Source organism: Apium graveolens, chromosome 2, assembly GCF_009905375.1.
Source record: "Apium graveolens cultivar Ventura chromosome 2, ASM990537v1, whole genome shotgun sequence".
NCBI classification, from domain to species: Eukaryota; Viridiplantae; Streptophyta; class Magnoliopsida; order Apiales; family Apiaceae; genus Apium; species Apium graveolens.
Genome location: NC_133648.1, coordinates 265,234,274 through 265,306,362, shown reverse-complemented (window position 1 = coordinate 265,306,362; position 72,089 = coordinate 265,234,274). Strand labels below are relative to the sequence as shown.

Genomic DNA, 72,089 nt, shown 5'->3' with positions numbered 1-72,089 from the left:
AGACATTACGACGGCTATGTTTACGCGATTTCCCAATTTTAAACCATTCAAAAACCATCACAATTCAACCTCAATCCATTCATACAACCAAAGTCCATCCTTATCACATCATAACAGCCCCAATCAATTAAATATTAACATTTATACTTATGCCTAAGCTTGAATTTAACTATACTTAAGTTCTTTTAACCAAAACAACAAGATTCACCATTCCATTTCACTACCACTCCAACCCACACTCTAAACCACAAGCATTAAGCTGCTACATCACCATAATAATCAAAATCATCTTATAATACAAAGGAATCTAGGGTTTAGAGATGATATACCTTCCTTGAAGTGGTGGGAGTAGCTAGGAAGCCTTAAGAAGCCTTGAGGAGTCTTAGGAAAGCTTGGATCTTAAAGGAAAAACAAGAAAATCAAGTTAAAATTCTTGAAGTCACTATTCATTGTCTTCTTCATTGATTTATTGAAGAAGATTGAGAATTAATGGGGTGCTTAAACTCATTATATAGCCATAACTATGCATAAGGATGATTAGGGAATTATCTTACCAATTTAGGAAGCCTTGATCTTGAGTTTTGAATTTCTTCTTCCTTTGCAATAGTAAAAGCCGAGAGCAATGAAGAAATAATGCCTTGGTTTTTTTTGTTTTGACGAAGAATGAATTATTTGGCTTGGTTGGTTGTAGTTTTGTTTTTGTTTTGGTAAATTACCTATTTGCCCCTGATTTTGTGTGGTTAATAATCCACCACATTTCCTTCCTTCCCATGTCATGCTTATGTCATGCTATGATGTCATCTTTCCCTCCTTGTCCTCTTCTCATTGGTTGGGTGACATCATCCCCACCAATCTCTTTGATTAACTCCCTAATTATTTGCCTAATGACCGCTGATCTGTTATACGGTTCGCTTAACTTTCGTTTTCGTTTATCGTTTGAGGGATCATACCCGGGATCTTATTACTTAGGTTCCCTTAACCTTTCTCAATATATTATATTCCTTTTATGATCCTCTCTTATAATCCTTTAATTTAAATCCTTTTTATCCTGTTACCTTATACTCAATTCTTTCCGTATCTAGTGGATTTCCGGGAAAAGTCAAAGTATTCGGAATTGGATTCTGACGATCTTTACATACATTTATATACCATATTGAGTACTAATAAAATCTCAGAATATCCATAACAGAATCCCTACATAGTGGGGCATGAAAAGTTTTCTCATTCAGCAAAAACACTATTCATAAGGGTTTCAAAAATTTCCAAAAATTGGGGTTATTACATTTGTATTGACATATTGGATATAAATTTCTGTAGTTAATCTTTCCGCCTCTTAGGGCGCGCCTTTTTACTCTAGGCATAGCATTTTACACATGTTTATCAATGTTGTCTTTATCAATTGCTTTTATTTATTACTCCGTTGAACATACTTAACTATCATGCTTAACTATTATGTTCTATGTTTTGTGCAGAAATGGCTCCTCCAAGAATCCCTAAGTCTTTTGCGGCGCGCCCTGGTGACAAGCCTAGGCCCAAGCCAAAGAAGGATGCTCCTACAGCACATACATCCGTTCCAACTTCTGCCCACATTCCTCAAACATCACCTGTTCCAAAAAGGCCCATAATTGATCTTTCAGAAAAACAAGGCGCGCCTAAGAAGCCTAGAGGAGAAGGCGCGCCTTCTATTTCTTCTGCTGCCCTGAACGCTCTTGGCCCCATGGGTTCCCTTTATATTTCGGATGAAGAAGTGGAACAGTGGCAAGCCATGGATTTGGGAAAGGCTGCTCGTGCTTCTGTAAAGGCATCTTGCCAATTGTTCATCCACTCCACTCGAGTGGTGGACAAGCTACTTGAAGAGGGGGCGCGCCTAGAGAGGCTGCAGGGTGACAACAACATTCTGAGAAACACCCTCAAGGACAAGGACTTTTTGCACGCTAAGGATATCAAGGCCAATGATTCTGAGATTTCCTTCCTCAAGGATGAGGTGTCCAATCTCACTTCTCAGCTAGAGATTGCCAACAAAAAGGCTACCTCTATTCATACTGAGCTTGGTGCATCCAACTTGAGGATTGAGTATCTAGAGGAGCAGCAGAAACTGGGATGGCCAGATGAGAAGAGGGAAATGACTGATGAGGCATTTTCCAATGGCTTCCACTTCTACAGGGTTGGTTTTGTGGCCAATGATCCTGATTATTCCTTTGAGAAGTTTAGGGAAAAGACTGTTGCTGAGATGGTGGAATTTAAGAAAGAGCATGCTGCTGAAATTAAGGCAAGGAGGATAGAACTTGGGTTGGAGGAGGAAGAAGGTGAGGGCGCGCCACAAGAGGAAGTTCCCAAGGACGCGCCTGAGGTTGACCCCACTATTCCTCTTCAATCTATTCCCTCAACAGGCCAGCCTCAAGGCGCGCCTTGACTTATTTTAGTTGTTTTTAAGTTTCAGATACTTATGAGGAGTCAGCCCTCTTTTGATGCTGTGCAAAGTTGTATGACTTATTTTTCTGCTACTCTTTCCTTTTGCATCATGACCTTTTGTGTGGCTCGATGTTAACTTTATCTTTTCTCGTATGTATAAAAATTTGTTAAGGCACTTTGATTTTTCCCTTGGCCATTTCATGTTTCCATGGATTATGTTACAATAGGGCGCGCCCTTTAACATATTTTCGGGTGTAACTTATTTTTATGTGATCTCAAAGTTGTCATCGTATCATTAAGATCTAATGTCTCTTTCTTTGTAGCGTTTAGATATGAGGGCGCGCCATATTGCAAACAACACGTACTTTTTCTTATCAGTAATGCCTTTGCGATATTTTACTTACTTATCAGCCCAGGGGCGCGCCTTAACTTGATTAGCTTTTGCTTTAGCTAATTTTGTTGTTCATGTACATTTATTCCTTTCACCCTTGAAAACTATGTTTATCTTGATTATGAAGCAGAAATTACTAGATAGGGCGCGCCTCAACATAGGGCGCGCCTCTGATGTTTTTTAAATGAGAAATGTTATGTCAAGCAAATAAAGCAATTTGAAGTAACTTTTTCCCTTTTATTGATAATGCGCTCTAGTGTATAAATTACACCAGTCCCATGGCTACTATGCTCTATGGGGAAATTATTTGAAAATTTTTCCTTCCTTCTGTTAGTTCCAAGGTTTGCAGTCACATGTACTACCCCCCCAGGCTAGGAGGAATTTATTTGCTACTAGCCTGTTATATAAGGATTAAATAAGAAATCAAGGGGGACACAGCCACACCCTACTGAAAATACTTCCGTAGATGTTCTGCATTCCATGCTCGAGGAATAAGTTTGCCATCCAGATCTTCTAAGCGATAGGTTCCCTTCCAGAGTATAGCTTTAACCTTGTATGGTCCTTCCCAATCAGCTCCAAGCACCCCGTGCTAAGCTATCTTATTGTTAGGCATAACCTTTCGCAACACAAGATCCCCAACCTTGAACGGTACGGTTTTTACCCTTTTATTGAAATACCTTGCGACCCTCTGCTGATATGCAGGAAGCTTTAATTGAGAGTTCGTCCGGACTTCATCTAACAGATCCAAGTGAAGCCTCTGGTTAAATTCCGCATCTTCCTCGACAAACGCATCTCTCCGTAGAGATCCTGCTCCTACCTCCACGGGAACCATGGCCTCATACCCATAAGTCAGCAGAAAGGGGGTTTCTCCTATGGTCGACCTAGGTGTCGTGTTGTAAGACCAAAGGACCATGGGCATCTCTTCTGGCCAATCTCCCTTTTTCTCTTCTAACTTTGCCTTCAAGGTGTGTTTTATGATTTTGTTAATAGCTTCTGTCTGACCATTACTATGCAGATGATAAACCATGGCGAAGTCTTTTTTAATCTTTAAGTCCTCACAAAGTTTCCTTAAATCTTTACTATCAAACTGCTTTCCATTGTCTGAGATGAGTTTGTAGGGGATACCGAACCTGCATATTATGGAATTGAACACAAAATCCCTTATCTTCTTTGCCGTGATCGTGGCTAGTGGCATAGCCTCTGCCCATTTGGTGAAGTAGTCCACAGCCACCACGGCGTATTTCACACCCCCCTTTGCTTTGGGCAACTCTCCAATGAGATCAATTCCCCATATGGCAAAAGGCCAGGGGCTCGCTAACGAGGTAATGGTGGATGTCGGGGCATTAGAATAGTTGGCGAATCGTTGGCAACGATCACAAGCCCGAACAAAATTGAAGGTGTCTTCCCTCATAGTTGGCCAGTAGTATCCTTATCTGAGCACTTTTAATGCCAAGGAACCAGCCCCCGAGTGATTACCGCAAATCCCTTCGTGCACCTCTCTAAGAATATAATTTCCTTCTTCCATATCCACACAACGTAACAGTGGCTGGTTAAATCCTCTCTTGTATAGTACTCCGTCATATTCGACATACTTTGCGGCCTGGTACCGAAGGCGTCGAGCCTGTAGTTTGTTCTCTGGTACAGCTCCTGTCTGAATATAGTTATGGATGGGGGTCATCCATCTTTCTTGTGGGATTTCTTGCATTTGAAACACCTCCACCTCCGGAATACTTGGAATTTCCTGGATTCCCAAAGGGATTTGTCCAAGTTGAACGATGTCCATCTGTGAACCCATCTTGGCCAAAACATCCGCATTACTATTTTCTTCTCGCGGAATACTTTCTAGTCTGGCACTTGAAAATTTTCTCAGTAGGCGTTTTGCACATCTCATATATAGCTCCGTTCACGGTCCCCGGGCTTGGAATCCTCCGTTGACTTGGTTCACAACTAATTCGGAATCACTCCGAACTATCAAATTCACGGCCCCTACCTCCAGAGCTAATTTTAGACCGTTGATCAAGGCTTCATATTCAGCATCATTGTTGGTAGCATAAAACTTGAAATGGATAGCACTCATCAAACGGTGCCCCTCCGGAGTGATCAAGACAATCCCGGCACCTGACCCATTGTTGTTCACGGCCCCGTCCACATGTAATATCCACCAAGGGTGGGGGAGTTCCTGCTTCATTTCATCCTGATGACTTTCTTGCGAGGTCGGTTCTGCCAACACTATGTCCTTATCATCAATTTCTTCATCGAACTCAAGTATGAAATCGGCCAGCGCTTGTCCTTTGATTGCCGTGCGAGGGTAGTATTCCAAATCGAACTGCCCTAGCTCCACAACCCATTTTAACATTCTTCCTGATGATTCAGGTTTATGTAGAATATGCCGAAGCGGATAAGAGGTGCGGACTTCTATTCGGTGAGCCTGAAAGTACGGTCTTAGTTTTCGTGCCGCAAGAATAAGAGCATACACTAGCTTTTCCATGTTGGTATACCTGGTGTCTGCATCTAACAACCTTTTGCTTACATAGTATATGGGCCACTGGTGGCTTACTTCTTTCTTTACTAATACCGCGCTAACAGAGTACTCAGACACTGCTAAGTAGAGACTCAATGTTTCCCCGTCTTCTGGCTTGGCCAGCATCAGAGAATTTCCCAACTGCTCTTTAATTCTCAGAAAAGCTTCTTCGCACTCAGGAGTCCACATAAAATCCTTCCCCCTTCCTTTGATTGCTTTGAAGAATTCTTTGCACTTATCTGATATTTTTGAGACAAATCGATTTAGGGCCGCAATCCTTCCTGTCAGACTCTGTACTTGTTTGACGCTGGTGGAAGATTTCATGTCTAGCAGAGCTTTTATTTTTGCTGGGTTAGCCTCAATCCCCCGGTGGTTGACCATGAATCCCAAGAATTTCCCCGACTCCACGCCGAACACGCACTTCTGCGGGTTTAGTTTCATCGTATATTTTCTCAGAATATGGAACATTTCAGCTAAGTCGGCGATGTGATCTTCCGCCCTTTTCGATTTTACGAGCATGTCATCCACATACACTTCCATAGTCTTCCCAATCTGCTTCTTGAATATTTTGTTTACCAACCTTTGATAAGTGGCACCGGCGTTGATCAGACCAAATGGCATTCCGATATAGCAGTAGAGCCCTCTATCAGTATTGAAAGAGGTGTGCTCCTGGTCAGGCTCATACATAAGGATCTGGTTATACCCGGAGTATGCATCCATGAAGCTGAGCAAAGCATGTCCTACCGTGGCGTCGACCAACTGATCAATTCTTGGTAGGGGAAAACTATCTTTCGGGCATGCTTTATTTAGGTCGGTGAAGTCCACGCACGTTCTCCATTTGCCGTTGGGCTTTTTTACCAACACCGGGTTTGCTAGCCATTCTGGGTAGAAGGATTCCCGAATTAGTCCGACATCCAGGAGCTTCTCTACTTCCTCTGTCAGGGCTACAGCTCTCTCTCCGCTTACGGCCCTTTGTTTTCATCGAACCCCCTTATGCTTAGGGTCGATATTCAATCGGTGGTACATTATTTCTGGATCAATTCCCACCATATCAGAATGGCTCCATGCAAATACATCAAGGTTCGCCAACAGAAATATGGAAAGACCTTCCTTTAACTTTGGTGCCAACTGGGACCCTATTCTCAAAACCTTACTCAGATCTTTTTCATCAATAGGGATTTTAATCGTATCTTCTGCTGGCCTCATCTTTTCCGTCGGCATTGGTATCTGGGGATCCAGGTCTGGTGAATCTTAGATTTCATTGTCTTGTAGAGAGGGTGCATCCCCTTTAGGAGGTGCGCCTTGCGTAGTAGAGGCATCAACTTCTTTAGTATGTTTTGCGGGTAAGGGTGCTCCTTCAGGGGGAAGGGCATCACCCTGTTCGAGGCTTTGTAAGACATCGAATCTCCCTTCTAACCGTTCCCCATGGAAATCTATTTGGACTATGGTATCCATCGCCTCCTCTTCTTCCAACATCTCAATTCTGATCGCGTCTTCCAAGTACAACATTGTTGGGGGCAACTCGGAGGGATGCTCATCTTCTTGCTCAACATAATAGTGGACTCGGATTTCCTCGGTTGGTTGCTCAATGTTTTTTTCTCGATCTACGTCCGGAGTATCATCGGCGTGGGAGTCTTTTCTAAAGCCTTTCATAGCTTACCTGTAGCACTCCCGAGAGTCATACTGGGAACCCTTTATACTTCCCACCCTATTTGGCGTTGGAAATTTGATAGTTAGGTGGTGGATTGAAGTGATAACTCTCATCTCCCGCAGAAAAGGTCGTCCCAACAACACGTTGTGGGATGATTCCTGATTCAGTACCTTAAATTCAAGCATTTTTGTTACCGACAATGGGCTTTCCCCCAAAGTACATGGCAGCCGAATCGATCCCATGACTCTAACTCCTGCGCCTGAAAAACCGTAGACCCACGAGTCTTCCCCCAACATATCCTGATCAGGTAGTCCCATCTTTTTGAAGGTGCTGTAATAGAGGATGTTTGCCGAGCTTCCGTTATCCACGAAGGCTCTATGGACATTTTTGGTTCCGATTTGGATGGAAATAACCAGCGCATCATTGTGGGGATGGTGTACCCATCGGGCATCTACTTCTCTGAAGGTGATATCCATGGACTCACCCTTAAATACCTTGGGCGGCCGAGTTTCCACCCTATGAATGTCTGTGAGAGGCCTGAACCGGGCTTCCCTAGCGTATCTTGCCAAGGCTCGGTTGCTGCATTCCATTCCGGGATCTCCCCCGTAGATTGTTCGGATACTGCCATCCCTGACAAATTTACTTTCCTCTAGGGTATCATTGTTTGCCCCGCGCGGGGCTCGTCTTTCTTCTTCCATTGTTCTGTCATCCTTGTGCTTCCTTACTTCCTTGACTACCCATTCTCCGAGGTACCCTTCTTTGATAAGCGCTTCGATTTCATCTTTTAAATGTCGGCACTCATGCGTGTTATGTCCAGATGATTCATGGTATTCGCAATATTTTTTCTTGTCTTTGCTTTGCCATGACGATAAAGCCTCAGGTTTTTTAAATAGCCCTTTATTTTTGTTTACTTCGTAGATATGCTCGATAGATGCGACCAAAGGTGTGTACCGGCTTGTCCTGTAGTCATAGTTCGAGGGAGGACTTCATCCCCTCCTTGTGCTTGCTGTATTCACCCGGTATGGGCTTCGACTACTTCTTCAGTACCTTGGGCTTGGAGACCTATCCCTCTTCCTTCCTTTGCTTCTCTGACTTGACTGCGAAGTCGGTTGTACTTCTGCCAGAGATTGTTCTATAGCTTTAAAATATTCTGCCAAAGTGAAGACATCTGCTAGGGTAGCCGGGTCTTTCCCTTGCAAGTGCTTCCAAAAGTCCGAGCCAACCCTTAATCCTGCGATCAAGAAGCTTTTCAGGGCTTCGTCTGATGCCCCCTTACGCTGGTAGACTCAGCATTGAACCTCTTGAAGTACGATGTCAAGCTTTCATTTTCCCTTTGCCTAACATTGGCAAGAGTTGTGACAGAGGGCGCGTAGCTTATCGCGGCTTGGAACTTGGTTAAGAACAGAGTTTTCATCTGATCCCATGAGGTGATCACTCCTGGCCCGAGCTTTTGAAACCACTGCTGGGCGCTTTCTCTAAAGGTTGCCGCCAAGAGACGGCATCGAGCCAAGTCCGGGACTTGGTACACATCCATCTCTATATTGAAACGACCCAGGAATTCCACCGGATCTGAGTTTCCGTGGAAACGAAGATCGCTAGTAGTGTTGCGATACCCGGCCGACAATTGTACCTCTTTTACTGCCACCGAGAATGGGGAAGGGATTTCAGCTGTAGTCGTCACCCTGCCTTACAGGTGGCTAAGTAGCCTTTTTAGATCTCCCACATTGAAAGTTCCCACGCCTGGAATGGTCTGCATTTGAGGCTGCGGACCTTGGGGCTGTAATGGAGGTACCTCCACTTGATTCTGTTAGGAATATGTGTATTAGTTTGATGATAAGTTAAACAAAACACTTAAGTAGAAATCTAGTGTTTGTAGCCTCAACGGATAAGACCATCTTGGCTATCCGTTGAAGGAGTAGCTTTACTTAGCAATAAGTTTAGTATTGTAGCATATTTCATTCTCTGGATTCAAGTTGTAATTCTTAGATGTTGTAGGAAAGTATCAGTCATGTTGACTACTAGTGGATATGCAAATAGGAGGGCTAACTGTAAATATTTCATGCCTTGTAATTTTGTATAAGTGAAGAAGTATCAACTGATATTGAAGACCTTCAACGGATAAGAAACAAAGCTTCAACGGATGTCTCTAATGCTTCAACGGATAATATCCATCAACGGATAAGTGCTTCAACGGATAAAGACTTCAACTGATAATGCATCAACGGATAAAGCTTCAACGGATAAAGCCTTAACAGATAAGGTATCAACGGATGAAAGCTTCAACGGATGCTTAGTTCATTAGCAGTTGATAGTGACAATTCATAAGCTGACAGAGGCACATGGGTTGACAGAGACAAACTGGAATGTGGAAGCCTCTAGGAGGAATCAAGAAAATGCAGCATTTCCATTCTGGTGCAAACAAGGAAGTATTCAAAGATTAACAGCTAAGCCTAAATTGCATTGGATAGAGAAATGAAGAAGAAACATGTGAAGAGCCTTTTAATTGTATTTTACAGTTTTGTCTTCACTTGTAAACTTGGTGATATATAAACCAAGTAGCAGCTAGTAATTAGATATGAATTTTCCAGAGCTGTTTAGAAAAATCCAGAGAGAAAATCATCTAGTTTGTACTAGGAAGCAGCTGTGATTTAATTCTTTGAATCACAGATTTTCTGAAATAACACATCTCTGGTGGAACAACAAATCCACTAGAAAAGTTTTTAAGTTCTCTGTGTTCTTTACATTTGTGTTTGAATATATATCTTTCTGCATTAGCTTCAAGCAATTCACACACACTTGCTCTCAAAAACACTTAGCCTTAGAAACTGCTCAAAACTTGAAAAAGTTTTGAGATTTACATTCAACCCCCCTTCTGTAAATCTCGTTGTTAGTGCACTGGGAATAACAATTGGTATTAGAGCAAGCTCTTAACATACAAAGAGTTTAAAGATCTATTTTACTAACATCATGAGTAAGAAGGATATTGGTGTAAAGATTCCAATCTTGGAAAGAGATAACTATCATCACTGGAAAGTGAAGATGCATTTACATCTTCTCTATCAAGATGAAAGCTACATCAACTGCATTGAAAATGGTCCTCACATCCCTCACAAGGTGGCCACAGCTGCTACTGCAACAGTTACTGTTGGACAGTCTATTCCCAAGCCAAAAGCAGAATGGACTGTTGAAGATATTGAAGAGGTTCACAAGGATAAGAAAGCCATGAACATTCTGTTTAATGGCCTGGATCAAGATATGTTTGACAATGTCATTAACAACCAAACTGCTAAGGAAATTTGGGATACTGTGCAGCTTATCTGTGAAGGCACTGAGCAAGTTAGAGAAAACAAAATGCAGCTTCTCATTCAACAGTATAAATATTTTCATTTTGAAGAAGGAGAATCATTGAATGATACCTTCAACAGATTTCAGAAACTGTTGAATGAATTGAAGCTGTATGGGAGAGTGTACCAAGTCAAGGACTCCAATTTAAAATTTCTAAGGTCTCTACCAAAGGAATGGAAGCCTATGACTGTTTCTCTAAGAAATTCTCAAGATTATAAGGACTTCACACTTGAAAGATTATATGGAATTTTGAAGACATATGAACTTGAGATGGAGCAAGATGAGCTGTTGGAAAAGGGGAAGAGAAAAGGAGGATCAGTTGCACTTGTAGCTGACAGTGAGAAAGTTGAAGCCAGGAATGAGGAGAAGACAATGCCAAGTATCAAAATTGGCACAAGCAAATCAGAATCAAGCAAGGGTAAAGAGCAAGTAGCTGAGGATGAAAACAATTCCAGTCAGGATGACTCTGATGATGTTGATGAACATCTGGCTTTTCTGTCCAGGAGGTTTGCAAAGATGAAGTTCAAGAAAAATACTAAATTCACTAAGCCAAACAAAAACATGGTGGACAAATCCAAGTTCAAATGTTATAACTGTGGCATTAGTGGACACTTTGCAAGTGAGTGTAGGAAGCCAACCTCTGATAAGAAGAAATTTGAGCAAGTTGATTACAAAAAGAAGTACTTTGATTTGCTCAAACAAAAGGAAAGAGCTTTTCTCACTCAAGATGATTGGGCAGCAGATAGAGTCAATGAAGATGATGATATGGAATATGTCAACCTAGCCCTGATGGCTAATTCTGATGAAAATGAAACTAGTTCATCAAGCAACCAGGTAATTACTACTGAACTCTCTCAGCTTTCTAAAAATGAATGCAATGAAGCCATAAATGATATGTCAAATGAATTATATCATTTGCGAGTTTCCCTTAAATCACTAGCCAAGGAAAACACTAGGATCAAAGATAATAATGTGTTTTTAAGTGATAGGAATGTTGTGTTAGAGGATCAGGTAATTGAGCTTGAAAAGATTAAACTTAAATGCTTGACTGTTGAGAGTGAACTAGAAGAAGCTGTTAAGAAAGTAGAAATTCTTTCTAAACAGTTAGAAAGTGAGCAAGAGGTAATCAAGGCCTGGAAAACATCTAGGGATGTTAGTGTTCAGATTGCCAAGGTTCAGGGAATTGAATCATTCTGTGAGGATGCCTGGAAGAAAAACAAAAAGGAGTTAGAATTAATTGATGGATTGTCAACGGATGTGGAATCAACGGATGATGAAACTTATCCGTTGAAGGAAGAAAAAGAGCATCCGTTGAAGGCTCATCAATTAAAACAGGCAAGTAATTTTAAAAATAAAAATCTCAATAAGAAGGATGATTCAACTTTCAAGAACTTTGTCAAAGAAGGAGCCAGCACATCCAAAGATGCCAGTAAGGTGAATATATGACACATGACTTTAGATCAGCTGAAAAATAGGCTTAAGTTGGTTGAGGATAAGAAGGAAACTAAAAGAAAATCTAAAAGAAATGGGAAGGTAGGGATTAATAAACATAACAATTACACACCTGATAGGTATGCTCCTAGAAAAAGCTGTGTGCATTGTAAAAGTGTTAATCACCTATCTGATAATTGCAAATCTGTTAAAAATGCTACCATGCCTTCAAATCCCTCCATGCCTAACATGTCTATGTCACCTCTGCATGCTATGCCTGTTATGTCTCATCAGAATCCCCATGCACATTTTGCGAACATGCCATATATTAATAATCCTTATTTTACTGCATTTAGTATGCCTCAAATGCCATACAATATGTCTATGTGGAATAACATGTTTGCACAATCTATACCTTATCAAATTCAATCAAATGTGCTAAATGATTCTGTGACTAACCCTACACTTCAACCAACCACATCTGAGATCAAGGTTGACCCAAAGTTACCTAAGTCAAAAGATGCAGGAGGAATGAAGTCTAGGAAAAAGACTAACAAGGCTGGACCCAAGGAAACTTGGGTACCAAAATCAACTTGATTGATTTTATTGTGTGCAGGGAAAACGAAGGAATCTATGGTACTTGGACAGTGGCTGTTCAAGACACATGACATGAGATTTCACCCTGCTCATAGAGTTTAAGGAGAGAGCTGGCCCTAGCATAACCTTTGGAGATGACATCAAAGGATTCACTATGGGATATGGCTTGATTTTAAAAGAAAATGTCATCATTGATGAAGTTGCATTGGTTGATGGTCTCAAACACAATTTATTGTGCATCAGTCAACTATGTGACCGAGGGAATACTGTTTCCTTCAATTCTGAAGCCTGTATTGTCACAAGTAAGAAGGACAATAAAGTGGTTCTAACTGGAGTTAGAAAATGGAATGTGTACTTAGCTGACTTCAACTCCACAGATGCAGAATCCATTACTTGTCTTCTCAGCAAAGCAAGTCTAGTTGAAAGTTGGCTATGGCACAAGAAGCTGTCCCATTTGAATTTCAAGACAATGAATGATCTAGTCAAAAAGGACTTAGTTAGAGGAATGCCTCTAGTAGAATTCACAAGGGATGGACTGTGTGATGCTTGTCAGAAAGGAAAGCAAAAGAAAGTATCATTCAGTAAGAAGCTTGAATCTGCAATTGATGAACCATTACAACTGCTACACATGGATCTTTTTGGACCAGTCAATGTATTGTCAATTTCAAGGAAAAGATATTGCCTAGTGATTGTAGATGATTTCTCAAAGTTTTCATGGGTTTATTTTCTTGGATCAAAGGATGAAGCTAGTGAAATCATTATCAATCATATCAAGCAAGTCAACAATCATCCTGATTTCAAAGTAAGGAATATTAGGAGTGACAATGGAACTGAGTTCAAGAATTCAACCATGAAATTGTTCTGTGTAGAAAATGGGATCATGCATGAGTTCTCAGCTCCAAGGACCCCATAACAAAATGGTATGGTGGAAAGGAAGAACAAATCACTAATTGAAGCTGCAAGGACAATGCTTGAAGAGTCAAAACTCCCAACTTACTTTTGGGCTGAGGCTGTTAACTGTGCATGTTACCCTCAGAATATTTCTCTAATCAATCAGGCAAAAGGCATGACTCCCTATCAATTATTCAAGAGAAGAAAACCAACTTTAAACTTTCTGCATGTCTTTGGTTGCAAATGTTACATCTTAAGGAATCAATCTGATCACAAAGGGAAGTTTGATGCAAAGGATGATGAAGGAATATTTGTTGGTTATTCTGCTGGAAAATCATATAGGGTCTACAATCTAAGAACCAACATTGTCATGGAATCTGTGCATGTTGTGTTTGATGATAAAAAGATTGATGGACTAACAGATGAGGGGCATTATGAAGGACTCAAATTTGACAATATTGAGATATATTGTGATGATAGTGAAGATGAGAATGATGAAGAAGGCATCTCAAAAAGAATTCAAAATCTGTCTTTGGATAATGCACAGAATGCTGCATCCGTTGAAAGTCATAATTCAGCTTCCGTTGAAAGAAGCAATGCAGCATCCGTTGAAAGACAAAGTGCATCATCCGTTGAAGTTCATAATGAAGCATCCATTGATCACAGTCTGTCAACGGATAATCAATTCACTTCATCAGTTGATAGAGCTCCCAATTCCTTTCAAAGGATCAGCAACTCAGGGGGAGTTTCAACCAATCAACATTCTATCTCACATCATGACAATACTGAGGCAACCTCATCTAGAGCTAATCTACCACCTCAAAGGAAATGGACCAAGAATCACCCTTTTGAACTGATCATTGGTGATGCTACATCTAAAGTGCAAACTAGAAGGGCTATGCAAGATGAATGTCTGTATAGTAGCTTTCTATCACAGGAGGAACCTAAGAGAGTAGAAGAAGCTCTATTGGATCCAGATTGGATTTTAGCAATGCAAGAGGAGCTAAACCAATTTGAGAGGAACAAAGTATGGAAGCTGGTACCCAAGCCAAAGAACAAGAGTTCTATTGACACAAAATGGGTATTCAGAAACAAGATGGATGAAAATGGCATTGTCATAAGGAATAAAGCCAGATTGGTTACCAAAGGCTATTCTCAACAAGAGGGAATAGATTTTGATGAAACATTTGCTCCAGTTGCCAGACTTGAGGCCATCAGAATCTTTCTAGCTTATACAGCCCATGCCAATTTCAAAGTCTATCAAATGGATGTCAAGAGTGCATTTCTAAATGGGGAATTGGAGGAAGAAGTTTATGTAAGCCAACCTCCAGGGTTTGAAGATCCAAACTTTCCAGACTATGTGTATTATCTGTTGAAAGCACTCTATGGACTAAAGCAAGCACCTAGAGCCTGGTATGAGACTTTGTCAAAATTCCTTCTAGATAATCACTTCACAAGAGGTACTGTTGACAAAACTCTTTTCTTTAAAAATGTTAATGGCTCTACAATACTTGTTCAAATTTATGTAGATGATATTATATTTGGATCTACAGATGATAAGCTTTGTAAAAAGTATAAGTTAATGCAAAGTAAATATGAAATGAGCATGATGGGAGAGCTAACTTATTTTCTTGGTTTACAAGTTAAACAAGTTAGTGGTGGAATTTTCATTAGTCAAACTAAATATATTTATGATCTTTTAAAGAAGTTTGACTTAATGGACTGTTCATCTGCAAAAACTCCCATGGCCACTGCCACCAAGCTTGAATTAAACAAGGCTGAAAAGTCTGTGGACATTTCAAGTTATAGAGGCATGGTTGGCTCACTTTTATATTTAACTGCTAGTAGACCTGATATAATGTTTTCTACATGTCTCTGTGCTAGATTTCAAGCTGACCCTAAAGAATCTCACTTTGTGGCTATTAAAATAATCTTCAGATATCTCAAAGGGACTCCAAATTTAGGAATTTGGTACCCTAGAGAGTCTGGTTTTGATCTAATTGGCTACTCAGATGCAGATTATGCAGGCTGCAAAATAGACAGGAAAAGCACAACTGGAACCTGTCAATTTCTAAGGAACAAGCTTGTGTCATGGTTCAGCAAGAAGCGAAATTCTGTTTCTACATCAACAGCTGAAGCTGAGTACATTGCTGCTGGTATTTGCTGTGCACAGATACTATGGATGAGAAATCAACTATTGGACTTTGGACTAACTGTTGACAAAATTCCTATATTCTGTGACAACACAAGTGCCATTGCCATTACTGAAAATCCAGTGCAGCACTCAAGAACCAAGCACATTGACATCAAGTACCACTTCATTAGGGAACATGTGATGAAAGGTACAGTGGAACTTCATTTTGTTCCAAGCGAAAAGCAGATTGCAGACATATTTATCAAGCCACTTGATGAATCAACATTCACAAGATTAGTAAGTGAGCTAGGTATGCTTAATTATTCATAAATTTTTGTCCTCTATAATCTGCCTTAAAGCCTGAAATGAATTTGCGGCAAGAATAAAGTTGGCTTTAAGTAAGACTTATTCTATCAACGGATATTCCCTATCCGTTGAAAGCCAAAATTGTTCTATCAACGGATGTTCATTATCCGTTGAAAGACAAATACATTTCTGGTAATTTTATTCCTCAACGGATAAAATAGTGTTGATCATCAACGGATAACTATTTACCTTATCCATTGAAGGGTCACATCAGTTACTTTAAGTGAGTCACAACCGTTGATTCTTTTACTTAACCGTTGATACAGATATATACTGTTGTATATATTTGTACTAAAGGCAGTTTTCAGAATTTCTACAGTTTTCTTTATTCTTAAACGGCTGTAATTTATTTAAAAGTATCATTTAATCATTTTATTTATGTTTTAATTCAAGAAAGTATAAAAGCCCATTGAATTCTAATTTTCACTTTACGCTTTCTTGCAATTTTTATTCTCCTTCTCTCCCGAAATTCTCAAGTTTTTCTCTGCAACCTCTACTCACAACAATGGCACCAGTAGTCAAAATTATGTCTCAATCTGGATTTGTTTATGAAAAGAATAATTTCGTAGCCTTGGTTGAAAAGAATGAAGCCCATTCTGATTATCACAAGATGATGGACTTCATCAAAAACTGCAAACTAAGCTATGCAATGCTGGAAGCCCCAACCATCTACTGTGAAGTGATTGAGGAGATTTGGACAACTGCAGAGTTCAACTCCACAGATATGACTATTGCCTTCTCTCTCAAAGGTAAGGATTATTGCATTAACTGTGATGATATACAGTCTTGCTTTAAGTTACCTGAGAATAATGCCATGACACCACACACTGATAAAGATGTATCTGCTATGTTAGATTTCATAGGCTATGCTTTTGATTCTGCTAGTTTAGGTAGTATTAGAAGGAAGGGCCTTAGGAAAGAATGGAGTTTTCTTGGAGATGCCTTTATCAAGGTTTTCTCTGGGAAGATTAGCAATTTTGATGCCATAACTTCATCTCTTGTTAATATGCTCTATATGCTAGTTTCTGATAGGTACTTTAATTTTAGCAACCGTGTCATGCTAGAATTAGGTTCCAGATTAGGTAACAAAGCTAATAGACCACATAACATCTACTATGCTAGATTCTTTATGTTATTGGCTAACCATGTTGCTGAAGGATTGGTTATATCAAATGAGAACAATAAACTCAAATGCTGGGCACAAGAGAAAAGGGTCCTTGCAGACCTTTTGAGAATGAACCTCAACAACCAGGTGCCATTGGTATATTTGCCAATGTTAGGTCCCAATTTGTTTGTAGAAGGGGGGGTTGAATGCAAACAATACCGTTTAATCGAATAAAATACGGAATAAAATTGTGAAACAAAATTCAAGTTAAATAAAACTTTTATTAAACTTGAAAGGTGTTACAACTACGGTATCGGTTACAAGGGATTAATCTCAAATCAATTATTACAAATTTAGAATAAATTCGACATGAACTTTTTCTATTTTTGTAATTAAAAGATCAAATGCTAAATGCGATTTGAGATTAAGTTCTAGGGATTTTAATCCGCTAGATTGATACACAAGAACAAGATAAATATTTCTAGTTGATTGGATTTAACTTTACAATCTAGAAATTGATCTTGAAGTTGCAGATGAGATGTAATATTTTTCTGCTCCTTTTTCTTTTTGTTCTTGAATATGTATTCTGTTTGATTGCCTACTTCTTTTTTTATGAACTGGTCTTCTGCTTCTTTTAAACAACACAGCCGAGTAGATTGAATTGGAATGACAATCCTTTAAGCTTGTGAGACTTTCGGTAGGACAATGTTTACAACTAGCAAGACAATTAAAAATGAGCTAGCAAGACTTTCGGTATGACTATAGATTGTCATACCGATTGTCATATTAGTTCAAATAAATTGTCTTGCTGAATTAATAACAGATTTTAATCTAAACAGAAATTCTAATAAGACAATTAAATGTATTGGCATGACTTTCGGTATGACTATCAATTGTCATACCGATTGTCATACTAGTTCAAATGAATTGTCTTGCTGAATTTAAGCAGATTTTAAACCAATTAAAATCTTGTAAATCCTTAATATTAATTCTAAATTAATTAATCAATTTAATTCAATTAATCAATAAATTAATCTTTGCAGATATAATTTATTTTCTTAATTAAATTATATGACTTAATTAATTAATAGAGAATTAATACTAACCCTTAGCAGCATCCATTCTTCTGACAATCTTCTGAAAGTCACTGAGACTTATGAATCAATTCCGCCACTTCAATGCTGACACTCGATGTACTGTCTGGTTCATGAGTGACTAACTTTGGTGACGTTTCTTCATGTCTTGACTTTGATATTCTGATTGAATCCTTGTAATAAATGATACCTTGACGAGATCTCTGTCACTTGATTAAATCCACGATCTTGATTTATATCACTGAGGCATGATCAAATTCTTGAACTTCTTCCAGTGAATCTTCAAGTCTGCAGATGAACAATGTTTCTTTATTCTTTGACAGATGTTACATTGTGAGATCTCTCTGATGATTAATCCACTATTTACTTATTACATTCTTATTTGAGTTGAGTTGAATCCTCGAATATACAAATAGGTCTATGACATATGACTTACAATCTCCCCCTATTTGTTTGTTAGACAATAACACACAAATACCTAGAGGATAACTCAACTAATAAATAAGAAAAAGATATAAACAGTAATGTAAAGTAAATAGCAGAAAAGTTCTGGATTATATTTAACATTTTCCAGATTCCAAATGAAATTTACAAGTGAATACAAGATAGATGTTCCTCTAGCCTGAACATATAACTACATTAGACTATCTTGATTCATAAAGCTCTAATCATATTACATTGAGTTTTGAGCTAATTGACTTCAGTTGTCTTCTCTTCTGACTTCACCTTCTTCTAAATCTTGAAGCAATTCCTTGTCAAAGACACGATCCTTTTCTGAAGTGAAGCTTGCTGGTCTGACTGGTTGAACTCCAACTGACTTCATCTTATTCTTGAGTTGAGTGTACCTTTTAACATTCTTTTCACAATAAGCTTGAATCAAGTCAGCAGCTTGAGTCTTCAACATGGATGAATATCCAGCAGTTCTCAAATGATGTTCCATCCAGACCAGATGCTTAGCTGAGTAGTCTTTAAGAGATTGTACATCTAGCTGACAGATTTGAAGACAATCAGACTTAAAGAATCTCACCTGATGAGGATTGTTGACCACTTGAGGACTAGCCCTGCTGGCAAACTCTTTAAGCCTTTCTCGAAGAACTTCATTCAATTCTGAGCTTCTTTTGACTTTGTTTAAAAGAACCCAAATCTCTGACAAAGAACGATTCTCAAATAGATGAAGTGACACCTTGAATGATCCTTCACTCTGACAATATACAAAAATGCTCATCTCATTTAGGGATCTATCAAAAGCAGCTGTGATCCTTGAGACTTCAGTCTTGATAGCATTCATGTACATGTCATTGTTAGGATTTGAGATTTCCAGCTTGTCAAGAAGATGTAAGAACTGCCTATCATTGTTAGTGCTCAGCTGAGGCATATCGAGTACTCTCCTAGCTTCATCCCATTTTTCAAATCTTTAGTCTGACATCTCTTCTCCTTTCTTGAGCCTTAATGTCATGAAGACGTTGCTTTTGAAGAGTTTCTGTTCTTTGTATGTCTTTCCTCCTGTCAATGATCTGAGAGACCTTCTTGAGTTCAGCTTCTTTTCTTTTCATCTCTGACTGCTCCTTCTGAAATTCTTTCTCAAACATAGGATCCACTGTATCTTCCTCTTCCCAATCTTCAAAATCACTTTCCTCTTCAGCTTCAAATAACCCATCTTTATCTTCCTGAACTGGTTCAGTGGGAATGTCAAAAATATCAAAGTCATCATGTTCTCCACTGTAGTAGACATCATCAGCCTTTCCTTTGTTTCCAGCAGAGGTATCTTTTTCTTTCCCTTTGGCACTACTTCCTTTCTTCTCCCCCTTAGTTGAGGGATCCTCTTCTGATCTTCCTTTGGAACCTCCATCACCTCCAGAGCCTGATCCTCCACCAGACGGTCCTTCAAAATAAGTTCTTTGTTCTTTATTAGGGCAATGAGAATTCTTGATCATGTAATATAGGTGCTTCATCCCTTCATTGAGATGTTCCATGCCCGTCTCTATCTTTAGAAATCTTGAGGAGTCCAGTGAATGATTCATCTCAACGAGGTCTTCAAGAGAAGTCATTCTTGTATGTAGAGAGCAGAAGTTGGATATGTCATCAGCTGATAAAGTTGGAGTGTCCTGAATAGAATTGAGCTTTGGTATTACAATAGTCTTTAGATCTGAGATGTCATTCCTTATGATTGCAAGCTGATTGTTGACAGAGGTGGAAGAAGAAGACCGTTCAACCACTTATGCTTTGAATGCTTGAGCTTCAGCTTGGCTTTTAGCAAGTTCTTCTTTTAGGGCAGCAATCTGAGCTAACAGGTTTACAGTATCAGTGTCTGTGTGTGCTCTCACCTGAATTTCACTCGTGTTTGGTTCACTCATCTCACGTGCATGTGTTTCTCTCAATATAATTGCTCGTGAGGAGTCTTCCTGTTGCTGTTCTTCTGTACCTGCATTAAAAATCACCCTAGCCTCTTCAAGAGAGGTCAGTGGTGGTGCAATGGGAATTCACGAGTCCCGATCCTCAGTCAATACTATCAAATCTTTTGGAATAGATGTCTGAATTGCTTCAGGGATAGATTGACCGAGTTGCCCTCCACTTTCTCCAGATAAATCTGCGAGTGGAGAATCCCATAAGGGAGCCAGAGGTGTTTGATCTGGGAGGGGAGAAAATGACTCTATTAAGGATGGCGGAGAGTCAGATTTTCCCTCTGAAGCATGTGACTGCTCTTCTGCCGTAACTATGGCAGGCACTGTAACCGACTCTACGTGCACTCCTCGCTGTGTGTCCTGAGTATGATCTGGGGAAGTGTATGGTTCCATTGTGAGTAATGGAATTGTGCCTGACTCAGTACAAGATGCCATGGCCCTATGGCGAATTTCAATAGATGCATCCTGTTGAGAGAATGCCTCTAGTAACTGTTCATTGGCCATTTCAAAGTCCATGTCCTGTTGGGAGGACAAGGATGGGCTTTCAGATGCCTCAGAATATGTTCTTCTTTTCTTAGGAGGAGGCAGAGCTGAGGGTTCACTCATATTTAACAATGTACTACTTCCTAGTAATCTTCTGGGTAACATTTTAGACAGTGGGGGAAAGGTTGAGATAGAATGTGACTCTGTGTTTGGCTCTATGACCTGGGATTGAAGCTGTGGTTCTATAACTTCATGGTCAGCCCTATCAACCACTGGGGGTCTTTCAACAGAAGTAGGAAGAGAGTGAGAGTGAGGAATTACTGCCTGTAATGGAAGAGCCTGGGTGGCTTGAACCACTGGAGGTTGAGGTTGCTGTTCATGGCCGGGAAGATTGAAAATAGGTAAGGGAATATAAGTGGCCATGAAAGCAGATACAAGTACTGGAACTTGCATGAATTTGAAGGTTGTGTCTTGGCGAGTGTAAATCTTTTTGCTAACTGGAGGGGGTTCGGTTACTGCAGAGTTAGCAAAAAGGGCTTTGTGTTCAGGTGCGAGAAGATGATCTGCTATAAGCATGAGAAAACGAGCATAGTAACATGATACCCTACGATTTGTAGAATGATCACGTAAAGCAGTAGTGAGACGTCTCAAGAGAATGGGAAAAAGTAGTTTGCCAAAATTGATCCTTTGATTGAAAACAACCGCAAGACCAATATACTGCAGAATGGAAGTGATGTTATGAAAATTGGATTTTGTGCAGTTGGCAAACACTTTGGAAAGTGTATCGAAGAAAATATCCCATTCAGACACCAAATTGGATTTTGAAAGTTTGGTTAAATTGATCACCCCCTGATAGTGAATAGCATTGAAAAAATTTGTGATATCATTTTCAGAGGGTAAATTACAGAAATTGTCTAGTGGAAAATTTAACGCACGATTGACGACTGTTTCATCAACTAAATACCGTGTGTTTGCGACGGTGAATGAAAAAGATTTTGAATCATCGGCCACAGTAGAGGTTGTGCAAATCAGTCTAAGTAGATCGACGTTTAAAATCACATTTGATTTAATAGCAGAGCTAACAATCGAATGGTCATTTAAAAATCTAATCCATGGCTTAAATTTTTCAACATCACATTTTTCCGGATTAAAATAACCAACCTGATTATGCGCGACAATTTGGAAATTGAGAGCCATTTAAAATAATAATAAGACACACGCTTTCAGAATTTTAAGAATAATATTAAGAAAATTCGAATTAATTAAATTTATTTAATAATTCGAATTAAATTAATTATAATCGAAAAATTTAGACAGAAATGTATCTCGTTAAAATTCCTAACTCACAAACACAGTTTTGAAAGACCAAACGACACAAATCAGAAATTAAAATAAGAAATAAAAATGCTCAAAATCAACAAACACAAATCGAAATAAAATATAGATTTAACAAAAATTCAACAGCACTTTTGTATGTATATACTTGTATGTATATACCACAAAGTGATGAATTAGTAAGCTGAGTAAAAACTCGAGCAAAGGAGAATCAAAACAGATTTGAAGATGTTTTTGATCGAAGAGAGAGAAGAGAGAGAATGAGGAAACTGTTCGAATTTTTGAAAGAAAAGAAAACTGTTGTGATGGTTAAAAAAAACAACAAACGCCTTTATATAACAGCTGGTATGACAATCCTGGATTGTCATACCGATTGTCATACCAGGCAAAAGAAAGAAAATAACCGAAAAGAATAAGAATAAAACAAGTGATAATATATAACTGGTATGACAATCTGATAGTCATACCGATTGTTATACCAGTATAAAATAAAATAAAATATATATATATAATGTTTATAACTGGCAAGACAATCAATAGTCATACCGATTGTCTTGCCAGTATAAAACTATACTGAAAAACACTGAAATGACAATTATATTCGCAAATGACTTTCAGCAAGACAATTTCAATTGTCTTGCCGATTGTCATTCTGGAAATAAAAGGATTTCACACAGAATTAATATGAAAATAAGTATATATATATATAAGTACTGAAATGATTTTCAGCAAGACAATTTCAATTGTCTTGCCGATTGTCATTTCAGTAGAAAGACACTCAAATATGTACAGAAATTATATAACAAAATAGCAAAACTGAAATACAGACCTATAATATTTATAGAACCAAAGACAATATATCAGAATTTATTATTTTTATTCCAAAAATAGATTTCTGTTGAATTTTAGCAAATAAAATTCATAGAAAAATATTTTTAGAGAAAATAAAATATTTTGAGATATTTTAAATTAACAAGAAGGGAAAATAAAAATAGATAAGATAATATATATTACATAGAAATAAGCAAGAAATATGATAAAATGATAACATAAATTTGCAAATGAATTTTTCATTTATGAAAAATTCATTTGTAAATTCATTCAAGAACAGATCTCAGATATTAACTAAATTAATCACTAAAACTATTCAACATGCCCAATTTACCAACTAATCTGGTAAATGTGGATTCGTCAAGTGGTTTAGTGAAAATATCTGCTATTTGTTCTTCTGTTGGAACAAAAAATAGTTCAACAGTACCATTCATGACGTGCTCTCTAATAAAATGATACCTGATGTCAATGTGCTTTGTCCTCGAGTGCTGCACAGGGTTGTTGGTGATGGCTATTGCACTTGTGTTGTCACATAAAATAGGAATCTTGTTCAATACAGAGCCATAGTCTCGTAGTTGGTTCCTAATCCACAAGATCTGAGCACAGCAGCTTCCAGCAGTAATATATTCAGCCTCGGCCGTTGAGTTGGAAACTGTTTGCTGTTTCTTGCTGTACCAAGAGACTAGCCTGCTTCCTAGGAATTGACAACTTCCTGAGGTGCTTTTCCTATCAACAACACTTCCTGCATAATCTGAATCTGTATATCCGACAAGGTTAAAACCAGATTCTTTAGGGTACCAAATACCTAGATTTGGGGTTCCCTTAAGATATCTTAAGATTCGTTTAACAGCAACGAGATGAATATCTCTAGGATCCGCTTGGAACCTTGCACATAAACATGTAGCATACATAATATCTGGTCTACTTGCAGTAAGATAGAGTAACGAGCCAATCATACCTCTGTAGCTTGTGACATCTACCTTAATGGAGTTTTCACATGGTCCAAGCTTGACAGCTGTAGTTGATGGAGTCCTTGCTGATGCAGAATCCTCTAGATTGTACTTTTTGAGGAGTTCCTTGAGATACTTGGATTGACAAATAAATGTTCCATCTAATCTTTGATTTACTTGTAATCCAAGAAAGAACTTCAGCTCTCCCATCATGCTCATTTCAAACTTGCTGTGCATTAACTTAGCAAATCTCTTACAGAGATTATCATTAGTAGACCCAAATATTATATCATCCACATAGACTTGGACTAATATAGTATCCTTCTTATGTGTTTTAGAAAAGAGAGTTTTGTCTATGACACCTCTAATAAAGCTATTTTCAATAAGAAATTCAGAGAGAGTGTCATACCATTTTCTTGGAGACTGTTTTAGCCCATAGATAGCCTTGAAAAGAAAGAAGACAAAATCCAAATGATCTGGATCTTCAAAACCAGGAGGTTGCTCTACATATACCTCTTCATCCAGCTTTCCATTCAGAAAGGCGCTCTTGACATCCATTTGATAAACTTTAAAGTTTGAAAATGCTGCGAATGCCAGAAATATCCTGATGGCCTCAAGTCTAGCCACTGGAGCATAGGTTTCATCATAATCAATGCCTTCAGCTTGAGAATACCCTTTAGCTACCAGTCTTGCCTTGTTTCTTGTAACCACACCATCTTCATCTAGTTTATTCCTGAATACCCACCTAGTACCAACAGCTTTCTTGTGTACAGGCCTAGGTACCAGTTTCCAGACTTGTTGACTTTCAAACTGATTGAGTTCATCTTGCATAGCAATCACCCAATCTGGATCAGTCAGTGCTTCTTCAATTTTCTTAGGTTCCATCTCAGAAAGAAATCCTGAGAACAGACACTCATTTTGAGTAGCACGTCTAGTTCTGACTCCAACATCTGGATCACCAATAATTAACTCAAAAGGGTGAGCTTTATTCCAGACAGTCTGTCTTGGAAGATTTGATCTTGATGATTCGCCTTGAAATTCATTGTGATGTTGTGTCCTACTAGATGATCCTTCAGCATCTCCTCCTGAGTTGTTGCCATGTTGACTTGAAGATTCTCCGTCAGTAGCAGTGGTATCTCCATTGTTGCCAAAGTTTCCATCACTATTACCTTGAGTATCATCAGGATTAACAGGTTCTTCACCAGCAACAACCTCAGGTTCTTGACCATGTTCTGATTCTGAATCTGACGTATCATCAAACTTCAGTTTCTCAGAAGGATCTTCAGTTTGGATACTAGGGAGTTTAGTGTCATCAAATGTAACATTGACACTTTCAGTTACTTTGTGTTGATCAATGATATACACTCTATATGATCTTCTTCCATATCCAACAAAAATACCCTCATATGCCTTTGCCTCGAACTTACCACGACGATCATCTCCATCCTTGAGCACGAAGCATCTGGCCCCAAATACATGAAAGTATTTGATAGAAGGTTTCTGTTCATTCAAAATCTCATACGGAGTTTTCATGAAGTCTTTATTGATTAGAGTTCGATTCTGAGTATAACATGCAGTATTGACAGCTTCAGCCCAAAAGTACATTGGAAGACCTGATTCACTTAACATCGTTCTTGCATCTTCAATCAATGTACGATTCTTCCTTTCTACCACTCCATTTTGCTGAGGGGTTCTAGGAGCTGAAAATTGTCTGGTAATCCCTTTGTCTGTACAGAATCCATTGAGAAGTGCATTCTTGAATTCTGTCCCATTATCTGACCTTATTGCTCTAACAGGGACGTTAGAATCTAACTCAATCATCTTGATATGATCAATCACAACTTGTGGTGTTTCATCCTTAGAGTGAAGAAATAAAACCCACGTATACTTGGAATAGTCATCAACTATCACAAGACAGTAACACTTCTTTGACATAGAAAGGATATTAACTGGACCAAATAAATCCATGTGCAATAATTGCAGAACACCAGTTATGGAAGATGTGTCAGTGCCTTTGTGACTTGCTTTCTTTGACTTTCCTTTCTGGCAAGCCTCATATAGTCCTTCTGGAGAGAATTCCAGCTGAGGCAGACCTCTTACCAATTCTCTTTTGACAAGAGAATTCATTATTTTGAAATTGAGATGGGAAAGTCTCTTGTGCCATAGCCAACTCTCATCTGACGATGCCTTTGCATAGAAACAATTGACTTCAAGATTGCTTCCAGAGTTCATGTCAGCTACGAACAGATTTCCTTTCCGGATTCCCATTAAGGAGGGTTTTTCACTTTTCTTGTGCAGAATCTGACACTTCAGCTTGTCGAATAAAACATTGTAGCCGTTGTCACAGAACTGACTAATGCTAAGCAGATTGTGTTCAAGTCCTTGCACAATATATACATTTTCAATGATAACATTTCCAGCTAGCAAACAGCCATATCCCTCCGTTAAACCTTTGCTGTTATCTCCAAAGGTAACCACTGGGCCAGCTTTCTCAACCACATTTGATAGCAGGGCTCTATCTCCGGTCATATGTCTTGACGATCCGCTGTCAAGAATCCACACTACCGGTTGTACCTGTTTAATGCCCTGCAATACAAATGGATTAGAACTTCTTCGGAACCCAAGCTTGGTTGGGTCCGGCATACTTGTAAAATTGGCCTTTATCAGGCAAAACAACATTCTTAATTTCACTATTCTCAACGTTCTCAATGACTGAACATTTGACCTTTAAAACAGCCTTATCAAATTTCTGTTTAGGCTTAGGCACAAATATCTCCTTTCTAGCTTTAGGAGGACTAGCAGTCTTAGACCTATCATGCTTTCTATTATTCACATGCTGACGAGGAGTAGTCTTATCATTAGAAACATGCTTACCATTAAAATAAGCAAACAACAGATTAAAAGCACAAGACATACAATCAGGAACACCACATGCTTTATGAGAAGGATTAACAATAGGCAACTTATGCATGGTAGACATGGCATTTGTGTTATCCAACTCATGTGTGTCTGAGTTAGTCTCAGTTGCTTTCACAACCTTGACTGGAACTTTTGACACACTTGACTTGGAGACAGCTTTCCCATTAGCATTATCTTCAGCACGGATTTCTTCTTGAATAATAAAAGAGGTCTCATCAAATGGTTCAGCAATTGATTCTTTATAGAGGGGTTCATCAACACCCTTAAGCACATGTGGTACTTCCCTGCCTTTAGCACATACATGAGGAGGGGAGTTTATGCCTAATTTTCCAATAGCAGCATTGTAATCATAACCTATTCCATGTGTTTGATTAACAGCCTGCTTATTGTAAAACTCTTTGGACTTCGAACAAGAATTAAAGTAAGCTTTAACCTTAGCCTCAAGACCGGTGATCTTGTCTTTGAGAATAGTTTCGAGTTGTCTATAACAGTCAACTCTATTCTCTAGAAAAGATACTTGTTCTTTTAGTTTATCTTGATTAATGTGCACAAGTCTTAATTCATTGACCTCTTTCTCAAGGTCTTTGATTTGTTGATTTAACAATTCATTATCACGACGAGCACAATCTAAGGAACCTCCTAGATGATAAACTAATTCAGCATCAGTAAATTTTACCTCTTTTCTTGACGATGAGGTGCTTGCATTACTAGCCATGAGAGCAAGATTCCCAACTTCTTCATCTTCACTGTCAGTATCATCCCAGCTTCTTCCCTTTGCCAGGTACGCCCTTTCAGATTTACTCTTTTGATTAGAGTCGTAAGAGTTCTTCCTAGCTTGTTTTGGCTTCCTGCATTCTGTGGCAAAGTGTCCCAACTCATTACAGTTGAAGCATCGAATGGTGCTTCGATCAACCATCCCTGTTTTATACCCACCACTGCTGGTGTTAGAGGATGAAGATCCACCTTTCTGGAATCTGTTGTAGTTGGACTTGTACTTGAACTTGGGATTCCTTTTGAATCTGACATTTGAGAATCTCTTGACAATCAGGGCCATTGACTCATCCTCCAATTGCTCCAGTTCTTCCAAGGAATAATAATCATCTCCTGATTGATTTGTAGTAGGAGAATCAAATTCTGCTACTATCACATTATCTTCAACCTTGGAAGACTGTACCATTCTATCTGACTGTTGAGATTGATGTTGATATTGTGGTTGTTGTTGTTGTTCATCAGCTACTAGAGCAGTAGACGTGCTGACCACTCTTCCTTTCCCGTAAACTTCCTTCTGCTGAATCTGCTCCAACTCATAAGTCTTTAACACACCATAGAGCCTTTCCAAAGAAATCTCACTCAGATCTCTTGCTTCTCTTATGGCAGTGATTCTATGTTCGAGATGAGTTGGCAGTGTTAAAAGGAACTTTTTGTTGACCTCCCTGATGGAATAGTATTTACCATTAATGTTCAGGTTGTTGATCAATGCATTGTACCTCTCAAACACTTCAGTGATTCCTTCTCCTGGATTAGATTTAAAGTATTCATACTCAGAGGTTAGGATTTCTAGTTTGTTCTCCCTAACTTCCTCTGTGCCTTCATTAATAATCTCAATAGTTTCCCAGATATGTTTGGAATCTTTACAATTCATCACATGTCTATTCATCAGGGGATTAAGGGAATCTACTAAGATTAATTGAAGGCTAGCATCCAGGGAAGCTTCTTCTATTTCAGCAGGAGAGAAGTCCTCAGGATCCTTCACATAAGTTCTCGCTTTGGTGATCACCACATCATTTTCTATTACCTCTGGTTCCATAACCATAGGAATTTTTGGACCCTTCTTCAACACTTGCAAATATTTGGGATTAGCGACCTGTAAAAACAGTAGCATCTTCTTCTTCCACATAACATAATTTTCTTTATCGAAAAGTGGAATTTTAACGGTTCCAACTTTTTGTGTAGTCATTATGAATTTTTTGAGTGAATAAAAAATTCAAGAAGTGAAAGAAACACAAAAGTCTAGGATCTAGATTTGTACGTTAATCAGAAGGCTCTGATACCAATTGTTAGGTCCCAATTTGTTTGTAGAAGGGGGGGGTTGAATGCAAACAATACCGTTTAATCGAATAAAATGCGGAATAAAATTGTGAAACAAAATTCAAGTTAAATAAAACTTTTATTAAACTTGATAGGTGTTACAACTATGGTATCGGTTACAAGGGATTAATCTCAAATCAATTATTACAAATTTAGAATAAATTCGACATGAACTTTTTCTATTTTTGTAATTAAAAGATCAAATGCTAAATGCGATTTGAGATTAAGTTCTAGGGATTTTAATCCGCTAGATTGATACACAAGAACAAGATAAGTATTTCTAGTTGATTGGATTTAACTTTACAATCTAGAAATTGATCTTGAAGTTGCAGATGAGATGTAATATTTTTCTGCTCCTTTTTCTTTTTGTTCTTGAGTATGTATTCTATTTGATTGCCTACTTCTTTTTTTATGAACTGGTCTTCTGCTTCTTTTAAACAACACAGCCGAGTAGATTGAATTGGAATGACAATCCTTTAAGCTTGTGAGACTTTCGGTAGGACAATGTTTACAACTAGCAAGACAATTAAAAATGAGCTAGCAAGACTTTCGGTATGACTATAGATTGTCATACCGATTGTCATATTAGTTCAAATAAATTGTCTTACTGAATTAATAACAGATTTTAATCTAAACAGAAATTCTAATAAGACAATTAAATGTATTGGCATGACTTTCGGTATGACTATCAATTGTCATACCGATTGTCATACTAGTTCAAATGAATTGTCTTGCTGAATTTAAGCAGATTTTAAACCAATTAAAATCTTGTAAATCCTTAATATTAATTCTAAATTAATTAATCAATTTAATTCAATTAATCAATAAATTAATCTTTGCAGATATAATTTATTTTCTTAATTAAATTATATGACTTAATTAATTAATAGAGAATTAATACTAACCCTTAGCAGCATCCATTCTTCTGACAATCTTCTGAAAGTCACTGAGACTTATGAATCAATTCCGCCACTTCAATGCTGACACTCGATGTACTGTCTGGTTCATGAGTGACTAACTTTGGTGACGTTTCTTCATGTCTTGACTTTGATATTCTGATTGAATCCTTGTAATAAATGATACCTTGACGAGATCTCTGTCACTTGATTAAATCCACGATCTTGATTTATATCACTGAGGCATGATCGAATTCTTGAACTTCTTCCAGTGAATCTTCAAGTCTGCAGATGAACAATGTTTCTTTATTCTTTGACAGATGTTACATTGTGAGATCTCTCTGATGATTAATCCACTATTTACTTATTACATTCTTATTTGAGTTGAGTTGAATCCTCGAATATACAAATAGGTCTATGACATATGACTTACAGCCAATCATGAATGCACCACAGGTAAGTGAGGTAAACACTTCTATAAATCCTACTGTTTCTAACCCCATTGTTTCTTTGCCTTCCAGTGTGGCAATGGAATCTGTGTCTTTGTCCAAACAGGTTCCTACCAAAGCCACCAAAACTAAAATTTCAAAACACAAGTCAAAGAAAACCACCTCTGTTGTCTCTCAAAAGATAACAGTTGTAACAACTACCATAAACCCTGAAGGGAGTGAACAGGGTGTGAGTGGTGAGGGGAGGGGTGAACATCAAGAAACCCCCCAGGATAAGGTGGGAGAGGTGAGTGGTACCCCAGTCAGCCAAGCCACAGTCTCTCAAAAGACTGTGGTGGTTCAAAAGGAGACAAACACATCCCTAGTTGCATCCTCCCAAAAGGGTGCAACTATTGAAAATAGTCCCCAACCAGGGACACAGAACAAAAGAGGGAGGGACACTGAAGCCACACATTCACCAATCAAAGCCTTTTCAAGGAAGAAGAAGGCCAAGACCCTAGTTTCCACACAAGGGGCACACACAACACAGATACATCCACCTGTATCTTTGCCTTCTCAAATTCAGCGTGATGTGATTCCAGCAAATGTGGAGTCACAGCCCCATTCTCTCATAATAGAAACACATCAATCATCAAACTCTCCATCACCCTCTCTGGATGTGGATATGATATTCACATCAATTCCTGATTCTCCCTCATTAAAACTCAGGGAGGAGCCCCACTTAAAACCTGATGATCATCATCTTTTAGATGATTTGTTGGATCATCAGCCAATTCTTTCAGATTTAGTTGAAGAATCTGTGTCACCTCACTTAAAATCAATTCACATAGATTCAACAATTATGTCACTTTCTATATCTACATCTTTTCCTTCTTCAACGGATATCTCTCATCCGTTGACAAGTGGTTGTTCTTCGACGGATAAGCTTAACAGCAGTTATCCGTTGATACCATCAGTTTCCACTTCAACGGATACTCCCTATCTGTTGATGGTCTCTACACATATAACAGAAACAATTCCAACTGTAGAGGACATGGTTACTGTATAATCACTTTTAGGTTTGAGGGAAGGGAGTGATAATTTGAGTGAGAAGCTGGGTTGCTCCCAGGCAAAAGGAGAGGTTGAGAGTCACCATATGCATGCTATTTCTTCCAGCATGGCAAAAGTGAGTGAGGTGAGTGCCACCTTAGAAGGTGAGGGTGAGGGTGTGTGTGAGCCAGGGGGAGCCCCTGATGCTAGAAAATAGAGAAAATGAGAGAAAGGCAGGTACGGAAGCTATAAGGGTGGATCCAACCATTGCTAGTGAGTCAATGATAGTGGATGATGCAGAAAAGGAAAGACAATTTCAGCAACATTACAAAGCTGTAATTGATAACATTTCCTTGGATGCTGACACTTTTACTCACCCTGTTCCAGCCTATCAATTATTGGCTGCTCAGGGCAATGTGGAGGCAGAACAGACTTTGCACATTGTACACACTTCAGAATCTCTTCTCAGAGACAAAGCTGCTGTTAACAGGCTGCCTTCTCAAGCTGGTGAGCCATCTGAAGAATTTGGAGTAAATTCTAATGATGATGACTCTGATTCTTTGGATGAGAGCATGAACTTAGGGGGAGAAGCAGGCCCCAGTTCTGTTCCAGATCTCCCTGAGTGGGCATGGGCAAAGGCATCTACACCAGGAGAGTTTGGTGTCACTTTGGTCAGGCAAGTAATGACTATTCAGAAGGCCCTTCAGGAGACTACAGATGCTGGTACCAAGGCAATTCTTTAAGCTCATCTGGACTCTCTGCATCTCTTGCAGTTGCAGCATTTCAAACAGAATCTAAGTGTGGATGAACTCAAGCAGGACATTGCTGATCTGAAATCCTACAATGCTGAGAAGATGGATTCAGTCATGCCTTATGGTACTATGCAAGATTTGTTGGGGAGACTGAGGAAATCATCTGATGCTGACAAGAGGCTGGCCAGGTTGGAAGACAAAGTTCAGATCATTGAAGACTCTATGGTCACCATTCTTCAGAATCAACAAACTCAGACAAATCTACTAATGCAGCTGGCAAAAGCACAAGGCTTGACCCCTACCCTTGATGATAACAAAAGGGGGAGAATAAAGGGGAAGGGGAAGGAGAGCCATCAAAAACAGTTCAAATATCTCAAGTGCTAGTTCCTGCCATCACCACTTCTCCAACTATTCAAATCAAAGGAAAGCTTGATGGAATTGATCTAATCCAGATAGCAGCAGCTGAATTGCAAGTCAAAGAGCAAAGGAGGAAAATTGATGAAAAGATGCAACAAATTTTTGGTTCTACAACTTCTAAATCACAATCTGTGAAGCATAGCACAAAGGTGGAACCAATTATTATGGAGCTCAAGCCAGTAAGGAGGAATAAGGTTGGAGAGACTTCTTCTAAGAATCTGAAACTTATGGTTCTCAAGCCCAACAACAGATCCAATAAGGACTCTACAAAGAATCCTCTAAGCCTTGCTCAGATGAAAGAAGTGGATTTTCCTCTTCCAAAGCCTGATGAAGACAAGGTTTTGGGTGGAAGTATCATAAAGCACAAAGAGACCATGGATGTGGCTATAAGGAGGAACATGGCTATTATCTTTAGAGAGGGAAAGAGCATCTGTGTGATACAAGGACATCCCAAATTCTCAATAGCCAAGAGGGAAGAAACCAGAAGGTTGAAGGAAGAAGCCAAAAAGCTAAAGGCTGACAAAAGAGCACAAACAAAGCTTGAAAATAGCTAAAGTCAAGTCAAGCTGAAGAAAAGAAAGAAATTGAAGACAAAAGTGAAGATGAAGATATGGGGGACATGGTTGATAATGATATGGAAGAAAGAAGTAAGAAAAGAGAGGAATGGCAGAAAGGGAACAGAAAGAAGGCCAATGCAAAGAGAAAGATGGTAGATAAGACTGAAGAAACCCAATCAAAATCCAAACCACTACCTTCTATTCCTGAACCCATTGTGCCTGATCCCTTCATAAACATTCATGGTGAAACAATCATTCCTAAGGAGGAACCAACTGATTGGGACACCATCAAATTGCCCACCTTCTTAAACTCTTCTCCACCATCAAAGAAGCAGAAAAGAAGAATCAAATCAACACCCTCTAAAACCTCAATCAAATTCACTCAGAAGCCTAAGCCTAAGCCACAAGCCTCTAAGGATGATTATGTTCACATTTGTGACATAAAAGAATTTTCAGACATTGAACTCTATCTGGATGAGCTGGAGGAAGTAAGGGGAATAGCTGCTTACAGACAGCTACCAGAAAGACTAGTGTTCAAATACAAAGGAAGTGGGGAAATAACTTGGCCTCTCTACAGGATTCTGAATGAAGGCTACTCTACCTTGGTTAGAGTCTACTCAGCCATACAAAGGGATTCTGGCTTTACCAGGACTGCCAAGACTGAGATTCTCAAAAAGATTGCCAACATAAGGAAAACTTGGTGGGAGCCCAATGCCTTGCCTAGAACATTACTCATTCAAGAAAGAGGAATTACAATTCACAAATCACCTCATTGGTTGATGGAGTTCAGAGACAACAAAGGAGTCCGAAGATTTTTCAGACTTGAAGATCAGCTCAAGATTGCCAGTAATGAAACTCTCAAGGATATGCAATCTAAGTTGGACATCAATGAAGAAGATGAAGCTGAGTTCTACAGACAACTTCAACTTCAAATAGAGGAGAATCACAGGAGGCTAGGAAAGAAAACAAGGGATCAAAGGAAAAAAAATTAATCTACTCAGGCTAAAGGAGCACCCTTGAAAACAATGTAATTCTTCAATTCCATCTCAGCATACACATTTTTACAGCACTTTTGAATTTCTGCTTTATTACAGTTAATATATTTGTCAAGTGTTTTGTTATCATCAAGCTAAACCCAAATTTATGCCTAAAGTTCTAGTAGACATAAATAGGGGGAGATTGTTAGGAATATGTGTATTAGTTTGATGATAAGTTAAATAAAACACTTAAGTAAAAATCTAGTATTTGTAGCCTCAACGGATAAGACCATCTTGGCTATCCGTTGAAGGAGTAGCTTTACTTAGCAATAAGTTTAGTATTGTAGCACATTTCATTGTCTGGATTCAAGTTGTAATTCTTAGATGTTGTAGGAAAGTATCAGTCATGTTGACTACTAGTGGATATGCAAATAGGAGGGTTAACTGTAAATATTTCATGCCTTGTAATTTTGTATAAGTGAAGAAGTATCAACTGATATTGAAGACCTTCAACGGATAAGAAACAAAGCTTCAACGGATGTCTCTAATACTTCAACGGATAATATCCATCAACGGATAAATACTTCAACGGATAAAGACTTCAACTGATAATACATCAACGGATAAAGCTTCAACGGATAAAGCCTCAACGGATAAGGTATCAATGGATGAAAGCTTTAACGGATGCTTAGTTCATTAGCAGTTGATAGTGACAATTCATAAGCTGACAGAGGCACATGGGTTGACAGAGACAAACTGGAATGTGGAAGCCTCTAGGAGGAATCAAGAAAATGCAGCATTTCCATTCTGGTGCAAACAAGGAAGTATTCAAAGATTAACAGCTAAGCCTAAATTGCATTGGATAGAGAAATGAAGAAGAAACATGTGAAGAGCCTTTTAATTGTATTTTACAGTTTTGTCTTCACTTGTAAACTTGGTGATATATAAACCAAGTAGCAGCTAGTAATTAAATATGAATTTTTCAGAGCTGTTTAGAAAAATCCAAAGAGAAAATCATCTAGTTTGTACTAGGAAGCAACTGTGATTTAATTCTTTGAATCACAGATTTTCTGAAATAACACATCTCTGGTGGAACAACAAATCCACCAGAAAAGTTTTTAAGTTCTCTGTGTTCTTTACATTTGTGTTTGAATATATATCTGTCTGCATTAGCTTCAAGCAATTCACACACACTTGCTCTCAAAAACACTTAGCCTTAGAAACTGCTCAAAACTTGAAAAAGTTTTGAGATTTACATTCAAACCCCCTTCTGTAAATCTCATTGTTAGTCCACTGGGAATAACAGATTCCCTCCGGGAGGGGCTTGCTGCTGGTTCGTATTCTGGGCATCTTCGGGTATCACAATTACTTCAGGATTTTGTCCTTGATTTCTCCCTTAATTCTATTCTCCACCTTGGCCGCGACCCCGAGCCGTACCGCGATCGTAGTTTCCTACATTTCTGTGATCATCATGTTCCGCATAATCATAGCCATCTGCTTGGTTATTCCAGCGGGAATCAAGGTGACCGCGGTAATTGTCGCGACGGTATCCCTCTAAATATCTACCTCGGCTTCCACCTCTTCCTCTCCATTGAGGCCTTCTCCAACGATCCTTTCCATACCCACGCCCATATCGATCCAGCGATCTGCGGGGAGGAGCTCTCTTATGATCGCGGTGCCGCTTCTGATTTTTCTGGGAATTCAGGGGCACACGCGTTGGATCGCGGTGCCGCTCCCGATTTTCCTGGGAATTCAGGGGCACACGCGTTGTATTATGGGGCATCACATCTCCGCGATCAGCTTTTTCTGCCATTCAAGTAACACCATTCTTAAATCATCATCGCCCAAGCGGATCCCCAAGCGATCTTTCAAAGCTGCGAAGCCCCGTTGCTGATTCTCCGGCATCGACTCCGCATGTCGGCGCTCCTCGAGACTACGTCCAGCCCGGTGCGGATGGGTGGCTCCTCGGGTGTTTTTCCACAGAATTTCCCGTCCATCAGCATCTTCTTCCACTAGCTCGATGATTGGGGACGTGTCATTAGAATAGTCCAGGCGTCGCGGGGTTATCGGCACACGCCCTCCTTCAGTGCGGCCATGGTCGGCTGAGGCATCCCTATCAGTCATGGGTGCTTTTCCAGGTGCATAAGTCGCTCGGTTGCGGCGAAGACCCCTCCTGGCCTTGCGCCGTTCCACAGTGCTCAACCTCGAATCGAAACCATTCAAAGCATCGCCCATGCGATACAGTTGTTCAAACAAGTCGGCGTTGCTGATGAGCACATGTGGTTGTCCCCCAACGTCCGGCGTGGGACGATCAGTCATTGGCGGAATGTAGGGTTCATATTCATAGCCATGATCAGAATCTTCTTCGGAACTTCCATCATAAAAACTTCCATCATGATATTGAGACATCCTTCCTCCCAGATGTAGACCTTGATTAGCCCCTCCTTCTAGCGCCAATTTGTTGAAGGAGGAATTTGGTAACAACAAAACTTGACGTTCGTGGCCGGAAATAAGATCTGTGATGGCGGTTCTTCGTCGGAAATGTGAACAGCAACCGGCGGATCCAATGAACAATATTCGTCGGAAAAGATGAACAGTGTTTAGTGGTGGTGATTATTGGGGGCTGAGATTACTTAGGGTTAGTGGTGGCTCCTTTGCGCTCTCGCTTCTGACCCCTCACAATGTGCCTACGTACCTCTATTTACAGGGGATCAAGCCCACGTAGTTCTTGGGGAACAAGAAAGCTAATGAGCTTAGATTTTTTATCCCGAGGCCCAGTAGGAAACCCACTGAAAACCGTCATCTACTAGCTTTAGGAATGTCCGCCGATGAGGCCCAACCACAAAGGCCCAAGGCTCGTCCGCGGCTTCGAGACTTCACGGATGAGGCATCTCCCCGGCCAAGGATAACCCTCCGCTACCAGCTGTTTCTCTAATCCACGGACGCAGGTATAGCCGTGGTTCACCCCAAATATTGGACGCATCCTTGTCCCCCGATAAGGAGCCCCTACCAGATTGCAGGACAAGTGATCTCAAGCTTTTGGGTGCAAAGTGCAGGATACTCCGAAGTCTCCCAACGAGGACACCCGTTGACTACAGAGACAAAGCTCCCAAAGCACACACCAGATTTTACCTCACATCCCCAATGAGGACACCCATTGACTACAGGAGGAGGCCTTCAGTCCAGGCATACCCCTGGAGGTCTTTGACCATAGACACCGCCTTTCCCGTAGATGTGCTACAGGAAGGAGTTCTTCAATAGAATACCTGCATCAAATAGGTTAGTAATAATAATCTTCGTCTTCCTTAAATTTTCCAAAGAACTTGATCATGTTTGAAGTCTTCACAAAGCCTTTTGTTCCTTTAGGGCGCGCCCTAAGGCCCACAAAAGGAAGAGATTCAATAAGGAAACTCCCTGCCTTTTCTTAGTGACAAGGCGCGCCTTCCCCTTATGCTGAGGGCGCGCCCCTTTATATATGGGGTGATGTAACCACAACTTTACCAACCATCAAAACATAGGGCGCGCCTTATGTACACAGAGGGCGCGCCTCCTTTCCTTTTGCAAGGAAAATTACCTTATTTATTCCGTAATTTTAGGCATTTCCCCCTCAATTTTGACTATTTTATCAATCTCAATCTGAATATTGTTTGTACCAATTTTTGGGCATAACAGATCGGTCAGTGGGTATTTAAATCGATTTATGGGTCTATTTATGTGTAAAATTAAGTATCAACCTAAAATTTATATTAGTTTTAGATCTCTTTGAGTCATGCTAACTAAATAATTATTAATAAAAAATGTATTATAATATATAAACATAAGAGATGTGGAAGACCAAAATATAGAAGTTAAAATTATATTAAATTAATATCACAAATTCAATGAAAATCATATTAAAATTTCAGATTTAAAAACTCGTCAGGTATAATTGGATAAACTCCAATATAATGATTTCAATTATTTTAATTTTTTTTTTCAATATTCTTAAACATAATGGCTATTCAGATGTAAGCCAATATTTACTCATTATATAATTAACTTCATATTCCAAAAATAATTATAATTTATAAAATAATATATTTTATATAAGATCATATTTTATATAAAAATCATATTTTTTTTCTATTTTACAAAACTAAGGGGGTGTATTCAATTGGGATTTTAAAGAATTGTTAACAATCCATAGATTTTAATGGATTTTATAAATCTACGGATTTTTTAAATGAATAGAGTTTGACCGGTGGTGAAACTGAATTTTGTAAATAGATTATATTTAATACAATTACATCAAATAAAAAATATAAATTTTAATATAAGTATAAATTTTATATAAGGGATAATTAAAATATAGATTATATATATTTAATTTTTTTTGAAATTTTAATAGGATTTTAAAAGAAATAATAATTTATAATTTTAATAGAGTTTAAAGAATTTGAGGAGCGTTGAAATTGAGATAGAGATACTTCCTTAAAATCATTGAAGGGGTCAAGAACTGTTTAGCAGATTTTTTGACAAGAGAATATCAGCAATAATGTAGATACCTCTGCCGGTATCCAAGGCATAAAATGCCTATAAATATAGAAGAATTTGGAAAGAGAAGGGCACACCTCTCTTATTATAATCTCCCTCTTATATAAGTTTCTCTCAAAAGAAACGAATACCATTGTATACACTAGAATCAACAAAATCAAGTAGTTAATTAAGAAAAACTTAAAATAACTTACAAATACATCCATCCCAAAATTCTACATAAGTCAAATACATATCGGCCCTTCGCAAGGCCCCCCGTTGCATTGGAGTTACATAGCTCAAAAGCCATACAAAACTAAATTCTTGAATCATGGAGGCTAACATAAAATTACACAAAAATCCCGTCACTCCAAGAACACGCTAGCATGGAGTCCAACACCTTGCTGCCAACATGGATGCAGGGGATAGAGTGGATGTGGTGGCGCCTCCGAGAACTTGCCTGCAAAAAAGCATTAGTCTCCCAACCAAGTAGTCAACATAGTAGTATGTACAATAACGTGCAACTTACGCTTCTGAATCAAATAGGTCCCGGAGGCTAGTATATCTTGGTGGTGATTTCCTTGTCAAAAAAACAAGAAACATTAGTTTCCCAACCAAGTTTAAAACTTTGTGTTGCGCAATCAAAGGCGCATACAGTTCCCGGTGAAGGGTTTTTAGCACATAAACGCAGCGAAAACGTAAATTTAATCTTAAAAAAAAATGAAACCCTCCGCATGATCCATGCGAAAAATAATATTTAATTCGTAGTTCAGTGTGTTTACCTTAAGAAGCTTTACGTTAATGGAAAGATGGAGGTCTTTAATAGCGATCCAAGAACGATGAACGGAGATCCTTAGCAGCTGCTCCTCAAGTGTGAAGCACTCCACCGGTATCCACCAAGAAAATGATGTAATGAAGGAGGAGGAGATGGAGAGAATTAGGGTTTTGTAAATCTTTTTGGTTGAGGCAAAAATAGGGTTTATAATAGTATATTTATAGGCAAAATTTTCAGCTGAAAATTTTCCCATAAAATATTATTATTAACCCTTTATTATTCTCACTAATAATTAAAACACCTTTTAATTATTAATCCTTTTTCTAAACTCTTTAGAAATAATTCTCTCACTTGATTTAATTTCCAAAAATTAAATTCTTAATTAATAATATTAAGAACCTTTTCTTAATTAATTTATAATCAATTAAATCTCATTTAATCAATTATTAAATTTGCCAATTAATAAATAATTATCAGCCATTATTAATTAATTCCTCCACCATTAAATCATTTTCTTTTATGGTGTGACCTTGTAGGTTCAATATTAAGCCGATAGTAGAAATAAATAATAATAAAACTATTTTATCATTATTTATATAAATTCTCTAATTCATTAAATATGATTAATTAATTAATCATATTTATTCTACATCGTGAGGGATACTTCTCAGCATATCGCGACTATCCGGATAATACGAATTCACTGCTTAGAATACCAAGAACCTATTCAGTGAGTAGTTACTGTACAATTAATTCCTTCTACCCTGCAATGTCACGATTAAATACAAGGCATGAAACTTGTGTCAAGCCTATCTTATTTAATCACTTGCTTTCCCATTCACTATGCTTAGTTCTATTTAATGTAAATTAGAAACTCCTTTCTAATTTCATTCACTCTGGCCAGAGATTTCTGAACTAACATAAGTGGATCAGCATTGAACATTCTCTTCCTACACTGGAAGGGGTAGATCCTTTATTGATCATACACTATCTTCGTGTACAAATTCCTATACCCAGTAGAGCCCTTATAATTGTCCATTGAGACTAAGAACTAAACCAAAGCATAGTTCAGTGTACACAAGATGACTATGATGACCTCAAGTCTAAGGATACTTGTACAACTATCACTATGTGAACAACTGCTGACACGTGAGTGAACTCCATCAGTTGTTCAGCTGTGGGAGTCATGTTCAGTGAACTTATTCTATAATAAGCACCTACATACTAGCTATAGTGTCACCACACAAATGTCTATGAGAACAGACATCCTTCATAATGAAGCAATCATAGTATGTACCGAGCTTTGCGGATTATTAATTACCAGTTAGTAATCCTACGACCAGGAACTATTTAAGTTTAGAGTTATCATCTTTTAGGTCTCATTATTACGATCTCATCACAATCCATAAAAAGCTTTACTCTAAACTGTGGTATATCTTATTTAAACATTTAAATAGATAGAGCCCGCAATAAAAATAAAACAAGTCTTTTATTAATATCAATGAAATCAAAACAGATTACATAAAAGTTATTCCTAAATCCTCATACATGATTGGACTTAGGACATATCTCTTTCACCCGGTTCCTGCAATCAGAAGCATTAGTAGTATGAAATACGGTGTTACTCCAGTGCAAAAAGGCTATTACCTGGTTCCTTAGGAGGAGACATATAGCAGTCAGTATATTTCCAGTGCCATTGTGGACCGACATCCTTCATAAGCACTGCCAAAGCCCATGCAAAAATGTCCAATCAGAATGTTAGAAAGAGGCGTAATAGTGCCACCCCATTGAAGCAAAATCCTAAAAAGAGGCCTAATAGTAGTACAAACAAGCCAGAATAAAAGCCCAAGTTCAAAGAAAATAGACCGAAAAAATTGACTGATGAGTACAATTCCAATTACACTCCCAATACTCAGATGTCCGAATCAAGTTTCCAACCAAAAACTCATGCAATGAGTTTTTTTGTAAGGCACAACTCCATATAAGTGATGAGGATTTTACCAAGAATCATGACACTAAAGTTGGCAAAAGTCACTAAATTTGGGTTTTATAAATTTAAGTTTTTGTTATATTGATCACAAAATACAAAGTCACTAAATTTGAATTACTTGATATAAAGTATATATTTACGATAATATATAAGGCCAACCCACAGCACGCCCACCTAGATGTGAGTTATTCTTTCTTTGTTTCCTCAGCACCCTCTACCCTTTCTCTGTAAACTAAAGCAATCTACCAACCCATAACTTATATCAACTCTCTTCTTTTTTTCTCTTCAGTATATCAACTCTCCTCTATATAACTACATACACCTATGTACTCACATACAGAAATATAGAGAGAGAATCAAGAGTACTCAACAAACGTATCTTAATGGCAGTTTAAGCGCAACATCTAAATTCCTTGCATCCTCAGCTTGTTTGCAATAACAGGTGCAATTTCGGCATATTTCCAACCATCATTCATATCTTTTCTCCATTTTGTACATAGAGTCGGGCTCTAATGAAAACAAATTTGGCATGAAACCTTATGATTTGTATAGTCAAAACAGATGATTTCCTGTGACGCTTCCATTTAAATTTTCCGTAGGTATTTGCATTAAATCCACCGGTCTACGCAAATCACTCATGTCCAGTTTCCGTATCTTTTCACCTTTTTTTCCTGTAAGTGTGTAATTATGACGATTCAAAAATTTTACTTGCAGACAGCTGTTGAACGGCATTGATGAAAATTTAAAAATGTTCGGAACGTCCACAGACCATGGAGGGTTAATATTACCTCATTTATCGGAAATCACGACGGAAACATTGCTTCCGATGTACGGCACTTCCATCACTGATTCTTTTCCAGCTAAACATCCGCAACCTCAGACACACATTGGCATCCCTCACACACTTCCACTCTGTAATAAACGAAGCAGGAATTCTATTCATCTGTTACAACGAAGCCAAAGTAATCTTAATACTAATAGCTTCACCTCATTTCTAGGTGAAGATATCTCGCTTGTGATTCGATACCAGCAACTTGAGATTGATAATTTTATCCCTCGACATGTAAGTATAAATATCTCTATTTATTTTGATCATGCTGCCTTATATAGACTGTTAATCACCGGTCACATTAGTACATTAATTTAAATCACTATTTTCTATGTTGTACATGGTGGTGGTACGTATTTAGTGTACAGATGGCAAATTTGGCAATTTGTAGGCTGAACCAGTTTACCTATATACCACTCTCTGTTTCAAAGCAATGTAATAATTTCAAATTGTCTAAATCCTTATATACACTAATAATATGTAGGTGGTGAGAATTAGATCAGAAGTTGAAGAGCATCGAAAAGTCAACATGAGAAGAATCATAGCAGCATGGAAAGATGTAATAGTTAACGAATTAAGAGCCAAAAAAGAAGAAGTGGACAAAAAGGGTGACAAAAAGAGATGGAAGAAACTAAAACCCTCTAGTGATAAGCATGGCCAAGTTGTGCTGCGAGATCAAAATGCAGGCACAATTGATTCTCAAAAGAAACACAGATTTCGTGCAAAGGTTGATCTTGATCAGGATTCGGAGTCATTTAGATCTGTACAGCCATTAAATTAATACTGTAGACACAAGTATAATTACATAAAAGTACAACTTATGCCCTGTTTGTTAAAGATTCCAGACTTAGTGTATCTACATTTGTTTCAAAAAAGCAGATTCTTGTCCAATATTATAATGTATAGTTCATCATAGTTGCCTATGCTTCTATAAGAACACGGACATAAGGAACCTAAGACATCACTGAATCAGAAATTTAGATCTTAATATACATGAAGGGTTAAAAAAAAGTAAAAACATTACTTACTATATGCAGAGTTAAGTTCCGTCGAACGAAAGACGTTATACACTGTTGAGACGCATCGCTCTTCTGTGGAAATTGGCATCCCTTTGATCCAAGTAGGTGGGTGAGTCATGTGTGCATGCTACAAGTAATAATGTTCCTAACGGTCACCTTGTTTGGTAAAGGACTTTTGCTGTTGGACTCCCAAATATGGATTTGGAATATTTTGCTACTAAATGATTGTCCCCCAAAACCAGTGCACTATCTTTATCTTAGCAGTGTTTACAAGAATCTGTACACCGACTTTGATTCCTCATGGATCAGGCAGCATTATTTGGTTTCTTGGGAGTCATGTCTGGGATAGCGTGACTAATATGCAGGATATCATGTGGTCCTAAGCTACAGACTCATGATTCCTTATTTCCTGAATGGGGGCAAATCTATTGTGATATGAATTATGCTTGTATTAGGAGAGCGTGATACACAACCTCGAGTTAGGTGAAATGCCCTTCGGAGAGTCGGTACTAGGTACCTATCTAATATGAAGGCACCGTGAACTTTCTCACTTTCAAAGGGGAAGTTTGATCAACCCCTAGGCCAGCTATGTTTTGGTTTAATTTAGTATGCAGGAAAGCATCCAACCTAATTAAATTCCTTGTTCCAATCTCAGATATAAAGGATCGAACCTACAAAATATCATACAGACCTAATCACACATTTTTTCACGAAACCTTATAACGACATTCAAACACCAAAACCGTAAAACTCTAAATATTTTAAAACAATAATCTATACTTAGAACTAAACATACACAAGCGTCGTTTGGAATAAAATAAAATACACCAAATCTCTATCAACAAATCACGATGCATACACCAGAAACCATATATATACACGAAGAAGCAACACAAATAAGTAATCAATATAGAACTGAATTAAAATAAGTCAATAATTACATAAAAGTATAGTGACGGTATATAAACAACCCATACTAATGGAAAACACAAGTACCTCGAGGAGACCATACTTCCTCTATGGGAGATAGACCAAAAACACGGTGTAGCTCAATTAAAGAGTCAGAGTCTTTACAATCGTTCATAGAGCAATTATAGAGCATTTTTTCCATGGTAAAATACATAGAGAAACTTGTAAAAATATCATTTACTTTCCCTCTCCTTTCTTACTTCCCCCCATGATTTCTATTGCAGTATGAAGTAACGCGATCCAATCCTCCTTGTGCTTTTCAAGAAGAGCTATCTTACTTTCATTATTTTTTATCACAATCCTTAGCAATTCTATAATATTCTTCAACTCTGCAACTTCTGCTTCAAGCTCTTCGACTCTCATCTTCAGCTCTGCACGCTCCATTGCATTCTCCATTATGTAAAAGGATTAAAAATCAGCAAAATATATATATATATAGAAAAGCATAAAAGCAAGAAAACTAGCATCCAAAGTTACAACTTAAAACAAAGAATCACAAGAATAAAATAGATCCTCTTCGCCTTGGTTGAGTTGTGCTTTACGGTCTTATTACGCCTTCTCCTTAAGCTCTGGTACGTCTTGTTATGAAAAACGACCTTAAGTTATGTTTATATAACAGCCCATGCAGATTAGAAGTCTTCTGGATCAAAATCAGAATAGGAAACATGATTCTTTGAATTCGACCCGGCGCGGCCGCGCGCTTTACCAGGCGGGCGCGCTGCATCTCTGTACTCCGCCCGCGCTACTATAGCGCGGACGCACTGACTCCCTGGAAAAATTTCTGCTTTTTTCTTTTCTTGCTGGTTTGAGTTGGTCTTTTCACGAGCTTTTATTCTAGACACCATCCTAACACCTTATTAGCATCAAAATAATGCCAATTCACCTGAATTCCTGTTAAATGCCTGAAATGCAAAAACACTACAAAACACATTAAAAACACCAATAACTTGAGTACAAAACACCAATTCAAAGTTTTATGGAGCGTTATAAAGTGACATAAATGCCACTCAACATACCCCCAAACTTGAATCGATGCTTGTCCTCAAGCATAAACAGACTCAAAGAACAAGAAATAAAAATACATTAATACAAATATATGAATGCAATGATCCCCATAGAATTACTAAACCAATCAACAAGCAACATCTCAATAATTGCAGTTATTCGCACAAAGATCAATCAACTTCCACAAATCAGCTTACAAGCCAGAAACGTGCGTGTGTGCAAATGCTCACAGATAAACTATCGCAACTAGATCAATAATCATGACTCACTACTCATCAAAGCAATCGTCATGTTATAAATAGAATAAAAGCTAAACTCAAAATAACTTATAACACTTCAATTCTTATATCGGAATTTTACATGGATTCATACTTTTATTCACAACACATAAACAATACAACTATGCTTACTTGACCGTGCAAAGAGTGAGGTCCACAAAAGACTTATACAATAATACCCATGTAGCGAGCGTTATGTTAGCGCATCCCAGACTATAAAAAGCTTTAGGTCACTAGGCACAAAGTCCCCTAAGAACTTAATAACTCGAGTATTAAAGAGCCCACTCGTGATCAATCATGCATAAACACATTATTTTTTTTCTTTTTTTTTCAAAAATTTCTAAACAAGTGCGTTTTACTCCATCTCGTTCAACCCTAGACTACTCATATAAAATGAGCCGGTTACTAGCCATTTGACACCTAGCCACAACAACTAGCAATGAAATCCAATTTCCTCCAATTTTTAAATATCCATGTTATTTTATCATTAAGAGAATATCATAAATTCTAAATATAAACAAGCGATTAAACCTCGATAGACAAACAAACCATGACCATGATCTAGCCCTCAAGCAACCTATAAGACTTAGTGAAATATAATTATCTCAAACATGCAAATCAACTCGATACGACTTAACATCACTAAGCACGACATCACTACACTAGCATCAATATCACAAATCAATCGGCAAAATCATCTAAGGGATCATGTTATTATGCAAATGCATGAACTATATGCAACAAACTATCGTACAAAAAAACTACAAAAATAAAAAAAGTACCACATGGCAAATATGCAACTATATGAACTAAACTAGCATGAATATGCAAACTATATGTGACTCACACAAAACACATAATCCTTAACTACTACCCACAAACTTAAAATATTCACTATCCTCAGTGAAGGTAATAGCAAGGAATCAGGCATACCTAATCAGAATCAGGGTCATCACCCTCAAGGGGTGGAGTGTTAGGAGTGTTTGGAGGTGGATATACAGAATCCTCACCGAATACTGGCCATTGGATGTCAACTTATGTGGCTCTGAATGCAGTCCCCAACGCCTGGGTGAGGTTATGTGCAAACCTGCTATGGATGGCATGTATCGCATCCATCCTCCTAGCTAAACGCCTATACTGTATCGCACTCAAATCAATAATGTCATGTGCTTCCTCCTGCTGTTGTTGCTGTGATCTCGAAGGACCAGCCTCCTCTCCCAACCGAGCTCTCCAAACTGCTCGACGAGCCTGCGAAGCCCCACTATCATACGTCTGATCCGCTAGCCTTCCACCTGGCAGATGGTCATAAGAATATCCAAGCCCCTTAGAATCAGGCTTCCCACCATACCACTCCGTCATATTCAACAGCGTCGAACTATCAATCGGGGCACTCGGGAGCTGCAGCTCCTCATGTGCGGGGCCAATGAACGCCAACCGCCACACACAACTTCGTCACAATGGACGCATAGGGTATCGAACCCGTATTACTCCCTCGCAAGAACCTCAGAATACCCTGATGAATCACCATCCCAAGATCCACATAGTCTCCTTGCAGAATGCCCCACAACAAACATGCACACTCCACAGTAACATCATGCACGTGAGAAGATGGCATGATGTTAGCACAAATAAAAGAATTCCATGCACGTGCAAACCTGTTCATGAACGATGCAGGGAAAGTGGCATACTCGTTCATGTCCTTCTTGAACTTACAATGAGTCTCAGGCACACACAGGGTAGCAACAATCAAATCCAAGTTAAACTCCTCCGGTGTCTTCTCGTTCCAGTTCTCCTGATCTGGCCTCCTTTCGGGCTGCTCAATCACCCTACGAATAGCCTCAACACTGTCCTCCATCATCATCCCCCTAACCATCGTGAAATCATTCTTCTCCGCCTTAGCATTCCCGTAGAACTCACACACCACACTCATGGGCACAGCAGTGGGTGTCTCGCAAAAAGCAACCCAGCCCATCTCCAATATCATCTCCAACAACTCACCATCTTTCCCTGATGGCAGAAAACCAGGCTCCTTGGCTATAGGCTTCGAAAGCAGCCTCATATACTCCGCCTTAGCCTCGGTAGTTGAAATTCTAGGCCTCACACCACCTGCACACGAAGAACCAGTGGTGTTGCTGCTCACTTGGGTTCTCTGTCTTTTTGGTGCCATTGAGATTGAATAAGTTTGAGAGAATAGAAGTTTGTAAGAGAGATTTGTGTGTTTGAGAGTTTGAGAAGTGATGGAGAAGTTTGTGTATATATGTGTGTATATATAGGAGTTTAGGAATAGAATTGGTTATGGAAAAGGAGTGGGAATTGATTTTGGGAATAATGGGAATAATGGGAATAATGGGTTTGATTTGGAGAGGGAAATTTGGGATATGGGTGAGTAAAATTCGGGTGAGAATTAATTTTGTATTAAAATTCCCGAATTTCTCTTTAAAATATGTCTTTTTTTTTTCTTCAGTGACCCAGCATGGCCGTCCCTCCTGGCAGCGCGGGCGCGCCGTGCTTCTGGAAAACCAGCGCGGCCGCCCCGCATGCCAGTGTTGAGTGACATCTATGACACTTTATTATGCTCTAATAAGGTTTGTATTGGTGAATTTGTACTCAAGTTGTTATATGTTTTAATGTGTTTTCTAATGTTTTTGCATTTCAGGCACTATTCAGGTAATCAGGTGAATTAGCATTGTTTTGGTGCTAATTTGGTGTCCAGGTGGTGTTGGAATAAAAGCTCGTGGAAAGCCGGCTCGAAGCAGCAAGTTTTAAGAAGAAATCTGAGTTTTTCCCAGAAGGACGGCGTGCCCGCGCTGTGATAGCGCGCGACCACGCCAGGGTTCCAGAAATGCAACGCGCCCGCGCTGTGATAGCGCACCCGCGCTGTGATAGCGCGCCCGCGCTGTGATAGTGCGCGGCCGCGCCGAGGCCGAATTTCAAAATCCTGTTTCTACTACAATTCTAAGAGGGAAGCTTCCAGATTGTTGAGGGATGCTATATATATTCATATTAGGTCGTTTTTAATAGATAACAAGTCAGAGACGGACCAGAGCATAAGGAGAAGACGACAAGAGACCTTTAACATAATTCAACAAAGGCAAAGACGATCTAGTTTATTCTTCTGAATATTTATTTTGAGTTGTAATTTGGATGCTTGTTTCTTATTTTTCTAAACCTATACTCTTGTTTGTACTTGGTTTTATTTATTCGTATAAAGACTACATTTATTATATCAGGTTTTCATCGGAACCCACGTTGATGATGAGTCCGATTATGGGCTAATCGTTATCGTGGGGTTCTAGCGAATTTATTTATGGATTTCTTTAGTTAAATTGTTTGATGCCTTATTATGTGGTGATTGTATGACATCCTAGTATTGGTTGTGCATATTCGTCTTATGAGCGTCGCGAACTTATAAGATAGTGTGTTAATTCTTTATGAAGCGAAAGTGAATTTAAGGATTTAGAACTTGCCATGCTAGCATAGGTTCATGCAATTGTTATGCATGATTCCATAGGTAATTTTAACCATCTTACTTGCCCTATGTAATCAAGATTGATAACTTGTGCTTAAACCGTTATGTTGTCAAATTCTATAGACATATAGGGTCTCAATGTAATTGGTGCCTATTCAGCTTCTATCTCTTTTGTGAATGTTTGGTAGAATGGTACTCGTGCAACAAAAGTTGGCCTTTATCAGCTTCATATTATCTGATTAGTGTCATCACCATTGTATGCTAAGGTTAAGAATAATAAGGCTATTGAATGAAGTATTTAATGAAGTTAGAATCCCATATTTGTCATATATATCAATTCAGTCAATCTTATTCTCGTAGTTATAATTGTTAGCGTAATTCTTAGTTATAAACAATCTCAATTTGTTATCGTCTTAGCATTAGATAATAACCATACATTGTTGCTTAGGTGCATAAATTAGATAGTTAACCAATATAGTCTCTGTGGGAACGAACTAAAAAAGATTTTATACTACTTGCGAACTCGTATACTTGTGTGTATTATTAGCGCATGTTTAGCGACTAACAAGTTTTTTGCTCCGCTGCCGGGGACTGCAGTGTTAATTTATAGTTTATGTGCTTTCCATCAGTGGTCGTTAAAGTTCATTGACTCAGACATTGTTACTTATTTGTTCCTTGTCTGGTTTCAGGTACTCTAGCGAGGGTGTATGCATACGCGTTCGCGTACTCGTAAGAGAATACTGGATAAAGCCGAGGAAGAACTTGTGGTAGTTCGTAGGGAAGTTTTCGAGGAAGAAAAGAAGGTAGAAGAAGAAGAGAAAGTCGAAGAGCCAATTATAGTAGCTATGGGTGATCAAGCAAAAAATCCGAAGGCTTTGATGGACTATTCTAAGCCTAAGATTAATGACATTCAGTCTAGCATCATCAGACCAGCCATCAGGGCTAACACTTTTGAGATCAAGTCAAGCATGATCCAGATGATACATAACTCAGTTCAGTTTGGGGGTTCTCCTACTGAAGACCCTAACATGCACATCAGGGATTTCATCGAGATCTGCGACATTTTTAAATTCAATGATGTGACTGAAGATGCTATCAAGCTACAAATCTTCCCATTCTCTCTGAGGGACAAGGCTAAGTGCTGGTTACACTCTCTACCAGCAGGGTCTATCAAAACTTGGGAAGATCTTGCTCAAAAGTTTCTCACTAAATTCTTCCCCATGGCGAAGACTGCAGCAATCAGGAATGCTCTTACCCAGTTCGAGCAGCAAACTGAAGAATTTTTGTGTGAGGCTTGGGATCGATATAAGGAGATGCTAAGGAAGTGCCCACACCATGGCATGCCTGATTGGATGATTATTAACTACTTCTACAATGGATTGGGTCCTACTTCTAGGCCCATACTTGATGCAACATCAGGAGGAGCCTTGTGGGCTAAGAGCTATGATGAAGCCTATGAACTTATTGAACTGATGGCTGCTAATAAGTACCAGAATCCTTCCCAGAGACTGACTCAGGGGAAAGTAGCAGGAATTCTGGAGTTGGACACAGCAACTGCTATCGCTGCCCAACTTAAGGCTTTGACAATGAAGGTGGACACTTTGGCTAATTATGGAGTTAATCAAATCACTAGTATCTGTGAGCTTTGTTCTGGTGCCCATGAGACTAATCAATGTGCAATTTCCAGTAAATCAGCTCAGTTCGTGAGCAACTTCCAGCGATTGCAGCAACCTGTGCCAGCCACCTATCATCCTAACAACCACAATTATCCTAATTTCAGTTGGAGCAACGCTCAGAATGCGGTTCAACATCCTTATCAGCAGTATCCAGCTAAGCAGTACAACCCCCCTGGTTTTCAGCAACCACAGTATGCACCAAGAAAATAACTTCAGCTGCAACCAGGGAATGAAAAATCTGAACTAGAGGAGTTGAAGCTTATGTGCAAGAGTCAAGCTGTTTCTATCAAGATATTGGAAAATCAAATTGTGCAAATTGCTAGTGCCTTGCTAAATCGCCAACCTGGTACATTGCCTAGTGACATTGAAGTGCCAGGAAAGAAGGAAGCTAAGGAGTAGGTAAAGGCAATCACTTTGAGGTCTGGGAAGGGTGCGAATCCCGAACAAACTCAAGAGTTGATTGAAGAAGTCGGGGCTGAGAAAGAAGCAAAGTAGCAGGATAAAGAAGTGGAACCAAGGAAGACTACTGTTGAGCACACTCCGCCTGAGGGTAATATAGGGGATAAATAGATCTATCCTCCACCGCCTTTTCCTAAGCGGCTGCAGAAGAAAAAGCTGGACAAGCAATTTGAGAAGTTTCTGAAGGTGTTCAAGAAACTTCATATCAACATACCTTCCGCTGAGGCTCTCGAGCAGATGCCTAGTTATGCAAAGTTTATGAAAGGTATTCTATCTCAGAAGGTGAAGCTAGATGATTTAGAGACCGTCGCTCTCATGGAGGAATGCAGTGCTATGTTGCAGTAGAAGTTGCCTCCAAAGCTTAAAGATCCAGGAAGCTTCACTATTCCATGTACTATTGGAAAAGTGTCTTTTAACATATACTTATGTGACTTGGGAGCTAACATCAATCTGTTGCCTTTGTCATTCTTCAAGCAGTTGGACTTATCTGATCCCAAACCAACTTATATGACTTTGCAATTGGCCGACCGTTCTATTACATATCCGTGAGGTATGGTGGAGGATGTCTTGGTCAAGGTTGATAAACTCATCTTTCCTGCTGATTTTGTAATTCTTGATTTCGAGGAGGATAAGAAGATTCCCATAATCTTGGGAAGGCCTTTCTTGGCAACTGGCCGAACCTTGATCGATGTGGAGAAGGGTGAGCTTACAATGCTAGTGCTGGATCAGGATGTTACTTTTAATGTGTTCAATGCTATGAAATTTCCTACTGATAATGAGGAGTGCTTAAAAGTGGAGTTGGTCGATTCGGTGGTCACATCGGAACTTGATCAATTGATAAGGTCTGATGCCTTAGAAAAAGCCTTATTGGGGAATTCAGACAATAAAAATGATGAAGGTGAAGAGCAATTACAGTATTTGAATGCTTCTCCCTGGAAAAGGAAGATTGATATGCCTTTCGAATATCTTGGAATGGAGGAATTGAACAAAGCTCCTAAACGCCTCAAGCCTTCTATTGAGGAACCTTCATCTCTTGAGCTTATGCCTTTACCTGAGCATTTGAGGTACGCATTTTTAGGTGATGCATCTAATTTTCCTGTTATTATTGCTTCTGACCTTTCAGGTAGTAATGAGGAAAAGCTTTTGAGAATTCTGAGAGAGTTTAAGTCGGCAATTGGATGGACTATAACAGACATCAAGGGGATCAACCCTTCTTACTGTATGCATAAAATTCTGCTAGAGGAAGGTAGCAAGCCTACAATCGAGCAGCAAAGAAGACTTAATCCTATCATGAAGGAGGTAGTGAAGAAGGAAATTCTGAAGTGGCTAGATGCAGGGATCATCTATCCTATCTTTGACAGTTCATGGGTAAACCCAGTTCAATGTGTGCCAAAGAAAGGTGGAATTACTATGGTAGCAAATGAGAAGAATGAGCTTATGTTAGATATATTTGAGATGTCATGTCTAATCTCTTGTGTTTAGTTTCAGAACTTAATATCAGGACTTACTGGAAATCAGAACTTACTGAAGTCAGAACTTATATCAGAACTTAAGGCCTTCAGGATTTATATCAAGACTTAAGTGCGGGTACTTCAGATAAGGAATGCGGCTGATTTACAAGAGAGGATTTGGACTAAAATAATAGAAGATATGCATGAAGAGTTAAACAACTAGAAGACTTGTAGAAGATAATATCTGATTGATATATTTTAGGAGACAGAATTATATTCCATATCAATTAGAAGATATCTTAGTACTGTGTACTATATAAACACAGCTTAGGGTTTACACTATAAGTGTTATCATTCATGAGAACATTATTCATTATAACCTAGCAACTCTTAGTGATATTGTTCATCACTGAGAGAGTAGTTTAACCTACTTTGTAACAGAGCTTATTATATTGCATAAACTTGATTACTGTTACATACTTGTGTTCTAAATCGATTTGATTGTATAAACACTATATTCAACCCCCTTCTATAGTGTTGTGTGACCTAATAAGTGGTATCATAGCCTCTCTGTTGATATACAAATAGTGAGATCCGGTTTACAATCATGTCTGAAGAAACACAAACTCCACCCAAGCCCACCAAAACTCAAGATACTCAAAACAATCAAACCCACAGTCGATATGAGACTATTAGGGTTCCCATCCTGAGAGCATCTGAGTATCCTATATGGAAGGTAAAGATGGCTATATTTCTGGAAGCCACAGATCCAGAATACCTTGATAGAATTAATGATGGACCATATAAGCCTACCAAGCATTCTGTTGCAGTTGCTGATCAACCAGTAAAGATGATACCAAAGGAGAAAGGTGATTACACAGCTGAAGACATCTCATCTATTGCCAAGGATGCAAGGGTAAGGCATATGCTGCATAGTGCAATTGACAATGTCATATCAAACAGGGTAATTGGATGCAAGACTGCAAATAAGATATGGGATGCTTTGGAGACAAGATGCCAGGGAACTGATGTAATCAAAAAGAACAGGAAGACTATACTCACTCAAGAGTATGAACACTTTGACTCAAAAGCTGATGAGTCATTAACTGATTTATATGACAGATTTTCCAAACTCTTGAATGATCTGTCACTGGTGGACAAGGAATATGATCTTGAAGATTCAAATCTAAAATTCCTTTTAACTCTTCCTGAAATTGGGATTTGAAGTCTATTACCATAAGAGACGACTATGACCTTGCTGAAACTACTCTTGATGAAATTTATGGTATGCTCAAGACTCATAAACTTAGATGGATCAAAGAAGTAAAAGGCATGGAAGAAAGTCAAAGACAGTTGTTCTTAAAGCTGAGGAGGAATCTCCTAAAGTGGTTATCTCAAAGAGGGTCAAAAGAAAGGCTCTCATCATACAGCCTGATTCAGAGTCATCATATTCTGATGATGATGATTCAGAATCTGAAAATTTATCAGAAGTGGATGTTGATGCAGAGATGATGCAACTGTGTGCTTTTATGGTGAAGGGTATCACAAAGATAGTCTACAAGAAATTCAGAAAGGGCAAGAAGTTTTCTAGGAAAGGTGGAAGTTCTGAAAAGAAAGGGTTCAAAAATCTGAAGGCAAAGGAGGAAAGTCTGACAGAGGAGAAAACTCAAATGTCAAATGCTACAATTGTGGTGAAAGAGGCCACATCTCTCCTGACTGCAAGAAAGGAAAAGGTGATAAAGGTCAAGCACGTATCACAAAGAAGAAAAACTGGGCAGACACTCCAGATTCTGAAGATGAGGTGAACTATGCCTTAATGGCAAATGCTGATAGCAGTTCTGATGCTGCTGAATTAAAGGTACCTCAATCAACTCTTGATTTTCATACTGATGATATTTCTGAGCTAAGATTATATCTTAAAACCATGTTCATTAGTTTTAGAGATCAGACTTTAACAAATGAAAGATTAACATCTGAAAGTCTTGCTCTTAGAAACAGAAATGACTATTTAGAAAAAGAGTTAGTTATGTTCCATCAAACTCAGAAAGAAAGAGACGAGGCTTTGTATGTTAGAGATGAAGTGCTAAAACTGAATAAATATCTTAAATCTGAGCTGGAAAAGGAAAAGGAGATAATCAAAACTTGGACTAACTCTGGAAGAACAACTCAGAAAATCTTAGAAAATGGAAATTGGAAAGAAGGACTAGGTTACCTAGATGATAAAAAAGAAAAGGAAACTGTGTCATCTAAACCAAACTTTACCAAGGAGGATGAAAAGCCTAAAATTAATCCTGTTAAATTTGTAGCAAAAATTGTTGTGTCTGATTCTGAAAAGATGAAAGACTCTAAGACAGAAGTCAAAGAAAAGTTAACTTCTGACAAATTAAAACAGGATAAACCAGCTGTAGTAAATATTGGCTTAATGACAAAGAAGCAGCTTAAGCATAAGCTGAAAGAGATTAAAAATGTAAACAAGGTCAAGGAAGCTAAGAAAAATAGGAATGGAAGGTAAGGTATGAATAAAAGCAATAATTATATGCCTGTTCCTAATGCTCCTAGAAAGAAATGCTATAATTGTGGAAACTCCAACCATCTTGCTTCTTTTTATAGGAAAAATAAAGATATAAACTCTTTACCTCCTAGATCGGGAGTTAAGAGTCAGTCTGTTAGGTTTAAACCACAAAATCCTTATTTTCATTGTGGTAGTTTATGGCATTTTATTTATACTTGTAAGGAATATCATAGTTTGTACTATGATTATTATCAAATAAAACCTTCTTTGAAGAAAGTTAGTGTAATTCCTTCTAGTGTAAATTCTGATGCAAAGTCTGATACAAAGTTTGATAAAAAGCATGTAGCATAAACTCTAAAACTAAATCCGCTGCAAACAAACTTAAAAAGGCCAAAGGATCCAAGAAAATATGGGTCCTTAAAACTAACCAATAGTGGTCTTTGTGATTGCAGGGCAACAGGAAAAACATCCTGGTTCTGGACAGTGGATGTTCAGGACATATGACTGGAAATAAAGCCCTGTTATCAGACTTTGTGGAGAAAGATGGCCTAGGAGTTTTTTACGGAGATGGTAACATGGGAAAAACTCTGGGATATGGCAATATCAATCTTGGGAATGTCATCATTAAAACAGTAGCTCTTGTCTCAGGACTTAAACACAATCTGCTAAGTGTGAGTCAATCTGTGACAGAGGTTATCATGTGGATTTCTTTGAAGAACACTGTGAAGTTGTAAGTAATTCTACAGGCAAAGTTGTTCTGAAAGGTTACAGACATGGTAACATATATGAAGCCAGACTTTCAACAAACTCTGATGGTTCCGCAATCTGTCTGTTAAGCAGAGCATCAATTCTGTCTGTTAAGCAGAGCATCAATTGAAGAAAGCTGGAATTGGTACAAGAGACTCTCTCATTTAAATTTCAGCAACATAAATGAGCTAGTAAAGAAAGATCTTGTGAGAGGACTGCCAAAATCAGTATTTGCTCCTGATGGTCTTTGTGACTCATGTCAAAAGGCAAAACAAAGAAAATCTTCATTCAAGAGCAAAACTGAATCCTCAATTCTTGAGCCTTATCACTTACTGCATGTTGATCTATTTGGTCTAGTCAATGTCATGTCCATTGCAATGAAGAAATATGCTATGGTTATAGTGGATGAGTTCACAAGATACACTTGGGTATATTTCTTGCACAAGAAGAATGAAACTGCATCTACTCTAACTGATCATGTCAAACAGCTAGATAAGTTGGTCAAAGATTTTGTTAAAATAATAAGAAGTGATAATGGAACTGAGTTCAAGAATTCAATCATGGAAGAGTTATACAAAGAGCATGGAATAAAGTAGGAATTTTCTGCACCTGGAACTCCACAGCAGAATGGAGTTGTAGAAAGAAAGAACATGACTCTTATTGAAGCTGCACGTACTATGCTTGATGAAGCAAAGCTACTAACCTATTTTTGGGCTGAAGCTGTACAGACTGCTTGTTTTACACATAATGCTACACTCATAAACAAGCATGGAAAAACACCATATGAGATGGTGAAGAAAAAGAAGCCGAATCTGAAATACTTTCATGTATTTGGATGTAAGTGTTTTTTTCTTAAGACTCATCCTGAACAGCTGTCAAAATTTGATCTAAAAGCTGATGAAGGAATTTTTGTTGGATATCCACTTTCCACATAAGCTTTCAAAGTCTACAATTTAAGAACAAGGGTTGTCATGGAATCTATCAATGTATCTTTTGATGATAAAAATATTACCGGACTTGAAGATTTCAATGATCATGATCAGCTGAGATTTGAAAATGAAGATATAAATTCTGATGACTTAAATCATGATCCTGTAAGTTCTGACGGGTTAAGTTCTGATGTCATTGAAACTGTGGTAACTACTCCAAAGGAAAATGCACCTGTTCAGGGGGAGCAAGCTGATGAACATACCACATCTCAAGACTCTCAAGAAGCATCAGAACCTGTCACTGGCTCTTCAAGTTCTGATTCATCAAGTGTTGATGAGCCAAATTCTGATAATTCTGGAAACTCTGATTCTTCAATTCCTGAAGGATCCAACTCAAATTCTAAAATTTCAGAGAGCATAACTTCAGGGGGAGCATCATAAAATGCTGATGAAGACAGCATGGATCATGGGGGAGGATCCGGTTCTAGAGATCAACTTCCATCTGCAAGGAAGTGGACTAAATCACACACACCTAACTTAATAATTGGAGATCCTAAAGCAGGTGTCAGAACTAGAACAACAACATCAAATGAATGTCTCTATCATTCCTTTCTATCTCAGACTGAACCAAAGAAAGTGGATGAAGCTCTTCAAGATGCTATTTGGGTGCAAGCAATGCAGGAAGAGTTAAATGAATTTGAAAGAAATAAAGTCTGGACCCTAGTGCCAAGACCAAAGAACAGGTCCATTGTTGGCACAAAATGGGTGTTCAGAAATAAAACTGACAGTGATGGCATAATTACAAGAAACAAAACAAGGCTGGTTGCTAAAGGTTACTCTCAACAGGAGGGTATTGACTATGATGAAACATTTGCTCTAGTTGCTAGATTGTAAGCCATAAGAATCTTTTTGGCTTATGCTGCTCACAAGAAGTTCAAAGTCTTTCAAATGAATGTGAAAAGTGCTTTTCTCAATGGAGAATTAGAAGAAGAGGTATATGTTGAACAACCTCCAGGCTTTGTAGATCCAAAATTTCCAAATCATGTCTACAGGCTTGACAAAGCACCTTATGGCCTCAAGCAAGCTCCAAGAGCATGGTATGAGACTTTAGCTCAATTCCTTCTGGAAAGTGGATTTACCAAAGGCATAATTGATAAAACTCTGTTCTACCTCAACCATGAAAAGGACTTACTCTTGGTACAAATATATGTTGATGATATCATCTTTGGCTCTACAAATACAAAACTTTGTGAAAGATTTTCCAAGTTAATGCAGTCAAGATATCAAATGAATATGATGGGAGAACTTAGCTATTTTCTGGGACTTCAAGTCAAGCAAACTGAAGAAGGTACTTTCATAAATCAATCCAAGTACACCAGAAATTTACTCAAGAAATTTGGAATGCAAGACAGTTCAACTGCATCCACTCCCATGGCCACTGCCACCAAGTTAGATAAAGATACTGGAGCATCAGTAGATATTACTAACTATAGAGGTATGATTGGCTCACTTCTATATTTGACTGTAAGTAGACCTGATATCATGTATGCTACCTATCTTTGTGCACGATTTTAGGCTGATCCAAGAGAACCTCATCTAATAGCCGTGAAAAGAATTTTCAAGTACCTCAAGGGTACATCTGATCTAGGGTTGTCGTATCCTAGGGAATCAGATTTTAAACTAATAGGTTACTCAGATGCAAAATTTGCAGGATGTAAACTTGACAGGAAAAACATTAGTGGAAGCTGCTAATTTCTTGGAGGCAGATTGGTTTTTTGGTTTAGCAAGAAATAAAAATCAATTTCCACATCAACTGCAGAAGCAGAATATATTGCTGCAGGAAGCTGTTGTGCACATATTCTTTGGATGAAGAATCAGTTACTAGACTATGGGTTAGAATTTTCTAAAATACCCATTTACTGTGATAATCAAAGTGCTATTGCTATGATAGGAAATCCAGTTCAACACTCAATGACAAAGCACATCAGCATTAGGTACCATTTCATAAGGGAACATGTGATGGAAGGTACAGTGGAATTGCATTTTATCCCAAAAGATCAACAACTAGCAGATATCTTCACAAAACCACTATGTGAAGCTACTTTTACAAGACTGGTAAATGAACTTGGGATGGTTTCAGGTTCTTTCTCAAAATCTGTTTAGTTTTTGTTCTCATGCATCAGACTTTATGATCAGTGTTTATAGATTTTCTTATCTCCATGTAGTCTGTGCTTAAATTATAATATATATTAAATACTGATTGTTATTTGATGTGATTCTATATACTCTGATAGTGTTTTGAATATTCTGTGACTATTTAATCCAATGAGGATTATCTTGTTAGATGCTGACTTAGTAGTCTTTAACAAACTATTTATCCCATGTTTGAATTTGTTGTTTATGTGGAAATCCATAACACAAGCAAATTTTGATTTTGATCTTAGTCAAATTTACTTTGTGTATCTTATTACTAAGTCACAAACTAGAATATTTCTTCTTATCTGTCAAATTCCGATGTCAGTAAATCTTAAGGATAAACTACATGCTTGATAAGCCTCATTTATCTGAAGAAAATAAAAGAAAAGAAAAGAAAAATTGGAATCAGGTACTCCTTTGAGATCTAGAGTAAATATGTGAAAGGGAAGACCCAAGTACATTGCTAGTATTAAGTAATATGCATTTGAAAAGCAAATTTTTCTTGGTGACTTTTCACATTCTCTGATTACTGGAGAAATATTCTGATAACATCATAAATTCTGATAGCAGTTGTAACTCATTTATAGTGAGAAGCCACTATGAATAGAATTTCAAAAGATGCATAAAATGAGCACAAACAGTTGAGATGAACTCTTGCATAAATTTATTCTATAGTAGACTTCACAATTCAAGACAAATTTTAAGCACTTTTCTTAGTTATGCCTTATTTCTAAGATATACTGAAGTTTATCAGACTTTAATCTTTATCTGAATATTTGCAAATACACACACTCTCACTCCATATGAATGATGAAAATTACTGTGGTGATTAAGTTGTTTCAGATAAATAGTTAAGTATTATTTGCATAAATTCTGAGGACAAGTTCTGATGATTAAACTCTGAAGAAACCAGTCAGTATTTGTGTGAAGAATCACAGAAACAGTCATTCATTTTTTTAGTATAAAAGCCATATTCTGATAACCATTAAATTCTGATAATAGTCAAGTTCTGATGCAAATCCTGATGGAAACTATGATACTTACGTGGCATTATTTATTTACTTGACTTATTTTTAGTTTTTACTGTAACGGTCATTTTGTCAAAAAATAATTAGGTGAGATAAAAATAGTGATAATCATTTGATTAATGCGTTGCGTATTTATTTTGGTAACATCATGTGAGCCATAATTACTGCACCTTTACCGTGCCCACTCATTACTGTTTTGACTGTTTCCATGCTGCTAGGTTTAAAAAGTCTGTTCTGCTTCACAAACATAGCCGTTGTCACGTGGAGTGTATAAATAAGAGAGTTAAAAGATTTTACAATCTTTTACCTACTATTCTCATTTTCTAATCTCTCTTATTATCTCTCACTCTCTAATATTTTCTGAAGCTATTTCTTACAGGCATTTTATCAAACACCTTTTGTACACATAACTTTTCACTTAATTTCTTACAGATATGGCACCTAAGGATCTTATCTATGATGGAGCCAAGTTTGTTCCTAACAACTACATGGCTATTCTCAATAGGGACGAGGCTCCTTCTGAACTTCACTTCATTCAAGACTTTCTTGCTCGAAGTGAAATTGGGTATGCTCTGATCTAACCACAGCTTCTTTCAGGCAAACAAATTTTGGAGTTCTGGAGGTCTGGGGTATATGATGATGGTGGTGAAGCTGGGTCCCCAAGCATTATCTTCACAACATGTGAAGATGAGCATCTGGTTATCTTGTCTACAATACGAAAAGCATTGCATCTGCCAGAAAACTATTCTTATAGTTCACAAGTTGGAGAGTCAGCACTTGAAAACATGATGGCAAATATGGGCTATAAGAAATCTTTGTCCAAGCTGGGACAATTGAAGAGGCCCCACATCAGGAGGGAGTGGAGTTTCTTTTTCGATTGCATCACTAAGGCCTTTGCCAACAAGTGCTCCAACTTTGATGCTATACCAATCATGAGTTAGCAAATTGGGTATGCTCTTCTTCATCAATACCATTTTGATTATGCTAGTGTTGTGCTAGGTTTTATAGGTGATAGGATGAAAGATGATAGCAACACAATTTATTTTGCTAGATTCTGTCAGCTTATATACAATTTTTGTTATTCTGATGCACCTCAAAATTTTAGTGAGACAATTGAACCCTTTAAACTTGCTAAAAGGGCCTTCACAGACTTATTATCTACTGATAATAAGAAGACTATACTAAGACCCCTCCAAATTCCTCAATCAGTAAAATAGTTCTTAGTAAATTCTGATCCTCTCATATACAATACTGTATATCCTAATGTAGCACCAGCACAACCTCCACCTACACAACCTACCAATACTCAACCAGCTCAATCCTCCCAACCACAGTCTACCATCAGAACTTATTTCCAACTAGCACAATCTTCTCAACTAAAACCATCAGCACCTACTACCAAACCAACCTCTGGTACTTCCCAAAAGGTGCAAGTTGTAAAATCTGACAAATCCTCTAGGCCTAAAAGGACTATCTCTATGCCTAAATCTCCACCAAGGAGAAGAAGAAGGATTATTCTGAGGGATGAGTCAGATGAAGAGGAACAGGTTCAGGTTCCAGCATCAGAACCTGTGACAGTTGAAGCTGAAGAGTCAACTCTTTAGAAAGGAAATAAAACCGAAGGTTCTGGAATTCAGAAAAGGAAAAGATCTGTAAATTCTGATGCAGATCATGTTTCTCCTCCATCTAATAGAAAAAGGAAGACTAGAGCAGGTGTGCATATGGCACAAATTCAATCTGAAGATGCTGAAGAAGCTGAGGAAGATGATCAGGAATCTCTGATCTCATCAGAGCCAATAGTAATTGAAGCTCTGCCACCTCCAACTCAAGCTGAAGACACTGTTCAAGATACAGTGATCACACCTCCTGTCTCTCCAATCAAAGAAACAGCTATAGTTGAAGATTCAGGATTAAGTCCTGAAATTGACAATATTAGGCTGCACATTCCATCTGTCCTATTTCTGGAAGCACCACAAGGACAAGTGACAACTCCACCTGTTTCTCCATTAAATGTTGAAATACCAACTACTCCAATTCTGGATGTGGAAACAGATGAAGTTGTACCAGAATCTCCTACAGCCACACACACTCTTGTGTTGTCAGAAGATGATGAGCTTTTCTCAAGTTTTGGAGACAGTGCTCCTGTAAATGCTCTAATTCTTGGAAAAGAGGCACTGATTAAAAAGTTTGTTGAAGAAGATGCTCCTGTCCCATGGGAAGAAACTCACAGAGGAGTTGAGTGGACCAAGAAGTGGAATGAATCTGACTTCATTCCCAGCTCCAAAGTTCTGTCAGAACATATTGCAAAAGTTGATGAGTTGTTGACAAATTCTGACTTTAAAGCTCAACTTAAAGTCACAGCTCTTAGTACTAAAAGTCTTCAAGGTCAACACTCAATTACTCATGCCAAGGTTGATAAACTATAGGAAAATGCTGATAAGCTGGACCTGATGCTAAAGCTAGACAAGAACAGGTTTATCAGACTTATTCATGAAAAAGTAGAGGCTATTGAGAAAGTTCAAGAAAAGCAACATGCCCAACTAACTGAGGTCCCTGCAGAATCAAGCCTCTCAACAGACTCAACTGCATAGAATCCAATCTTCAGTGGAACTTCTTCTCTCTCTACTCCTACCAGATGATGCCAAAAAGGGGGAGAAGGTAGTTAAGTCTAAATGCTCAACTAGTCAAGTACTGAAGAAGAAGGATGATAAAGGAGATGACCAGGGAAACCCTAGCAAAGGCAAGGGTCAAGGTCAAGGGCAAAACATCAAAGTTTCTTCACAGAAACTAAATTCTAATTCTAGCAAATCTTCTACACAGAAGAATACAAGTTCTGAAGCTGTGAATGCTCAAGTTCTGAAAGCAAGTTCTGATGATCAAATTCTGATATCAAGTTCTGATCTTCTCATTCAAGGAGGAAGTCAAGACTCTCAGAAGTTTTTGCAAACTCTGAAGCTTAAGGGAATGGAGAGTACGGTCTATTATAAAGATCCCAAGATTCAGACACTTGATGAAGAAATTGCTAGAAGATTATTTCTCAAGCATAATCCTGGAATGGATTTAGATACTCTCAAGGAGGAAGAAGCTAGATTTGCAGTTGAGAAGACAAATCTTAAGTCTAAAGCTTCTAATGCAAAGAAACCTCCAAGGCCTAAGGCAAAAGGCATTGTGATCAAGGAAAGGTCAACTTCTGAGGCTTCAAAGCCCAAGACAAGATCACAAGTTGAAATTGATCTCAAGGCAAAAGGGAAAGGAAAGATTGATGAACCAACAAAGACACAGGAGATGAAGATTCCTTAAATCCTGATGAAACCAGTGTGGAAAATGGTTCAAGTTTTTGATGATACAGCTACTGAAGATGAAATTGTTGAAAATCTGAAAAGAAGGAAGATAACAGAAGAATCTAAGACAACCTCTGACATAGCTCAAGTTGTTCAGAGTGAAGAACAGCAAGCTACAGAAGAAACAACAAATCCTGATCAAGCCATCAAGACATCAACCTCTGACAAAGCTCAAGTTGATTTGAACAAGATGATAGTTACTGATAAGAGGAAACTCCTATGGCAAAATGTTAAACCATCAGATCCTAAGAAAAGTCAACTGCTATATGATTTCATGACTGTTAGATTGAAAGCCAAAGAAGCAAGAGAAAGAGCTGGATTAGGTTCTGAAGAAGCCAAGATCAAGACAGGAGTTGAAGTACTTACTAGAGATCCATTCTTATTAACTGACAAACCACTTGAGGAAGTTACACAGAAACACAATGATAAGGTTATATCTGTTCAAGTGGTACTGGATGCTCATGATAAGAGTAATGTCAAAGAAAAGCTGCATCTGTTTCTTGAAGATGGAAGAATATACAGAATGTTAGAATCAGATGTGCTGAACAAATCTTTGAAAGAACTTCAATTCTTTCATTATCTTTTGGAGATAAAGTCTGAGATTACCAGATGGTCAAATTTCATCATGAAGACCATAAGGGATAAAGCCAGAATCTTTGGATCAAGAGTTACAGAATTTGTTCCAAATATAGTTGAAGATGATGGAAGTGAAATTCCAATGAAGAAGAATTCTGCTAAACTTGAAGTTTTTCTGAAGGAGAAATGTCTGTGCTATAATTAAGACTCATCTCATCCAAGGGTAATCAGACTTGGTGATGGTTTAAAAAGAAATCACATCTCAATACTTAGGACTGCAATCTATCAGATTGGATGTCAAGATGAAGAAATGAAGCAAGTCAAGGCTATATTAGCTCAAGTCCTGAGGAATGCAAAAGAGAAGCTGATATCAAACTTTGTCAAGATCACTTTGGATTCAGATTGACTCAGTAAGATTGGTAAAAGCTACAAAGACTGTAAGTTGTAGTTAGTTGTTTAACTAAACTCTCATTGCATTTGTACTTAAATGTTTTTGACATCATCAAATCTATTAACTTGTATATTTTTCATAATTTACAAGTTGGGGGAGATTGTTAGATATATTTGAGATGTCATGTCTAATATGTTGTGTTTAGTTTCAAAACTTAATATCAGGACTTACTGGAAATCAGAACTTACTGAAGTCAGAACTTATATCAGAACTTAAGGCCGTCAGGATTTATATCAGGACATAAGTATGGGTACTTCAGATAAGGAATGCAGCTGATTTACAAGAGAGGATCTGGACTAAAACAATAGAAGATATGCATGAAGAGTTGGACAACTAGAAGACTTATAGAAGATAATATCTGATTGATATATTTTAGGAGACAGAATTATATTCCATATCAATTAGAAGATATCTCATAACTGTGTACTATATAAGCACAACTTAGGGTTTACACTATAAGTGTTATCATTCACGAGAACATTATTCATTGTAACCTAGCAGCTCTTAGTGATATTGTTCATCACTGAGAGAGTAGTTTAATCTACTTTGTAACAGAGCTTATTATATTGAATAAACTTGATTACTGTTACATACTTATGTTCTAAATCGATTTGATTGTATAAACACTAGATTCAACCCCCTTTTATAGTGTTGTGTGACCTAACAGCTTATTCCCACACGGACAGTCACGGGGTGGAGATTCTACATGGACTATCGGAAGCTAAACAAAGCCACTAGGAAGGACCATTTTCCATTTTCCTTAATTGATCAGATGCTTGACAGGTTGGCTGATCATGAGTATTACTATCTTCTGGATGGCTATTCGGGTTACAATCAGATTTGTATCACTCCAGAAGGTTAGGAGAAAACTACCTTCACTTGTACATTTGGTACTTTTGCCTTCAGACGAGTTTTTTTTGGTCTGTGTGGTGCACCGGCCATATTTCAGAGATGTATGATGGCCATCTTTTCTGACATGATTGGCCAAAATGTGGAGGTGTTCATGGAAGACTTCTCAGTCTTTGGCGATTCTTTTGATGAATGCTTGCAGAATCTGGGACACATTCTCAAGAGGTGTGTTGAACCAATCTGGTTCTCAATTGGGAGAAATGTTATTTTATGGTGCGTCAAAGCAGTATTCTCGGGCATAAGGTTTCTAATAAGGGTCTAGAGGTGGATAAGTCCAAGGTGGGGGTCATTGATAGTCTTCCTCCACCTATTTCTGTCAAGGGGATTCACAGTTTTCTTGGTCATGCGGGTTTCTACAAGCGTTTCATCAAGGACTTCTCGAAAATTTCAAAGCCTTTGTGCAGTCTGTTAGAGAAAGATGTTCCTTTCAAATTCGATGACAAGTGCCTTGCAGCTTTTGAGATATTGAAGAAGAGTTTAATCACGGCACCTGTCAAAACTGCACCTGATTGGAATAAGCCTTTTGAGATGATGTGTGATGCAAATGACTATACAGTTGGAGCAGTTCTTGGGCAGAGAAAGAACAATATATTTTATGTAGTCTACTACGCTAGTTAGACTCTAAATGGTGCTCAACTGAATTACACTACTACGGAGAAAGAACTTTTGGCTATTGTCTATGGTTTTGAGAAATTTCGATCTTATCTACTTGAGACTAAGGTTACAGTTTTCACTAATCACGCCGCCGTTCGATATCTCGTCTCAAAGAAGGACTCAAAGCCAAGATTGATTCGATGGGTTCTTTTGCTCCAAGAATTTGAACTAGAGATCAAGGACATAAAAGGAACTGAAAATCAAGTTGCTAATCATCTCTCGCGTTTAGGGAATCCTAATGCTACTTCATTGGATAAGATATTGATAAATGAGTCTTTTCCCGATGAGGAGCTGTTTGGAGTGCATGAAGAAGAATCGTGGTTTGCAGACATTGTGAACTATCTTGTGAGTAATATCATTCCTCCCGACCTATCTTATGCTCAAAGGAAAAAGTTTCTTCATGAGGTGAAGTGGTATATGTGGGATGAGCCATTTCTTTTTCGCCAAGGAGCTGACCAAATCATCAGGAAATGTATTCCTTACAGTGAAACAGGGGGGATCTTGCGCCACTCAACGGCTTATGGAGGATATTATGGTGGAGAAAAGACAGCAGCTCGTGTTCTTCAAGCAGGGTTCTTTTGACCAACATTATTTAAAGATGCTCATCAGTTTGTTTTGAAATGTGATCGATGTCAACGTGTGGGTAATATGTCTAAAAAGGATGAGATGCCTCTTAATATGCTTCTTGAGGTTGAGGTCTTCGATGTTTGGGGAATTGACTTCATGGGGCCATTTGCCTCGTCTTGTAACAATCAGTATATCTTGTTGGAAGTTGATTATGTGTCAAAATGGGTTGAAGTTAAGGCATTGCCAACAAACGATGCGAAAGTGGTGCTTAATTTTCTTCATAAATAAATATTCACCAGGTTTGGAACTCCAAGAGTCATAATCAGTGATGAGGGGTCACATTTTTGCAATCGCAAGTTCACTGCTATGATGAAAAGGTATAATGTGAGTCATCGCATTGCTACGGCTTATCATCCTCAGACAAATGGTCAAGCTGAGGTATCTAACAGAGAGATCAAGCGCATTTTGGAGAAAGTGGTATGTCCATCAAGGAAGGATTGGTCTTTAAATCTTGATGAAGCTGTTTGGGCGTATAGAACAGCATATAAGACTCTATTGGGAATGTCGCCATTTCAGTTGGTGTCTGGTAAGGGGTGTCATTTGCCTGTGGAGCTCGAGCATAAAGCATATTGGGATTTGAAGAAATTGAATCGGGACTTGGATGCAGCTGGAAAGAAGAGGATGCTTCAGTTAAATGAACTTGACGAGTTTCGACTTCAAGCTTATGAAAACAACAAGATGTATAAGGAGAAAGTGAAGAGGTGGCACGATCGGGGTCTAGTGCTCAAGAAATTTGTGCTAGGGTAACAAGTTCTTTTATTCAACTCTCGTCTCCGTCTTTTTCCTGGAAAGTTGAAGTCAAGATGGTCAGGGCCCTTCATACTCAAAACTGTGTTTCCACATGGAGCGGTGGAAATTTTTGAGAATGATCCGGGCCAAGCATTCAAGGTAAATGGTCAACGGTTGAAGCATTATTATGGTGACACTGCAACCCGCGAGGTAATTAGTGCCGTTTTATTATCCACTTGATCTCAAGATTCTACGTCGAGCTAGCGATGTAAAAGAAGTGCTTCTTGGGAGGCAACCCAAGTTTGTTGTACATTAGTAAGTAGAGGAAGCAAGAAAAAAAGAGAAAATCACAAAAAAAATCAAAAAAATGGAAAAATACAGGTCTGACTACAAAAGCCTGGCGCGCCCACGCTGTTCCAGCGCGCGGCCGCGTACGTCAGTGGTGATAAAGCTGTGTATGGCAGTTGGTGTGCATTGGCCCGCACATGAGCAGTTGCAGATTCCGAGTGCTCCAATTGATAGCACTACTTTGGCTACAATGCAGGAATGGGATGGAGGCAAGCCCGATCTGAAGGCGCTTGGTTATTCTTTTGACCACCTACCTGGTGGGAGGCCAGCTGCTGGTCAGGCATGCAGGACTGCATGGAGATCTCAGTTAGGAGATGAAGGAGGACCATCGCAGCAGCAGCAGGAGGCAGCAAGAGTGGACATGGGAGCTGGTTTGAGCTCGACGCAGTATAGGCATCTTGTGAGGAGGATGGATATGATGCACGACATCTATAGTCGTTTTACACAGGATCTCACCCAGGCACTTGGGACTGCATTTAGAGCCACCAGAATTGACATTCAGTGGCCAGTATTTGGTGAAAATTCTGTGTATCCGCCTCCTGACACATCTGGCACTCCACCCCTTGAGGGTGAGAATTCTGATTCAGAATAGGTATGCCTGATTTCTTACTATTACCTTCACTGAGGACAGTGAATATTTTAAGTTTGGGAATAATAGTTGAAGAAATATGTTTGTGTGTGAGTCTCATATAGTTTGCATGTTCATGATAGTTTAGTTCATATAGTTTACATATTTTTCCATGTAGTTTTTTTTTGGTAGTTTTTATGATATTTTGTTCATGTAGTTTCATGCATTTGCATTATAACATGATCCCTTAGATAATTTTTCTGATCGACTTGCGATATTGATGCTAGTGTAGTGATCTTGTATTTAGTGATGTTGAGTCTTATTGGATTGATTTGCATTCTAGAGACACTTGTATTTTACTAAGTCTTATAGGTTACTAGAGTGCTAGATCATGATCATGGTTTATTTGATTTGTTGAAGTTTAATCGCTTGTTTATATTTAGAATTTAGGGTATTCTCTTAATAATAAAAGACATGGATATTTAAAAATTGGAGAAATTAGATTTCATTGCTAGTTGTGTGGCTAGGTGTTAAATGGCTAGTAGCCGGCTCATATTTATGAGTAGTCTAGGGTTGAATGAGATGGAGCGAAATGCACTTATTCAGAAATTATTGAAAAAAAAGAGAAAAAAAAAGAAAAAAAAGAGAATAAGTGTTATGTATAATTGATCACGAGTGGGCTCTTTAGTACTCGAGTTATTAAGTTCTTAGGGGACTTTGTGCCTAGTGACCTAAGGCTTTTATAGTCTGGGATCCGCTAACCTAACGCTCGCTACATGGGTACTATTATATAAGTCTTTTGTGGACCTCACTCATTGCACGATCAAATAAGCATACTTGTGTTATTTTGTAGTGAATAAAAGCATGAATCCGTATAAAACTTCAATATAAGAATTGAAGTGTTATAAGTTATTTTGAGTCTAGATTTTTATTTTATTTATAACCTTGCGATTGCCTTGATGAGTAGTGAGTTATGATTATTGATCTAGTTACAATAGTATATCTGTAAGCATCTTCACACACGCACGTCTCTAGTTTGTAAGTTGATTTGTATGATTTGATTGATCTTCATGCGAATAACTGTATTTTTTGATATGTTGCTTGTTGGTTGGTTGAGTTATTCTATTGGGGATCGTTGCATTCATATAGTTGCATTCATGCATTTTTTTGTTTCTTGTTCTTTGAGTCTGTTTATGCTTGAGGACAAACATCGATTCAAGTTTGGGGGTATGTTGAGTGGCATTTATGACACTTTATTATGCTCTAATAAGCTTTGAATTTGTGTATTTGTACTCAAGTTGTTATATGTTTTAATGTGTTTTCTAGTGTTTTTGCATTTCAAGCACTATTCAGGTAATTAGGTGAATTAGCATTGTTTTAGTGCTAATTTGGTGTCCAGATGGTGTTGGAATAAAAGCTCGTGGAAAGCCGGCTCGAAGCAGCAAGTTTTAAGAAGAAATCTGAGTTTTTTCCAGAAGGACGGCGCGCCCACGCTGTGATAGCGTGCGGCCGCGCCGGGGTTCTAGAAATGCAGCGTGCCCGCGCTGTGATAGCGCGCGGCCGCGTCGAGGCCGAATTTCAGAATCCTATTTCTACTACAATTCTAAAAGGAAAGCTTCCAGATTATTGAGGGCTGCTATATATATTCATATCAGGTCATTTTTAATAGATAATAAGTCAGAGACGGGCCAGAGTACAAGGAGAAGACGACAAGAGACCTTTAGCATAATTCAACAAAGGCGAAGACGATCTAGTTTATTCTTATGAATCTTTGTTTTGAATTGTAATTTGGATGCTTGTTTCTTGTTTTGCTGAACCTATACTCTTGTTTGTACTTGGTTTTATTTATTCGTATAAAGACTATGTTTGTTATATCATGTTTTCATCGGAACCCACGTTGATGATGAGTCCGATTATGGGCTAATCGTTATCATGGGATTCTAGCGGATTTATTTATGGATTTCTTTAGTTAAATTGTTTGATGCCTTAGTATGTGGTGATTATTTGATATCCTAGTATTGGTTGTGCGTATTCATCTTATGAGCGTCACGAACTTATAAGATAGTGTGTTAATTCTTAATGAAGCGAAAGTGAATTTAAGGATTTAGAACTTGCCATGCTAGCATAGGTTCATGCAATTGTTATGCATGATTCGTAGATAATTTTAACCATCTTACTTGCCCTATGTAATCAAGATGGATAACTTGTGCTTAAACCGTTATGTTGTCAAATTCTATAGACATATAGGGTCTTAATATAATTGGTGCATATTCAGCTTCTATCTCTTTTGTGGATGTCTGGTAGAATGGTACTCGTGCAACGAAAGTTGGCGTTTATCAACTTCGTGTTATCTGATTAGTGTCATCACCATTGCATACTAAGGTTAAGAATAATAAGGCTATTGAATGAAGTATTTAATGAAGTTAGAATCCCATGTTTGTCATATATATCAATTTAGTCAATCTTATTCTCGTAGTTATAATTGTTAGCGTAATTCTTAGTTATAAACAATCTCAATTTGTTATTATCTTAGCATTGGATAATAACCATACATTGTTGCTTAGGTGCATAAGTTAGATAGTTAACCAATACAGTCTCTGTGGGAACGAACTAGAAAAGATTCTATACTACTTGCGAACTCGTATACTTGCATGTATTATTAGCGCGTGTTTTGCGACTAACAGCCAGCGCGGGCGCGCCGTGCTACTGACTTTTCAGCATGGCCGCCCCGCTTCTCAGTGCGGGTGCGCCGTGCTACTGTAGTTGGCACTGAATTTTTCTATTTTTCTGATATTTTCTGTGTTTTTCTCCTTTTTTCCTTCTTCCTCTATCTACTAATGTACAACAAACTTGGGTTGCCTCCCAAGAAGCTCTTGGTTTACGTCGCTAGCTTGATGTAGAATCTTGAGATCAAGTAGACAATAGAACGGCGCTAACCACCTCACGGTTTACCATATCCCCATAGTAGTGCTTCGACCTCTGACCGTTTACTTTGAACGCTTGGCCTGGATCATTCTCAAAAATCTCCACAGCTCCATGCGGAAACACATTTTTGATTATAAAAGGCTTGGACCATCCCGACTTCAATTTACCAGGAAAAAGACGGAGACAAGAGTTAAATAACAGAAATTGTTATCCTGGCATAAATGACTTGAGCACTAGACCCCTATCGTGCCACCTCTTGACTTTCGCCTTGTACATTTTGTTATTTTCATACGCTTGAAGTCAAAATTCGTCGAGTTCATTCAATTGAAGCATTCTTTTCTTACCAGCTGCATCCAAATCAAGGTTCAACTTCTTCAAAGCCCAATACGCTTTATGCTCGAGCTCCACAGGAAAATGACAACCCTTTCCATATACCAACTGAAACGGTAACATGCCCAGTAGAGTCTTGTATGCTGTTCTATATGCCCAAATAGCTTCATCAAGCTTCAAAGACCATTCATTTCCTTGATAGACACAAAAATTTCTCTAGAATACGCTTGATCTCTCTGTTAGACACCTCAGCTTGAACATTAGTTTGAGGATGGTAGGCTGCAGCGATGCGATGAATCACATTATATGTTTGCATCATAGCAATAAACTTGCGATTAAAAAAATGTGATCCCTCGTCACTGATTATGACTCTTGGAGTCCCAAATCGTGTGAATATCTATTTATGAAGAAAATTATGCACTTCCTTCGCATCATTTGTCGGCAAAGCCTTAACTTTAACCCATTTTAACACATAATCGACCGCCAGCAAGATATACTGATTATTGCAAGATGAGATAAATGGCCCCATGAAGTCGATTCCCCAAACATCAAAGACTTCAACCTCGAGAAGCACATTAAGAGGCATCTCATCCCTCTTGGACATATTACCCACATGCTGGCTTCGATCACACTTCAAAACAAAGTGATGTGCATCCTTAAACAATATAGGCCAGAAGAATCCCGATTGAAGGACACAAGATGATTTCTTCTCTCCACCATAGTGGCCTCCATAAGTAGTCGAATGACAGTCTCACAAGATCCCC

At 38.4% G+C, this 72,089-nt stretch overlaps 1 protein-coding gene, 2 long non-coding RNA genes and 1 other non-coding gene across 4 annotated transcripts; 1 reads left to right on the top strand and 3 right to left on the bottom strand.

The window, feature by feature from the left end:
• Nucleotides 1-4,232: 4,232 nt before the first annotated feature.
• On the bottom strand, nt 4,233-4,694 carry LOC141700438 (uncharacterized). Its single transcript, XM_074504215.1, has one exon. It carries the CDS (start codon nt 4,692-4,694, stop codon nt 4,233-4,235), a length of 462 nt encoding a protein of 153 aa, XP_074360316.1.
• Nucleotides 4,695-38,702: 34,008 nt separating this feature from the next.
• LOC141706280 (uncharacterized) lies at nt 38,703-43,615 on the bottom strand. Its single transcript, XR_012568748.1, has 5 exons — nt 43,158-43,615; nt 40,958-41,032; nt 39,318-39,395; nt 39,065-39,115; nt 38,703-38,995 (listed from the first exon to the last, which is right to left on the bottom strand). It is a non-coding gene; the product is annotated as an uncharacterized LOC141706280 (long non-coding RNA).
• Nucleotides 41,463-43,123, top strand: LOC141706279 (uncharacterized). The gene is made up of 4 exons (XR_012568747.1): nt 41,463-41,742; nt 42,015-42,128; nt 42,299-42,363; nt 42,614-43,123. It is a non-coding gene; the product is annotated as an uncharacterized LOC141706279 (long non-coding RNA).
• Nucleotides 43,616-50,104: 6,489 nt separating the features above from the next.
• On the bottom strand, nt 50,105-50,211 carry LOC141710115 (small nucleolar RNA R71). The gene has a single exon (XR_012570652.1). It is a non-coding gene; the product is annotated as a small nucleolar RNA R71 (small nucleolar RNA).
• Nucleotides 50,212-72,089: the final 21,878 nt, after the last annotated feature.

Excerpts from the sequence above, each read along its gene's own strand:
- LOC141700438 (XM_074504215.1), bottom strand. The coding sequence starts at position 4,694 with ATGAGATGTGCAAAACGCCTACTGAGAAAATTTTCAAGTGCCAGACTA.